Genomic DNA, 72,089 nt, shown 5'->3' with positions numbered 1-72,089 from the left:
TGTGAAGGTGGCTTTTATGTTTATTATCCCTAGGAATGCTGAAATAAAGACTTTTATAAATTGCCCGCCATACCTCTATTGCGTCATGGAGGTATGTTTTCTCCCCCTGTGTCAACCGCCTCGCAGCCATCCATCATCCCCCTCTTGCCTCTGTGCGCCGCCTCCTGTGTTCCTCGTTACGTGACCGGCGCCTGAGCTCTGCAAACATTTCTCGGGCATGCGCCGTGCTACCCATGAACTTACATTAGGTGATGACGTAATGACATATCGGCTGCGTGTAGCTGAGGCCCCAGATCCCGCCCAGCAGTTTGATATGAAGTATTGGGAATCTGGTGCCTGTGCAGTGAGGATCTCTGCGTCTGTCCCCATCTCCCTCCTCCTCTTTCCTCCATCATAATATGTCGGTGTGACACCCCAGAGTCCGGTCGTCACAGTGACATTGCCTCCCTCTAATGGGTAAAGTCATGCCTGGAGGCAGGAGGGGGCCCCCCATGCCAGGTAACAGATTACATTACAATTCCGGCTGCAGGTCAGAAAGGGGAGCTGTCTTATATATTCTGGCCAGCAGATGGGGGTAGTGAGTCAGCAGGTAGTGAGCTGAGAGAAAGCAAAGGGAGTTGTCATCGTAACGAGAGCAGCTGAGCAGAAGACAAGACAGTTAAGCCTGAGGTAAAAAGATCTTTCTGGAAGTTCCAGTGAGTTGGAGACGGGGAGCTGATCTGACAGGAGGGGAAGGATGATAGCAGACAGAAGAGGCTCCGGGGAAGCGAAAACTGCGTATAGCGGACCCCAGAGCGAAGAGCTAATAGAGAGAAAGTGACGCCAGAGTCCTGGGTGGCAGGAGCTGTATGTCCTGACCGCCGAATCTGGAAGTACAGGGGACTGCAAGTTCCTGAGCATCGTTGAACACCTGAGAGCACGGCAGCGGATTAGGAGCCCGGGGCTGATGGTGAAAAGGATGGTACCCGTGGAATAGGCTCACGCTGACAGCCGTACAGGTTAGAGAAACCATCACGCAATAGAGGGTCGCAGCTTAGTTACAAACAGCAGAGACCCGCACACAAAGTGCAGAAGGAAGGTCCCAAACCCCCACCTGGCAGGGTGGATCCCCCGAATGCCTCCAGGCGAGCCGGACTCAATCCATGACCTGTATGTGGTAATCCGGATTGCAGCCACGTGCAAGTAAGAGGTAAAGAAAGTGCACCTCTCTGTGTCGTCTTATTTCTCTGCACCCCAACGTTCACCGCCATCTGAACTATTAATCAACTCTTAACAGCCCTGGGACCATTACTCTACTTGTGGAGAGCCATTTCCGCCTCAACTGCGTCACACCAACAGTCTCAGGGGAACAACACCGCAGCTCTTGTCACCTCTGACCAGACCACCACGGGTGGCGTCACACTTAAATACCACACAACATTCCCCTATTTTATTACTGGACGCCTCGGCCACGGACTGGGTCATCGCCACGTGACATCCCCCCATTGAAGTAGACGGGCCCGGTACCGAGTACCCCGAGGTCCCGCGGGGCGCTCTATCGGTACTTCAGCTCACAAAGACGATGCCGAGTGCTGACGTATGGATGGAGGCCTCTCTACGTCTGACCCACCCAAAATGGAAGGGTCAGACGTAGGGGTGACCGGAGGAAGGGATGCGTCTGCCCAGCTTACTGACCTGATGTCACCTGAAGTGTACCACAATATGAATGATAGTGGTGTGGTAGATGAAAAGTGTGGAGCTGACACCTAGTTAGTGAGCAGCCTGAGGGTTCACCATGTTATGAGATGTAATAATGAGGAGAATGCGCCCCTAGAGTTGACAGTCATAAGTTAGGCGTGACCAAGGAAAATGGTGGACGGACGCATCTTAGCAACATGACAGTAAAAACAATACAAGGAAGTATGACCGCCAGAAGTGGGGTAGTTCAAGAGAAGGGGTCTATTCTGCCTTCAGGCACGCTGACACGATGTGCAATCCAGCATACAGTATAAACCACAGCTCTGTCTTCCAAAATAAGCACTGTTCTCTGTAGTCTAACTTGTTTATTTATGAAGAGTATAGAACATGCACGGTAAAACTACAAGGAATACAAATAACATGCATAAGTATTGGGCAGATGATCATAGCGAACACAATCACAGAAGTGTACATTGTGATGCAAACATTACATAGGAATACATTAGTTTATGATTACATTTACTGAGAACTGGCAACTAAAAGGTTAATAACATCTCTTGGCTGCTAGACAGTAAATAACACCTCTCTGAATCACTGCTTTGCAAGAAAACACTGAATCTCACCAGATATGCTTTAGCCGGGTAGTGACTCAAGTAGAGAAGTTGCAGGAAAAACAAAGGTTACACAGGAGGACAAAATAACATGTGCATCCTATGAGATCCACAGAGGCAAAATAGCCCTTCTTCATCCCAGAATACATTGCTTCCTTTCCACAAAGCACTGCTTTAATCCCATAGTGCATTGCTTCTGTTAAAGTTACAGGCTTTATAATGCTATTGAAGACACTGCTATAAATTCAGCCACCACTAGATGGTGCTATAATTTACCCAGCAATAATAAAACATTCTTTGCCCTATTAAAGAGGGCAGAACACTCCCCGCTTGGCATTAACTAATGCCACTTTCAGGCTCTTTAGGCGAAAGCAGTAGAATTAGCTCCGCAACTGGTCTGAGGAATAGTTTACTCTCCCCAGCCTTCCACACTTTGACCTCGACCTTGCGCACCTTCTCATCTTTGCTTGGGAACACCTTGGTGATGAGGCCCACAGGCCACTCATTTCGATGTGACTGACTGTCCTACATGAGCACAATATCACTGGGTTTGATGTTCGGCTTGTCGATCTGCCACTTCTTCCTAGACTGTAAGGTGGAGAGGTATTGCTTTCTCCATCTGTCCCAGAAAGTATTGGAGAGACTTTGAACTTGTCTCCATTGATGTCTGTAGAGGTCCTTGTTGCTGAATTCTCCAAGTGGAGCGATAGGATTGTCGGTTTTCTAAGTGAGTAACATGGCGGGAGTGAAAATGGTTGGAGCTTCAGCATCACTGGAGAGTGCAGTCAGTGGTCTGGCATTTATGATGGTCGAAACTTCTGCCAAGAATGTAGTCAAACCTTCGTGTGTGTTTTGTGCTACCTTCTTGCAAGAAGATAGAGTTTAAGATTCTGCGTGCTATTCCTATCATCCTCTCCCAAGCACCTCCCATGTGAGAAGAGTGTGGTAAATTGAAGGTCCAGGTACATCCCTGTTCACTCAGGTATCTTTCCACACTGGTAATGTCTAGGTTGGAAGGAATTTGGAGTTCTTTCACTGCTCCTACGAAATTTGTGCCTCAGTCAGAGCGAATGTGTTTCACGGTGCCTCTGATGGCAATGAAGCATCGGAGTGCATTTATGAAACTTGATGTGTCCATGGATTCAATCACTTCGATGTGGACAGCTCTGATGGACATGCAGGTAAACATAACTGCCCAGCGTTTTGCGTTGGCTTGGGCTCTTCTGGTGTGCCGTGCAACCACAGACCACGGCCCAAATACATCCAGTCCAATGTTGGTAAAGGGAGGATGCATACTAAGTCTGTCTGATGGGAGATTGGCCATCTTTGGGCTTTGAGTCGTGCCACGGAGTTTGCGACAAATCACACAGTTGAAGATGAATTTACTCACACACCTCTTTGCTCCGACTATCCATAGTACAGCAGTTCGTAGATTCCCTTTGGTAAACAATCGGCCCTGATGTTTCACGAAAACATGATGATGCTGTACGAGCAGAGTAGTCACATGATGATGACCAGGAATTATTACAGGGTGTTTTTCCACGAATTCCACCTTGGCTTCCTGAAGACAACCTCCAATTCTTATCAGCCCATTTTGGTCAACTATTGGATCAAGCTTTTTCAAGACACTGTCTCTAGAAATGGGTTGACCTTTGTTGAGGTTGTCTATTTCTTTGGCGTAACACTCGCGTTGTATTGTACGAATTATCGTGTTTTTGGCATTTTCCAGGTTCGGAGCGGTAAATGCGTGTTTGCAATGGTGCCAACCCTTACAAGACTTCTGACTGGTGGGTAAGCGTTGCCTCTTGGGTTTAAATGGTAGAGGGGCCATCCAACTCTTTGACTCATCTCTTACCATCTCTCGATCCATGATGTCCAAAAACAGTCTGTCTTTTATGGACATTGCTACCTTGTTGTCCTCTCTTGTTCTGTGGAAAACTGTGCACCCTATGTGCTCTTGGTCGCCGTCACATGAGTGGTCTTCACAGGAAGGATCAGCTAATGGACAAGGTAGAGGAGCATTGTGTGGCAACTCTTTTACCAGGAAGCTACTCTTACATGGCTGGAAGAGAGACGGACGTCCATTTTCAAGAGTGTTGGTAAGCATGCTGTCAACTAAGGCCGGCTTGTGTGCTCCTCCTAGGCAGACGTCCCCTATGATGACCCATCCAAGGTCGTGCCTCTGTGCATACGGAGCATTCCTGGAGCCGTTTATACATTCTCTAGCCTTGTGGACTTGTAGTATATCTCTTCCCAGAAGTAGAGCTATTGGGGTTCCTGGATCTAGTTCAGGTATCAGGTGGGATATACGCTTTAGATGGGGGTGATATGTCGCCACCTCCCGTGATGGTATTTCTGACCTGTTGTCAGGAATCTGGTTGCACTCCAGGATGATCGGTAATGATAGGCAGGTCTGGCCATCTATGGACTCCACTTTGTATCCGGTTGCTTTTCTCCCCGCCGTCTCAACGGTACCTGAACATGTCCTCAGGGTGTAGGGAGAACAAGAGTCTACGATGCTGAAGTGGTCAACGAAGATGGACCTGGCTAGAGACCTGTTACTTTGGTCATCCAGGATTGCATAAATCTTGAAGGCTTTGTCCTTGCGGCCTACAGGATAGACTCGGACAAGGCAGATTTTTGAACAGGACCTTCCTCCTGTGAGTCCTCTACAGATCTCAGTACATTTAGAGCTGACCTCAGGGGTGTCTTCGTCAGTGTCCTTCTGCTTCCCATCGTGCTCCTCTGCTTGCGACAACATTCGTGGAGGTGATCCAGGGTGCAAGCTGTATTGTGATCCGTGCTGCTGCATTCTGCACATTTAACGCTAGCTTCATAGTTCCTGGCGAAGTGAGCGGTTGCGGCACAACATTTGAAGCAGATGTTGTTCACCTTGAGGAAACCTTTGCGATCCTCTAAAGACTTCTCCCTGAAGGCTCTGCATTTTAGTAGAGGATGTGGTTTCTTGTGTAGAGGACAATATTTACTGACATCCGGAGGTTTGTTCTCGTCTGGAGGGGGTTTATTCACCTTGTGAGGAGGGCCTGTTGAATCAATGTTAGTTTTGTGGACTGCCACGGGTGTCTTACCAGATTTGACACCAGTGGCAGTGGAACATAACAGAGTAAAATCAAAACTAGGGTCATTTCTAATCCTAGATTGTTTGGTGACAAAATCAACAAATACAGTGAAAGGAGGAAATGATACATTATGATTGTGTTTATACTCTGAACCACATGTAATCCACTTTTCTTGTAGGTTGTAAGGAAGTTTCTGTACTATCAGATTGACACCCCTAGCGGTATCTAAGAATGCCAATCCGGGCAAGTCTCCTTCCTGCTGAGCAACCTGCAACTCATTCAATAAATCTCTCAGTTCTCTAATCTTTAGATAACCTTTAGGTCCTAGCTTAGGAAAATCCTCAATTCTTTTATATAAAGCATTCTCTATGACTTCTACTGCCCCATAGCATTCATCGAGTCTTTCCCACACCTTATGTAGGGCTGTGCGAGGATGCTTTACATTAATGTCTCTCAGTCTTTTGGCATGCTCGACTGACTCACTTCCGAGCCACTTTACCAGGAGATCTAACTCCTCACCACAAGAAAGGTCCAGATCATGAATGGCATTCCGGAACAAGGCTCGCCATGACCAATAGTTCTCGGGTTTGTCAGTGAACTTTACAAGTCCCTTTGTAACCAGTTCTTGGCGGGCAAGGAACTTTGCAAGGTCCTTGATGGCTCCGTCAGTGGTGGCACGAGCCGGTGTGTGATAGTCATGTCTAGTGTGTGGTGCATCTGGATAGTCTGTGCGGTACCTTGTTGGTGAAGAAGGTGTCTCTTTAAGGCGGGATGGGAGCTGTACCTCCTTTTCAGTGAAACGGTAGCTGTAGTCGACATCTCTGTGCTGGACGTCTCCTCGTCTATGGTAGTGAAGCTCAGGTTTGGATCACTGGTAATCGGCATGGGCTGATCGATATGATGCGCCAGGGCTGTCATCTATACTGGAATGTTGACCGACGTACTCTGCGACGTGTTGCGCTGGATCTTGCTGCTCTAGATCTGGTCCGAGAATATTGCTGCATCTTTCATAGTCAGGATCTTTCATAGCTTCCAAATACTCTGCTTTAGCTATTGTGGCTGCTGTCTCTTTGTCTGCCGCAAGTCTTTCTAGCTCTGCTTGCAAACGTGCAGTTTCCGCTTCTCTCTCTGCCTGCAAACGTACGGCTTCGGCTTGCAGGCGTGCAGCTTCCGCCTCTCTCTGCCTGCAGGCGTGCAGTTTCGGCTTGCAGGCGTGCAGCTTCCGCCTCTCTCTCTGTCTGCAAACGGGCGGTTTCAGCTTGCAGGCGTGCAGCTTCCGCCTCTCTCTCTGCCTGCAAACTGGCGGTTTCTGCATCTTGATCTGCCTGTCTCAGCTTTAGATGCATCTCTCGTTCGGCGAAGGAAGATCTTGCTTTGGCTGCCTCAGCCTCAGCGCGAGCGACAGCAGCTAGCTCTGCTAATGACGATCTGCTGGAGCTTGCTCGTGACCTCGTTTTGAGTGAGGATGTGCTTTTCCGAGACATTGTGCACTTGGCTGAGTACTGCTGAGTATATTGGAGGGAAACAGTCTGTTTATGGTGGGCTTCCGCGTGGCGGGAAAGATGTAGCACTTTTTGGCGGGCTGCAGTGGCGTTCTGCGGCTGTATGGCGGTTGCTGTGATACCGGTATGCAGAGCAGTGGGTGTTAGCGGTCCCGTACAGTCTATGCAATCACCACGTGCGACCGGCAGTCATTTACTGAGCCCTGGGCTTGTCTCCTGCGGCTGTATGGCGGCTGCTGTAGTACCCGTATGCGGAGCAGTCTGGGTGATAGCGGTCCCTTACAGCGTATGGCAATCTGTTTTACTATTCTGCCTTCAGGCACGCTGACACGATGTGCAATCCAGCATACAGTATAAACCACAGCTCTGTCTTCCAAAATAAGCAGACTGTTCTCTGTAGTCTAACTTGTTTATTTGTGAAGAGTATAGAACATGCGCGATAAAACTGCAAGGAATATAATTAACATGCATAAGTATTGGGCAGATGATCATAGCGAGCACAATCACAGAAGTGTACATTGTGATGCAAACATTGCATAGGAATACATTAGTTTATGATTACATTTACTGAGAACTGGCAACTAAAGGGTTAATGACATCTCTTGGCTGCTAGACAGTAAATAACACCTCTCTGAATCACTGCTTTGCAAGAAAACACTGACTCTCACCAGATATGCTTTAGCCGGGTAGTGACTCAAGTAGAGAAGCTGCAGAAAAAACAAAGGTTACACAGGAGGACAAAATAACATGTGCATCCTTTGAGATCCACAGAGGCAAAATGGCCCTTCTTCATCCAAGAATACATTGCTTCCTTCCCACAAAGCACTGCTTTAATCCCATAGTGCATTGCTTCTGTTAAAGTCACAGGCTTTGCAATGCTATGAAGACACTGCTATAAATTCAGCCAACACTAGATGGTGCTATAATTAACCCAGCAATAATAAAACATTCTTTTCCCTATTAAGAGGGCAGAACAGGGTCTGACACTAGCTTGAGTGACGGTGACTCCAATATGGGCTGTCTCTCTCTGAGAGTGGGGAGACAGTGCAGTGATGGGGATCTGAGTAAGGAGGGCAAGTCCTCCCATTGTCGGAGACGTAAAGGGCCAAAGAGGTTCAATAAGTTGCACTCTTTGAATTTATGAATGAAGAAAAGGCAGTGTCCTGTGTTTTTGTTCAAAATGTGGATTCTCTTCCAGACTGTACAAAGAAGGTGGATGAAGTTATGTTGCCCATAGCAACCGCTAGATTGGAGTCTGATGATTGGTTGGTAGAGGGCGCTATAGGAGAAGGAATCCTGGTGAGCACTGGTGGAGGGAGAATCCATGAAGGTCACAGAGAAGAGATCTGTAATAGACCCACGACTGCTGTGACAGAAAACTGTGAGATGGCTGAGTATGGTGAAGGCTCCAGAGAACTAGATGCTAAGGAGCTTGAGTGTGTGGAAGTGTGGAATACTATGAAGTACCAGGGAATGGAGAGGTAGCTAAGGGTGATAGGTCAGGACCTCAAGAGAGGGTCAAAGTCACCACTATAGAGCCCCAATAGGAGGCCAAAGGCACAGAGGTGGTGGAAGCCACTAAAGGGGTGACTTTGGTGCCAGATGACCCTTCAGAGGATGCAAGCTCAACTGAACCTGCTGATCAAGGAACAGGTTGAACTCTGAAGCAGCAGAGTGTGGTTGGACAAGCTGCCCCATCTGAAAATATAATTAAAGAAGTTATAGTGTGACACGTGCCCGGAAAAAGAGTGGAGGAGCTGGAGAAAGAAGTCTCCGAGCTCAGATGTCCCCTGGCAGGAAACCAGCCAGTGAATAAGGCAGCCTAGGATAAGATGGAGGAACACATGTCTATCCTGGCCAAACATGTGGAAGTAGGTGACATTCAGAGGAAGATGGCACTGAGAGCTGAACAAAATGGTTGTCTAACGACAGCAGGAGAGAAAGAGACTGCTCTGTTTAAATGCTTGCTAGACGTTCCTGAAGACCTGTGTGAGGCGTGTGCCAGGGAGTCTTTGCATAAAGAATTCAAGAAGGCTGTGGGGGCATGTAAGGTTTGCTTGACCCCAGAAACTAAGCAGTTAGTGGTACTGACCACAAATGATGTCACAGCTAGGAGAGTAGCTATCCTGAGTGACATGCACTTGAAATGTGTGCATATGAAGTGGATGATCCGATCGAGGAATGAAGATGCTGCTAGGCGGCTGGAGCAGATGAGGAAAGATCAAAGTCTTCTGGAAGATGTGATACAGGTGCCTATTCCTATGGTGAGGAAAGTCATTGGAAAAAATGGAAGAGATGGTGAATAAGTCTGGAGTGGTGAAATGAAGAATTCCAGGTGACTATGAAGACCAGATACCCAGGGAAAAGGGTATGGTTCCATTCTTGATTGTTGGCTCAATGGAAAGCTTTAGGAATATCCGAATGCTCCTTGAATATCGGGTGGAATACCCAAGCGAGATAGAGCAGCTAAGCCCGGGATCACACATGCGAGGAATATGAATGAGTCTTGCATGTTAATACCCGGCACTGCCACCGGAACTCTGGAGCGGAGCCTGTGGCTGCATGTATTGCTATGCGGCCGCATGCTCCGATACGAGTGCCGGGTATTAACATGCGAAACTTGGCCATATTCCTCGCATGTGTGATCCTGGCCTAAGACTTCACAGACTGCAGATTAATAAACAGCTGCAGGAAATGGAAAGAAGATGGCAACCACTTTCAACCCGAGGTCTGGAGAAATGAAAACATTCCCTAAAGTTAGAAGTAGTGACTCCTCTGTTAGCTCAGTGCTGAGTGACCTAGGCGGGAGACCCTGTAGCATACTAGATGGGTCAGATGCAGACCAGACAGTAAGCTCGAGTGTAAGTGAGTCTCACAGCCGCACCAACCGTTGGAGGCGGTCATGGAGAGAGAGGTCTGGTAAAGAAGTCGACTTGAGAGATGTGGTGACTAAAAAGGGTCTTGTGACACTGACAGACTATGACTCAAGGGCTGAAGCCCAAGGCCAGACAGTAGTTAGGGGTGCAAGGGAATTGTACCTGCATACTGACCGCTGTGGACGGGGAAGTCCTAACAAAGTTATGACTCTGAAACATGAGGCGACAAAGTCCGACAGTGCTTTGTTCACAGACAGGGATTTAGTGACAGTGATGGACTATGTTTCAGGGACTGCAAGTCACACTGGCGTCTGCCGTTATGCCTCAAGGACGGACACTTTGGTGAAGGATTTTTTCACTGATCACCCATATGAATTGAATGTGAAGGGATTCTTAATCGTGATATATGTGGACCTCTGTTTATGCAGATAAAATCTTGAGAAAGGCTGAATAGCCAAAACGTCGATATTTTTTTGTCTGTATTATCTTGGTCCAACGATACGTGTTTTTCTGGAAGAATAAATATTGGATTCATGCAATACTGTGTGCCAAGGTTTTTTCTATAATATGTTCTAATTTTTCCTCTGAGCACCAGAATGGAGCAGTGAGCACCCCGTCACCTTCTAATATGTTTCAGGGTCTGACGCTCAAGCCTGACTGGGAAGGTCTTGTCGACTGGTAGGGCAAGGTGACATGGGTGCCTGGTCTTTGGACCCCTGGTTTGTGACATGTGTCCACCCCGAAAGGGTTGAACAAAGGGGGGAGGGATTTGGTGTCATGAAAGGGGTAGCGCTGGACGAAATATATATTTCTCCCAGCAGGATAAGATTTGGCCTGAATTTTCCCTAAGGTTGAGGAGCTGCAGTGATGTCACGATCAAGTGATCAGCCCATGTGATAGGTACTTCTCCTGTTGGTGTGGTTATGGGCGATATAATGAGACTGTAGTGTGGTCACATGGTCTTTGCTGGAAGGTTCTGGCAGTGGACAGACTTCCTGAATAGCAAGTGGTGAGACAGTGTACCTGCAGAGCCTGTGACGGCTACTGTGTTGGAGAAGCCAGGACTGACAGAGTCAGTGTGTGGCACGGAGCTCCTGGAAGGTAACTCCAGACAAGGGGGATGATATATACGGCAGAGAGGCTTATCTGCTACTTGAACAGACTGGTGGTCATGATACAGTATGTTCGTGGATATAATGAAATGGACTTTATTTTATGTGGTTTATGCGGAGTTAATAAACCAAATAGACTGTTTTATTTTTGTAAGAAACCATTTCTGTGTGCTTTAATCCCGTTGCCAAGAGAGGGTCCCCCAACACCCACCGGGAGTGCTATCTCACTACATATATATATATATATATATATAATATATATTTTTTTTATTGTAGTGCAGTGGTAACACACTTATGCAGTGATGAGTCAGTGACCCAGCAAAGTTCAAAGCAAAAAGTCTCTTTAATGTTCAACTCAGCAAAATACAGTACACATTATCCTCCGGATAGCAGCCGGGAAACATATCCTTTGGATTATAGTCACTAAACACACCAATCCTCCTCTGACCTGTTGCCGTGGGTGACTGCACCGCCGTGTTAATGTGCTACTCACAGCTTTACACAGTACACAATATCTTTCAGCTTACAGTCACTAAACTTGCTAGTCCTCCTCTTGAGACTACTCAATGTTCTACTCACAGCATTACACAGCACACCTTATCCTCTGGATCGCAGCCGGGAACCATATCCTTTAGTTTACAGGCACTAAACACGCCAGTCCTCCTTCAGGCACAGTACAGTCTACCTCCAGTTCACCGCCAGGCATCAGACAGTCCACCTCCGAGACTAGTTGCTGTAGGCGACTGCATCGCTGTTTACGCTCTGGGTGCCAGGCCCCTGAACTGCCTTGGCTATTTTGGCTCCACTTCTCTGTGTTGCCTCACACAGATGGAGCACTGCAGAGCTGACTGCTCTGCCCTCTAGCACACACCAGACTGACAACCTGACACACCCAAACCCTATACTGCAGGATTTTTAACTAGCAACCTGCGGCCTTGGGCCACATGGAAAACCTGGGCAAAGAATTAAATGGACTTGAACACTACCATCTGCCATCTGTTTCAAAACACCAAAACCCAGAGCAGGTTTTCCCTAAATCTGCCTATACTCACTTTAGTCTGCAATGCAACCACAGGTACGCCTGTGACTGCAATGCCCTCTTATGGCTTCAATATGCCTCTGTGCGCATCCAGGGAGGAACATACAGTTATCCTCACATGTAACACCAGTCACTGCCTCACAATATACATAAATATATGTATAGTGATTGCATACACACGGTCAAAATTGATGATACCCCACGTTTAATGACAGAAAAATCCACAATGGTGACAGAAATAACTTGAATCTGACAAAAGTAATAATAAATCAAAAATCTATGAAAATGAACAAATGAAAGTCAGACATTGCTTTTCAACCATGCTTCCACAGAACTAAAAAAAAACCTCATGAAATGGGCCTGGACAGAAATGATGGTACCCTTAACTTAATATTTTGTTGCACAACCTTTTGAGGCAATCACTGCAATCAAATGATTCCTGTAACTGTCTGTCATGATCCCAGTGCAGGTTTTGACCTGCACGTCAGGGGTTAATGTCTTGAGTCCATTGCAGGCTTTGACCTGCATGCCTGGGGTTAATTATTGTGGACTCTCTTTGGTTCAGGGAGAGCTTCTTAAAGCCCTGGGAAACACCAATCACCGTCAGTTATACTTTTGCCTTTGGCCGAGTGTGGTGACCCCTGTGTGCCTGTGCCTTGTGATTGTCTTCTAGCTTGCTTATATGGTTCTGACCCGGTTCTGTCCCCTGTTGTGAGTTTGTCTTTTGATTCTGTACTGTGTATCTGCTTCTCTGGTTTCTGACTCCTTGGCTACGTCCTGACTATCCGTTCTGTCTAATCTTTTGGTACTGTCGTGCTATCTCGTGCTTTGACCCCGGCCTGATCTGTTTATGTCTCTGTCTATGCCCCTTAGTAACTTCATCCTGTAGTTACCCTTCTAGGAGTTTTCATGCAGCTCCTAGCTCTCTGGAGTTTAGGACATGCCCCCAGCAATCACCTGCTTCAGGTCCTGTTGGTCTAGCACGCATCTTCACTGCTGCTGCCCCACACCACAGGTATCTTAGAGCACAGTTTCTCTTACTCAGGACACATGCACTGGCTCAGTGAGCTAGTGCAGTGTGGTGTTCCTGACACTGTCAATGAGTCTTCAGGACCTCTCTACAGGTATTTTAAATTGCTCCAGTTGTCTCGTGTTTGAAGGTAGAATTTTCCAGACGGCATGTTTCAGCTCTTTCCAAAGATGCTCAATAGGATTATGTCATGGCTCGTAGAAGACCCCTTCAAGATGGTTGAATGTTTTCCTCTTAGCCAATCTTAGGTGTCTTTAGCTGTGTGTTTTGGGTCATTATCCTGTTGCAAGACCCATGACCTGTGACTGAGACCAAGCTTTCTGACACTGGGCAGCGCATTTCTCTCTAGAATCCCTTGATAGTCTTGAGATTTCATTGTACCCTGCACAGATTCTAGACACCCTGCAACAGATGCAGCAAAGCAGCCACAGAACATAACAGAGCCTCCTCCATGTTTCACAGTAGGGACAGTGTTCTTTTCTTGATATGCTTCATTTTTCCGTCTGTGAACATAGAGCTGTTGTGCCTTGCCAAAAAGTTCTATTTTTCTCTCATCTGTCCTTAGGACATTCTCTTAGAAGCTTTGTGGCTTGTGATTTTTTTAATGATTTTTTTCAACAATGGTGTCCTCCTTGGTCGTCTACCATGAAGTCCACTTTGGCTTATACAGTACAATGACGGATGATGCAATCTGACACTGATGTTCCTTGAGCTTGAAGTTCACCTTTAATCTGCTTAGAAGTTTTTCTGGGCTCTTTTGATAACATTTGTATTATCCATATCTTTGATTCATCATCAAGTTTCCTCCTGCGGCAACGTCCATGGAGGTTTGCTACAGTCCCATGGAGCTTAAATTTCTGAATAATATGTTCAACTGTATTCACAGGAAGTCACAGGAACATCAAGCTGCTTGGACATTGTCTTATAACTTTTACCTTTAACATGTTTGTCTATAATTTTCTTTCTAATTTCCTGAGACAACTCTTTCCTTCTCTTCCTCTCGTCCATGTTGAGTGTGATACACACCATGTCACCAAACAGCACAGTGAGTATCTGTAGCCCTCTATACAGGCCCACTCACTGATTCCAAGATTGTAGACACTTGAGATGCCAATTAGTGGACACACCTTGATTTAACATGTCCCTTTTGTCAAATTATTTTCAGGAGTACCATCATTTCTGTTCAGGCCTATTTCATGAGTTTTATTTTTAAAAAATTATGTGGAAGCATGGTTGAAAAGCAATGTCTGACTTTTATTTGTTCATTTTTATAGATTTTTGATTTATTATTACTTTTGTCAGATTCAAGTTATTTCTGTGACCATTGTGGGTTTTTCTGTCATTAAACGAGGGGTACCAACAATTTTGACCACGTGTGTATGAACAGTATATGTCTGTGAGTTTAGTCTATGTATGGTATTTGAATACAGCATACATGTGATTGCAAGATATTTGGTGAATAAATACAGTATTGAGCAAAAGTTCTAGGCATGTGTGTAAAAAAATGCTTCAAAGTGGGAATACGTAAGAAATAAAAACTAAAAACAGGGAAGCCAGAATCTGACTTTCCCTTATGACATAGCAAAATTGCTAAATATCATAGGAGGAAGAAGTAAAAAAGCGAATGTATGAAATTTAACCTTTACTCAAAGTATTAAGATATGTAAATACATTTGTATTAAAACAGGTCACCGATATCAATACAGATGACTCAAAAAAACACAAACACAAAAATAGCCAGGTATCATCAACCTTCTTTTCTGGGAATAAACTGGCAGTAGTCAGTTCAAGATGGAATTGTCCCAATGGATTGAGACCATTAGTAATAAAAATGACCTTTCGCCAAGTGAGTTCAAATGACCAGGCCCATTCATCTAATAATACAGTCAAAAATAGAACTTACAATCATAAATAGAAAAAAAGGAACAATCTCACCCATTTTATGGTGCAATTAGAGTCAGAAACTGGTCCATATTCACATGGCTCCTGTTGCCAGCCTGAAAAAGTCCTGGTGTTAGCCCTGAGGGTCCCTAATATTATAAGCTAACTCAAGTCCACCCCAGAGATTCACACCCTTACAAGGGTAGACCACAGCTGACCCTCACGTGCTGAGTGGTCTTGGACCACCCCTATGTGCCTCCAGACATGTTTACTCATTTAAGATTCATCAAGGAAGAAGGCACTTGTGTCATCAGAAAAACAGGGATATCATTCCTTCCTGGGAATATGAATAGACAATGGTGGATTATATCTGCTTTTTTTGTGTGTTTGTATTTTTTTGACTCATCTGTATTGATATGGGTGATCGATTTTAATACAAGGTTATTTGCATATTTTAATACTTTTTGAATAAAGGTTAAATTTTATAAAGTAGGGATGCGTTCACAAATAGAAGTGTTTATGGTTTATTTTTGTCAATTAACAAAACGCAAATTGAATGAACCAAATAAGAATATAAATCAAATTGATATTTGTTGTTACCACCCTTTGCCTTCAAAACAGCATCAGTTCTTCTAGGTATACTTGCATGCAATTTTTGAAGGAGCTCAGCAGGGAGGTTGTTCAAAACATATTGGAGAACTAACCACAGATCTGTGGATGCAAATCATTCTGTCCCTTCATAATAATCCCAGACAGACTCAATGATGTTGAGAACATGGCTCTGTTTGGCCATATTATGACTTCCAGGATGCATTCTTCTTCACTCTGAAGATAGTTTTTAATGACATTGGTTTTTTGTCCATAATTTTTTTCCATATCTGCCTAAAATGTTTACACAGCAATGAATGTTTATTTTATTTGTGGTGATACTGTAACAATTTCCTCTCTGTTTCTGTCTTTTTATTACCTTGTGTCAGGGCTGTCAGTCTGTGCTGGGTCTGTGCTGTAATCACCTGTGTTCATTTTCCTTAATCAGGCTTCTACTTAAGCAAGCTAGTTCCGACCCCCAGTGTCAATCGTACACTTGCTGTTGCCTGTGGAACATTGATCCCTCTGTACTCTGTGCCTGACCCTGCTTGACTTGATTTCTTCCCAGACTCAGACCCTTTGCTTGTGACCTGACTTTGCTTGTGCCTGCTCCCTGTAAACTGTTTTGTCCCTTTGGCTTTCCTGACCTCGGTTCGTGCATTGGACTTTGTGTCTGACTTCCCATTGTCGTACTGCGCCATTTCCTGGACCTGACCTCGGATTTTTTTACCTCCCTTTACTCACAGTAAGTGTTACAATCCATGTTTGGATCTGTGGCAGATCTGGGCTCACATATAACCTTTTTTTTCCTTCAAGCCTCTGGCTTAATGTTAATTTTTGCCCCCCGGTGGCCACTGGGGTTATTACAACCTTAGTGGCTGCTAATGGGTTTTTGCCCCCGGTGGCCGCTGGGGTTATTACAACCTTGGTTGCTGCTAATGGGTTGCCCCCGGTGGCCGCTGGGGTTACTACAGGTGTAAATTAGCCAGCATGTGTTAACCCTCCCCTCCTTCCTATAAAAGGGTGTCAGGTGCTCTGGATCACTGTTGGTGATACTGGTCAATTCCTAACCAACCTTGGAGGAGAGAGGAGCTATTGGGAGCAGTGCTTTGCAGCTCATCCAGAGCTTTGGTGTTTCAGCTGTTCAGTTGGAAGCTGTATCCGGGTGCCGTACTCTGTTGCCTCAGGAGCATTGGCAACAGAGAAAGCTAAGTTGCTTGTTTTCCTTGTTCGTTATTTTCCCTAATGTTATATTAGTACAGTGGTGGGACCAGTGTCCGCACTAGCCAGTTCCCTAGTAAGGGATAGGTGCAGGGCTAGTGAGGGATTCAGGTATCCTGGTCGGCAACAGGTGAAGAGCCTGTATAGGGAATGCTAGGAGTGTTCAGGGACACAGCCTCAGGAGAGTGCAGGAGGTGTCCACGTCCCCGTTCCCTATTGTAGGGCCCACCGTTGTAACTGTGTCCCAGGTGTTCCCTTGTTTGTCTTGTTGTTCTAGTTACCGACTTGCTGGTCATGTCACACAGGACAAGTCACTACGTGACAGTAAGTAAGATGTATATTTACTGCCGTGACCTGTTGTTGAATATTTGAATTTCACCCCTGGCTACAGCCACCATAAACATACAGTATATTTGGAAACTAATAGACCCAGTATTTATCAACTACTTAGATGGAGGATGGCCACTCACTTCCTGTTGATTATTTATACATCTGAATGCGGGGACAGTGACACCAGTGCTGACTGGGCACTGGGCTCATGTCTCATAACAACCACCCTTGAGCCCTGAGAATGCGAGTACCGACACCGCTGGAACACCAGCAGCATGGTAGGCGAGTTTAAACTTTTTTATTTTTATTATTATTATTATTTATTTATATAGCACCATTGATTCCATGGTGCTGTACATGAGAAGGGGTAACATACAAAGTACAGATATCACTTACAGTAAACAAACAATCACAGACTAATATAGAGGGGAGAGAGGACCCTGCCCTTTCAGGCTTACATTCTACAGGATGGTGGGGAAGGAGACGGTTGGGGGGTTGCAGCAGCTCCAGTGATGGTGAGGCAGTAGCTCCAGTAATGGTGAGGAGACAGCAGGGATCATTGCAGGCTGTAAGCTTTCCTAAAGAGATGGGTTTTCAGGTTCCGTCTGAAGGATCCGATTGTGGTTGATAGTCGGACGTGTTGGGGCAAAAAATTCCAGAGGATGGGGGCTATTTGGGAGAAGTCTTGGAAGCGGTTGGGTGAGGAATGAATAAGTGTGTAGGAGAGAATGAGGTCTTGAGAGGACCGGTGATTACGTGAGGGAAGGTATCGGGTGATTAGTTCAGAGACATATGGGGAGACAGGTTATAAATGGCCTTGTAGGTCAGTATTAGTAATTTGAATTGGATACGCTGAGGGAATGGGAGCCAGTGAAGAGATTTGCAGAGGTGAGAAGCGGAGGAGAAGCGAGGAGAGAGATGAATTAAACGGGCGGCAGAGTTAAGGATAGACTGGAGAGATGCGAGGGTATTAGCAGGGAGGCCACAGAAAAGGATGTTGCAATAGTCGAGGTGGGAGATGATGAGGGCATGTACAAGCATTTTAGTAGAATGAGGGATGAGAAAGAGACGGATTCTGGAAATATTTTTGAGCTTGAGGCAACAGGAGGTAGAGAGAGCTTGGATGTGCGGTTTGAAGGACAGGGCAGAGTCAAGGGTTACTCCGAGGCAGTGGACCTCTGGTACGGGGGAAAGTGTGATGTCATCAATTGTTATAGATAAGTCGGGTAAGGAAGATCTGTGAGATGGGGGAAAGATGATCAGTTCAGATTTGTCTACATTGAGTTTGAGGAAGCGAGAGGAGAAGAAGGAGGATATGGCTGATAGACACTTCGGGCTTCTGGACAGCAGAGAGTTGACGTCTGGGCTAGAGAGGTAGATCTGAGTATCATCGACATAAAGGTGGTACTGGAATCCATGGGACTTAGAGTTGCCCCAGGCCAAGTGTATAGATTGAGAAGAGTGGGGGTCCTAGAACGGAGCCTTGGGGGACTCCAACAGAGAGAGGGTGGGATGAGGAGGTAGTGTGGGAGTGGGAGATGCTGAATGTGCAGTTGGAAAGGTATGAGGAGATCCAGGATAGGGAGAGGTCTTTGATGCCAAAGGAGAAGAGGATCTGTAGTAGGAGGCAGTGGTCAACTGTGTCGAAAGCAGAGGACAAGTCTAGAAGGAGGAGTATAGAGTATTGTCCGTTAGCTTTGGCTGTAAGTAGGTCATTGGTAATTTTGGTCAGGGCTGTCTCAGTGGTATGATGGGGACGGAAACCAGATTGTCAAACAGCAAGTTAGAAGAGAGGTGGGAGGAAAGGTCAACGTGGACATGCTGTTCCAGGAGTTTAGAAGCAAATGGGAGCAGCGATATTGGGCGATAGCTAGACATGGCTGTTGTCGAGAGTTGGCATTTTAAGGATAGGTGTGATTGTGGCCATGTTTGAAAGCAGAATGGAAGGTACCGGAAGTGATAGGTTGAAGAGGTGGGTGAGGGATGGGATAAGAGTGGTGGCGAGGTTGGGGAGGAGGTGGGATGGGATGGGGACGAGTGCACAAGTGGTGAGGTGTGATTTGGAGAGAAGATGAGCAAGCTCCCCTTCGGTGATGTTGGATAAGGAGGTTATGGGGTTTGGGCATTGGTCTGGTATACAAAGGGGTTGTGGTGGCTGAATAATAAAGACTTGCCGTGTTTGGTCTATCTTGTTTTTGAAGTGCACGGCGAAGTCCTCAGCAGAGATTAGGGAAATTGGAGGGGCAGTGGTGGGTGGAGGAGGGAGTTAAAAGTATTAAACAACTGTTTGGGGTTGTGGCATAAGGAAGATACAAGGGATGTAATGTAGGCATGTTTAGCAGAGGTGAGAGCTGATTTGAATGCAAGTGTTGCTTGTTTGAGTGCAGTGAAGTCGTCTTGGGAATGCGTTTTCTTCCAGCGTCGTTCAGCAATTCTGGATGCTTGCCGAAGCTTTTTAGTGGTCTTATTGTGCCAGGGTTGTCTATTGATTCGCCGCACTCTGCTATGCATGACAGGGGCGACTGAGTCGATGGCTGATGCAGGAGTGGCATTGTAGAAACTAGTGGCAGTGTCTGTGTCGTGGAGTGAAGATATGGAGTACAGTGGTACGATAGAGTCAGAGAGTATGTGAGTGTCTAGATGTGCAAGTTTTCTGCGGGGGTGCGCATGTTGCTGGACATGGGTGACAGGTGAGGAGGACAGTGATAGGAAAATGAGTAGATGGTCGTCAGATAAAGGGAGACCGGGGGGTTGTGAAGTTAAATAGGGAGCAGAGACGGGTTAAGACCAGGTCTAATATATGTCCATCTGTGTGGGTGGCTGAGGAGGACCACTGAGTAAGTCCAAAAGATGAATTGAGCGACAGGAATTTTGAGGCTGCTGACTGGTGGGTGTCAATGGGGATGTTGAAGTCACCCATGATGATGGTGGGAATGTCAGCAGAGAGAAAGTGAAGGAGCCAGGTAGAGAATTGGTCAATGAAGGCAGTGGTTAGGCCTGGAGGTCAGTATATGACATCATTGGAAGTTGTAGGGAGAGTAGATGCGGACAGAGTGGACTTCAAAAGAGGGGAGGACAAGGGAGGGAAGAGGTGGAATTAGGTTGAAGGTGCAATTGGAAGAAAGGAGAAGGCCCACTCCTGCACCATGTCTGTTGCCAGGGCGAGGAGTATTAGAGGCAAACATTCAGATCAACAAGGGGTTGCCTAGTAGTGGTCAACCCTTTTACTAGACTATGGTGCTAGTTCTAAACTACATATCAAAATGAGGAAATGGTTGCACTCTATTGCATTAAGGCATGTCAATGTGAACTGCATGAAGTGTGAATATCTTAATGGCTTTTGAAATTTAGGAAAAACACATGAGATGCCTAGCACAAAATTTGACCAAAAAATGTGAGCCCATCCACCAACGTCAAGGTAATCTCATGGATCGGATGGGTCACACTAGGCAGTTATGTCAGGAACCCATCCGATCCATGAGATTACCTTGACGTTGGTGGATGGGCTCACATTTTTTGGTCAAATTTTGTTGGTTGATGTGATGTCAGTTTTCTGTTATTTGAGTTCTAAACTACATGGCTGAAATGGTTTTCACCCTCTCTTTATTTTACAAATGTTGCAAGCGTGCTGGAAAATAATAAAAATAACATGTACTATTTATTATTTTTTATAGCACACTATCAACAAATGCAGAATACATATAAGGGGTGGGAAACCATTTAAATATTAGTCTACAACTACTCTCTAGAGAAACGGATATGGGTCATATTTTACTACTTTGTTTCTGAGTATTCACATCCAAATTGGAAAATTCCACCAATGATTTGAAAAGTCATCGGAGCTTATTTGGAAGAGGTCACAGCTGAGCTCAGCCAACAAATTCATCATAATTTAGGTGATGAAAGTGGTGTAAATTACAGTTGTGTTCAAAAGTTTACATACCCCAGTACAAGTTTTGCTTTCTTTGCCTTTTTTCAGAGAGTATGATTGATAACCCCAAAACTTTTTCTCCACTCATGGTTAGTGGATGGGTGAAGCCATTTATTGTCAAACTACTTTGTTTTCTCAAATCATAATGACAACCCAAAACATCCAAATGACCCTGATCAAAAGTCCACATACCCCATTTCTTAATAGTGTGTATTGCCCCCCCTAACATTGATGACAGCTTGAAGTCTTTTATGGTAGTTGTGGATGCGGTTCTTTATTTTCTCTGATGGTAAATCTGCCCACTCTTCTTGGCAAAAAGCCTCCAATTCCTGTAAATTCCTGGGCTTTCTAGCATGAGCTGCACACTTTAGAGCTCCCCAGAGTGGCTCAATGATATTGAGGTCAGGAGACTGAGATGGCGATGGTGTCATCATTCATATTCTCTGAAAAAAGGCCAAGAAAGCAAATATTCTGCCGAGGTATGTGAACTTTTGAGCACAACTGTATAACTATAGGACATTTTATGTAGTAGGGCATGGTCGCCTTTTAATAAACTTGGAGCATTTTACTCTTGCACATTCTTCATCAGGCCTGGCATGCAAAATAGCAGTCTTGATCGGGTCCACAACGTGTTTCTTTTAAATTATTTATCTTTTCACATTGCGCAAAATGAATAAAACACTTTTTAATGACAAACTGTTTATTTCATAGGTGAGAAACAAAGCGTAAAAATGCGAAGAAGAAACATTTATTTTTTATTTACCTTTGTGATGCCCATGTTTATATCATCACAACTATTGGCAAATTTATGCTTACTTAAGCGTGATCATTTTAAAATAGATGTATGTTCACTAAACCCCAGGGAAATTATCATTTAGAGTATGTTAATTTACAATTCTTTTACCAAAACTAGACTTTACTTGCTCAGAATTATTGAACCCATCAAATAATTAGAATTTTTCTCCTGGGAAGGATTCGATCACATGATTGTACTACCTGTCTGAATGCTGTCAGTGTAAAAAATGAAGTGCTCTTGGATCAATGTTATTTAATTCGGCATTGCAGTTGTGTGCAGAACCTAAGTGGGAAAAAATTGCAGCATGCACTAATTTCTTCAGTAAATCGGATGAAACTCAGATATTCAAGTCTATGGGCGTGCAACAAAAAAATTGGATGCCACATAGAGCCAAAGTGGAGCATTCGATTTTTTCGAATACATTGCACCATAGGAAACTGGAATTGGTCTTGTAAATGATTAATGACAAGTGAGAAAAAAATCCTCCCACTTTGGATTGAACTCTGAACGAGTTTTTATATGGTCGTGTGAACCTACCCTAAGTGGAATATTAATATCAGTGCTGGACACATTGGGTAAGAATTACTTTGGCTAAGTCCAAACTATGTTTGTGGCCACTGGTGGGCGCATACGCTCAAGAGGTATATGCCCAACAGTGTCCAACGTCAGGATGTATGCCGAGGGACTCATTGCAAACAGTCTGCCTTGCTTTCCTATACATTTAAACAAACGGTACACCAGCACAAAGTAGCCAAATGGAGCCAAAAATATCACACTTTGGGCCTCTGTCAGGGGAATGAAGTCCTATGGCATACACTGTGGCTCCTGACATATACTGTAGGCTAAGTGCACAGATGCCCCTAGTCTAATGTTGCTCTATTTTTGACCATGCATAGACTATTAGATCGTTCAAAAACAGGTTTCAATTTATCACAGTGTCTCATAACCACTTCTGGGTTTCTTTCTTTCTTTGCACTACTTTTTGAGTCTCTGGTATATCATCTCAAAATTTTGCTCTCCTTGTCCCATAGAAATGAGCCTCACTTCTCTTTAAAAAGGCGCTATTTTATTTTAGCTGCAGGGTTTTAAACCCATATAAATAAGTCTAAAACTAGATGCGACATTTTGCATCAAAATATAACTACATAGACTGCAATGTAAAGGAAAAAACACAGCCTGCACCTCAAAAATAGAAAAATATGTCTGACTCATACACAAACCACCACATTTTGTAAGGCACACAAATAGTTTTATTTGTCGTAATGCAAAACTGCTGTTGTTTTATTGCAGTTCACTGAAAGGGACGTCAAATCCAAATACATCACCGAAGAAAAAAGCATTACTTCCCCATATTACTTCCCTATACCTGGTCCCAATACCAATGTACTGTAGGATGCAGTCAGGCCTTAGTGATAAAGGGAGAAGGTAGCACTGGGGCATAAGAGCTTGTGCACCCACCATATTTCTTCTCATCTGAGAAAATCAGTCCGATAATGCGAATCACAGTATGATCGGAGTGTGATCCGATTTTCTCAAATGTGGAGAAGATAGGAAAAAAAATGTCTCCATCTGCTCCATTCTGTCAGTTCGTGAAAATCTGACCCTGCTCTGATGTCATCCGACATTCTTTTCAGGGACCCATTGACTTGCATGGCCGAGTGCAATCCGATTTATTGTGTATGTTGCGATTTTTTTTTCTTGGACGTCTAGATTTGAGGGAAAAATTGGACATGTGCATGGCCCTACAGAATAACATTGGTCCGAGTGCGATTCGGTGTTTGTCAGATTGCACTTCGACAGAAAGTACAGTCGTCTGTGTGAGCCCCAGCACTGATGACCAAATACACACCTATCATCCGTGATTGGGGCTTTCTATTTATTCTGAACGCATTCAGGTAAGATTTCTATAATGTGCCAGTCACACAACAGATGTGTGTAGTACAAGATACTGCTATTTTGACCACCAGATATTGGTACATATGACCTGTTTTTTTCTGTTATGTGTCTATCATTTTAATGCTGTCATTTTATTTATTTATTTTCTATTTTCTTTTTATAAGTATATATAACCCATTCTACCAATGTATTATACTGATAATTATACTAATTCTAGAAATGCACAATATATAGTTACAAAATAGATATAGTTACAAAACGGCTAACACTTGGTGTGTGTGTATATACATATACACACATATATATATATATATATATATATATATATATATATATATATATATATGCATTGGAGTAACCACTGAAAAGTACCTCCTCGATTCATGAAAGTGTTTGCAACAGAAATCTATATGAAAAACACTGATAAGTCACAACATTTTTGTGCAATGCGAGCTGGGGCGGGACAGTGCAGGCCAAGGTCTAAATCATAACGACTTGTGGTGTTCCTTATGCTAAAAATCTTGCTCCAGTCATTTGTGGCAAGGCACATGGAGGTGCAAACCACTTTTAGGAAATGCCTGATTTATTAAGAGCCTCTTAAAAAAAAACTATGTCAGCAGGTTTTTGCTATGTAATCTGAGAGCAGTATGAGGTAGGAGTAGAGACCCTGATTCCCGGGATGTGTCACTTACTAAGCTGTATTTTGCTGGTTCAATACAATCAGTGTTTTATCAGCAGAAGATTATCCATAAAGGAATAGGTGTCAGGTCCATCCAGGCCACCAGCACTGATCAGCAGCTCTTTGTCTCTGTATAACTGGTATGGGCGGGGTTATACACAGCTCATCATTCTGAGCTCTGCTAGATCTGAAGAAGAGAAAACTTTGATTCTATCACAACTAATTCACCCAGTAATCTAAGTGAGACATCACTGATATCAGGCTTTCTGCCCCTACCTTTTACTGCTTTCGGATTACATAGAAACCTGCTGACATATTACATTTAATGAATCAGGCATGTTTGACTCCTATGTGGCCCATCATGAAGACAATGGTGGTCTCGATAAATCAGGGCCTACATTTAAAATAAAATGTTTGAGAAGGTATGGCCATCATGTACTTTCAGTAATAAAACCATTTTTAATAAATCAATTATACAATTGAAAATACAAAAGTTTATAATATTTTTTCTTACGGAAACTTGCCCTTTTTTAATTGTAAGATTACTTTCTTTCGGGTCTCCTAAACTGGTCATTCACTGATAATTTACTGGTAATTTCTCTGGAAAAGATATTTTCAGCTTTAGGCCAGGGTCACACTTGCGAGTGTTAATGCGAGAAACTTGTGCGAGTCTCTCACATCAATACCCGGCACTCGGGACCGGAGTGTGCAGCTGCATGTATTTCTGTGCAGCTGCACGCTCCGGTCCGAGTGCCGGTGGCGTTGCCGGGTATTAATTCAAGAGACATGCGTGAGTTTCTCGCATTACACTCGCAAGTGTGACCCCGGTCTTACGGAGAAATCAGATTACATCAGATTTAGTCTATATAGTGAATAGAGGAAATAAAAGGAGGAGCAGTAGACCAGTTGCTATGATATTTCCCATACACTGTACACACACAGAAGAAGACATCTTGCTCTATATCGCTCTGTAGCACACCCAGAAGCAGCAGCATGGAGTATAATAGCACTGAGCAGTGTAGCTGTGAATCTGGCACTAGCTTGTGATAAAACACTTACTAGTTAGCAGCAGTTCTATCTCTCTGTGTCTGCTTCGCTTTCACTTTGCTCCTACTTTCTCTACTCCCTTTCATCTTCATACACTTTTAGGCTATGTGCACATGGTGCAGATTCTGCTGCGGATCCGCAGCGTTTCAGGCTCTGCGGGTCCGCAGCAGATTTAGCTGCGTTGTACAGTACCATTGTTTTCAATGGTAAATTGGAAAACGCTGTGCACATGCTGTGGATTTTTACGTGCGGATTTGCTGCGGGTTCAAATCCGCAGCATGTCAATTCTTTGTGCGGATTCCGCTGCGGTTTCACACCTTCTCCATTGTAGAGGTGTGAAACCGCAGGACTAAATCGCAGGCTAATCCACAGGTAAACCGCTAGTCTTTTGACCTGAGAATTTACCTGCGGATTTTTTCAAATCCATGCGGAAAAATCCACAGGACCAAAATCTACGTGTGCACATAGCTTTATGGGCAGCATACAGCCAGATCTCTCAATAAAGCTGGGAAGCTGTCTATTCTCTGGAAAGGGATCTTACTTGTGAATTTAAAGTGAACAAAGTTTAAGAGATGGGCAGAAACATGATCAGCAGAGAAATATGCATTTTTATCTCTAATAAAATATATTTCAAAATGTATTATCTTTGCTTGTAATATTGATTCATGGAAAGGAATTTTATTATCAGACGTGCACTATAATCTTCTCTATGGCGACGCATCCGTGATGTGATTTCATATCTATCAGCATAGATCTTTATTGACACTGGTAAAACTTGAAATCAAATTAACCGGAGCCACTTGCTCAGCATGTTCCTTTGGAATAAGTCTCAGGGCTCCCACAGTGGGCAACGATTTCCAGTCTCTTCCAGCTGCATCACTTAGTAAAGGAAGTTCAGAGTCTGAAGCAGAAGATGGACTATTCAGAAGTAGAGGAGGTGTGGTGACCAATGGGTTAAGGACACTGAGGAACCTGAAATTCACATAAGATACAGACATATTTACTATGGGCTCACTTGCAGGAAGTATGAGGAATTTCTTAGTAGAAAATATTGTTGAATGTTTAAATTATTTCTTTGGCCACTATGTGAAGTTCACTGATTGTGAATGTACCATTTGTTTTAAAGCACCACTGCGGCATTATTTTTTATTGCAGCGATGGAGTGGTTCTTCTAATCTAAGGTCTCTGACCGTACTCTTATACGTGCCGCTGTCTTATCCTTGTATTGCCACTGCTCCTGTCAATCTCCAGCAGTTTGTGATCTGCCGGATCGCTCAAGTGTTTGCTGGAGCAAGCCAGGGGTCACTTTTCTATGTAAGTCTATGAGAGCTTCTTTCTGGCTCTGATAGACTTGCATTGAAAGCTTGTGACCGATATCTCTGACTTCCGAAGTTGTAGACACAAGATGGTGCCGCGGGACCAAAGCAGCACCAATGAAAGGTGAAGATGGTGGGAGGTGCATAGTATAGGAGTAGAGGCAGAGACCTTAGGTTAAAAGCACCACTCTAGCGCTGAGAAAAAAATGCTGGAGTGATGCTTTAATAGGAGCAGGAACTATAAGCCCCTGTGTAGTGAGTTCCCTCTAGTGGTGGATAGAGGCAGAAAGATTTTTTATCATTTAAAGGTATGAAGGCAAAAGGGGATTTGGAGATTTGTACCAGAAAAAATAAACGGCAACCCCTTTCAATAATTCTGAGCCTATTTCAACTTTAATATAACATGACATACTTATACTTCATTGCAGGGGTTCCCATGTGTGGAGGAGCTGAGCTCTCTCCAAACACTGTTATGTTACATGCGCAATTTAGTTGGAGGCCACAATTTCTCTATATAATTCAATACTTTGGTATTGCAGTAAATACACTGCTCAAAAAAATAAATGGAACACTTAAACAACACAATGTAAAGGGCCTGTCACACTAAGCGATATCGCTAGCAATATCGCTATAACGTCACTGGTTTTGTGACGTTATAGCGATATTGCTAGCGATATCGCTATGTCTGATACTTACCTCCGACCGGCTCCCCCGCTGATTATCGCCGATCGCGCGAGAACGTCCTGGACCGTTTCTCGTCGTCAGCTTCCTGCTGGGGCTTCCTGTGGCGCCGACAAGCGACACGTGGACGCGGGTGGGAGGACGTCAGGATCGTCTCGTCTGACATGTAAGTAACGACCCCCGACCGCTGCTATGTCGCTGGTGAGATCTGCCTGTGTGGGAGCTCACTAGCGACCACTTAGCGATGCACCAGCGATCCTGACCGCGTCATATCACTGGTCGGGATCATTGGTGCATCGCTAAGTGTGACAGTACCTTAACTCCAAGCCAATCACACATCTGTGAACTCAACCTGTCCAGTTAAGAAGAAACACCGATTGAGAACCATTTTATCATGCTGTTGTGCAAATGGAACTTATAACAGATAGAAATGATAGGCAATTAGCAAGACAACCCCTATATAGGACTGGTTCTGCAGGGGGTGACCATAGACCACTTCTTTGTTCTCCTCCTTTTAGGCTGTTTTGGTAACATTTGTATTTTGTCATTGTTCTCACCCCTAGAGGTACAGTAGCATGAGGCAGGGTCTACTGTTCAACCCACAGACGTTTCTCAGGTAGTGCCGCTCATCAAAGATGGCACATCAATGATAGATGTGGCAAGAAGAGTAGTTGTGTCTTTCATCACAGTTTCCAGAGCATGGAGCAGATACCGGGAGACAGGCCAGTACACCAGGAGATGTGGAGGGGCCTGTAGGAGGGCAACAACCCAACAGCAGCACCCCTACCTCCTCCTTTGTGCAAGGAGGAAGAGAAGGAGCAGTGCCAGAGCCCTGCAAAATGACTTCCAGCAAGCCACTAACATCCATGTGTAAGGGATGTGCTGGGATCGTGCAAACATCCCTTGTTCTCATGATGGTGTATGTAGCTATTTATACAATATGTGCGATACTGCTGTGCATTTACTAAATTGTGTTTTGTACATTCTCTGTTAAGTAGGGAAGGTGAGTTACCCCGGGTTGGCTACTAGATGGGAGTATAATGCTAAAGGGGACTATTACCTCAGATTGGCCACTAGGTGGGGGCACAGAGACCATAGTTCTGTATATAGTATTGTAGGCATAAGGGAACCAATGTGTAGATCGTTAAACATAGGAGAGGCACGATGGGATAAGTTAGGAAGAACTTCCTGATAGGAGTCAGTCAGGACGAGGGCGCCCATTAGCTTAGGAGGGCTGGCAAGCCCTGGGCAGCACTGTATCACATAACGTTCAGCTCAACCCAGAGGCCCAGCATATAATATCCGTGACCAGGATTGTTACAGAGGGATCTACAGCAGCAGTACTGGCAGCTCAGTATAAGTGGGTCTTCAGTTGCTAGTGAAGACTAAGCAGTACAGGCACATCTCTTAACATGTGGCAGCTTATCTCATGGGCTAATGCCCTCAGAGCCAGGGCGGAATGGCTGAGGGAACACCCAATTGGAGTGAGACTGGGCACTGAAGATGCTGTGCTACTGTTTGGCACGGTCTGCCCCAGAAGTGGGCTTAGTGACAAAGAGAGAAGGAAAGGGACAGAAGAAAAGTTGTATGTTGTGAACCCTGATGATGATGATGCTGGAAAAAATATGAATATGTTATGTACAAGTCTCAGTAAAGTTGCTCCGTTTAAAGTTGAACTGGACTGTGACATTGTTATTTCTAAAGTGGATCCTGAAGTCCTCCAGAAACGTACAGAGGACCCTGATGGAGCTGTGGAAAGCGCTGCAGGTATGCTGAGTGATGGGCAGCGTGTTTATGTGATGGGAAGCCAGGGCACCTTATTGCAGATGTAAGTCGCCATGACTACAGTGCTGTCCATCCCTCACACTTGGCGTAGTCAACAAGATGCTGACACCGAGCTATGCGGGGAGACCGTGAAGATGCAAGCCGCAAATGAAGTAAATTTGGATGAAACTACAAGAAAATGAAACAGTAATGTTCTGCAAGTGGCAGACAATATGGATGTGACAGAAACTTGGAATCCAGGAGGAGCGGTTGTCCTGGAAATGTCAAGTAACCTGATTGTGACGAAGACTTCATATGGTATTGACATCGTGACTGTGACAAATATGGCGACTGAGAAGATGCCGGAGTTTGGCGCCAAGAAGGACGACAACCCTTGTGATTTCACCCTTCGTGGGCGTAACAGCACTGAAATGGCGATAAGACCTGCCAAACAGCATCCCTGGCACCACCCTCGGAGGCGGTGCCTCGCTTTCTGAAACAAATTGACAAGAAGTGGGAGGAGCAGACAGAAGCGACCCCACCCTGGAACAGGTGGGGCCCAGAAGAAAATCATGGCTGCAGCTGCGCAGTGCAATTATGCGACCCGGCACCGGCGGCGATGCATCACTGCTGCACTGCAGAGGGGTGGGCCGCATAGAATGGAGATGGCGGCAGGAAGAGGAGTGGGCCAGTCCTATGCAGCAGAGCGGTGAGACGTTGGAAGCGGCACCCTTACCTGAAGCTGGGGGATCCCGGCGGCTGCCAGAAACAGTCCATCGCCCTGAAGACTTGAAGTGGCAAGGCCCAGCAGGGCGTATTTTACTTCAGCGGGAGTCCCCTGTTCCAAAGCCAAAACATCCGTCGGGACCTGGATATTCTCTTGCAAAATCAGAGTCTTCACACCAACAAGAGTCAGAACCTTTACAGCGGGAACCAAAGCCAGGGGAAAGGAAACAACAACCTCCATGGAGGAGCCCGGACTGGAAGCTAGGCCAAGACCAGATCTGCTTCCTGGGGAACTCATCTGTGCAACCTCTGCAGAGGGAAACAGCGACCGTGGGACGGGTGCGGTCGGAAGATGACAGCTGGAGGTGGTGAGTACACCTCAACCCTTGATCCTGGAGGGCTGGACTCCCCCTCCGACTCTCATCCCTGGGGCCCGGTCAATGCCATTGCCCTCCGCCTTGGGTGACCAGTCCTTGTATGCGGGGTTGGGGGCCCTGGAACCTACATCTGTTCGCTGTGTGCCGGAGGGAGGCCTGCTGGAAACACCGGAGCATCTCTGCGGTCCCCTCACTTTGCTCACACCACTGAGGTCTATTCCCATCCCAAGACCAGTCGGCTTGGATAGCCGATATTGTTGAAAAAAGAAACAGAGAGAAAAGGAGGTATGGGCCCCAGGAGTTGGAGTTGCATCGGCCAGGAGGTGGCGCTATGGCTGGCCACCGTACCTATTGCCAGCTAGTCTATACAGAGGTGGACCGTAGCTTTGGGTTCATCCGTGATGTCGGGACTAATGAAAAAGTCTATGTCAACGCCGCCTAAGTTAAATTTGGGAGACCCCTGAAAGAAGGGGATTGGGTCTCCTTCTGCAAGGAAGATTGCCCTCGGGGCTACTTCGCGATGGCCATTACCCTATGTGCACTGGAGGAGATGGAACTATACGTGGGCCTGAGCCCGGCACGTTCGGTCCCTTGCGCAGCTTTTACCTCTCTGACCCCCACTGCAGCTGCTACACCATTGCAGCATGTGACCTCTGCTGCTGCAGAGTCACCCCATCCCAAAACCGGGTCTGGGATTCCGCCACTGCTGGAGCGGCATGAGACGCGTGCCGCTGAAGAGAAAGTTTTGTATATCTTGTTGTGCCGTTGCACCTAGGAGCATAATGAAAGACTGTTCTGCGTCCTCCAGGGCAAAGGTAAAGCCCTGATGTTTTCCCCCAAAGTTTAGGGGAGCAGCGTGGTCAAGTACGGTCATAAGGACATTTTTGGTGTATGTTTGACCTGGAGAACTGTTAGCCGGGTATTTTGTATTTGGAGCCTATGGACTCTTTTTGCTTTGTTGCACCTGTTGTGCCCATTCTGCTGAAGAGGCAGGACATTGCCTTGGGACTGCGACTAGGGGCTACATGGCACTGTGGCCCCAGGTAGTGCCAAGTTCAAAGAAAGGGGGGAAATGCCCTCCTTTGAAAGGAACTGTATCCTTGGTAACAAGGACATTGTTCATAATGGACAGACTTGGCTCATATTGAGTTCAAATTACTCTACCTCTTTTCCCTCGCTGCATAGAGTATTTAATGTTAAATAAAAAAAGTTACACTGGTCAGGGATGACCAAGTTTTAAAAAAGGAGAATGTAAGGGATGTGTCGGGATCGTGCAAACACCCCTTGTTCTCATGATGATGTATATAGCTATTTATACAATATGCTGTATATACAGTGGGGCACAAAAGTATTTAGTCAGTCAGCAATAGTGCAAGTTCCACCACTTAAAAAGATGAGAGGCGTCTGTAATTTACATCATAGGTAGACCTCAACTATGAAAGACAAACTGAGAAAAAAAAATCCAGAAAATCACATTGTCTGTTTTTTTTTCATTTTATTTGCATATTATGGTGGAAAATAAGTATTTGGTCAGAAACAAACAATCAAGATTTCTGGCTCTCACAGACCTGTAACTTCTTCTTTAAGAGTCTCCTCTTTCCTCCACTCATTACCTGTAGTAATGGCACCTGTTTAAACTTGTTATCAGTATAAAAAGACACCTGTGCACACCCTCAAACAGTCTGACTCCAAACTCCACTATGGTGAAGACCAAAGAGCTGTCAAAGGACACCAGAAACAAAATTGTAGCCCTGCACCAGGCTGGGAAGACTGAATCTGCAATAGCCAACCAGCTTGGAGTGAAGTAATCAACTGTGGGAGCAATAATTAGAAAATGGAAGACATACAAGACCACTGATAATCTCCCTCGATCTGGTGCTCCACGCAAAATCCCACCCCGTGGGGTCAGAATGATCACAAGAACGGTGAGCAAAAATCCCAGAACCACGCGGGGGGACCTAGTGAATGAACTGCAGAGAGCTGGGACCAATGTAACATGGCCTACCATAAGTAACACACTACGCCACCATGGACTCAGATCCTGCAGTGCCAGACGTGTCCCACTGCTTAAGCCTGTACATGTCCGGGCCCATCTGAAGTTTGCTAGAGAGCATTTGGATGATCCAGAGGAGTTTTGGGAGAATGTCCTATGGTCTGATGAAACCAAACTGGAACTGTGTGGTAGAAACACAACTTGTCGTGTTTGGAGGAAAAAGAATACTGAGTTGCATCCATCAAACACCATACCTACTGTAAAGCATGGTGGTGGAAACATCATGCTTTGGGGCTGTTTCTCTGCAAAGGGGCCAGGACGACTGATCCGGGTACATGAAAGAATGAATGGGGCCATGTATCGTGAGATTTTGAGTGCAAACCTCCTTCCATCAGCAAGGGCATTGAATATGAAACGTGGCTGGGTCTTTCAACATGACAATGATCCAAAGCACACCGCCAGGGCAACGAAGGAGTGGCTTCGTAAGAAGCATTTCAAGGTCCTGGAGTGGCCTAGCCAGTCTCCAGATCTCAACCCTATAGAAAACCTTTGGAGGGAGTTGAAAGTCCGTGTTGCCAAGCGAAAAGCCAAAAACATCACTGCTCTAGAGGAGATCTGCATGGAGGAATGGGCCAACATACCAACAACAGTGTGTGGCAACCTTGTGAAGACTCACAGAAAACGTTTGACCTCTGTCATTGCCAACAAAGGATATATCACAAAGTATTGAGATGAAATTTTGTTTCTGACCAAATACTTATTTTCCACCATAATATGCAAATAAAATGAAAAAAAAACAGACAATATGATTTTCTGGATTTTTTTTTCTCAGTTTGTCTCCCATAGTTGAGGTCTACCTATGATGTAAATTACAGACGCCTCTCATCTTTTTAAGTGGTGGAACTTGCACTATTGCTGACTGACTAAATACTTTTTTGCCCCACTGTATGTGCGTTACTGCTGTGTATTTACTAAATTGTGTTTTGTACATTCTCTGTTAAGTAGGGAAAGTGAGTTACCCCGGGATGGCCACTAGATAGGGGTAAAATGCTAAAGGGGACTATTACCTCAGATTGGCCACTAGATGGGGGCACAGAGACCATAGTTCTGTGCATAGTATAGTAGGCATAAGGGAACCAATGTGTAGATAGTTAAACATAGGAGGGGCACGGTGGGATAAGTTAAGAAGAACTTCCTGATAGGAATCTGTCAGGGCGAGGGCGCCCATTAGCTCAGGAGGGCTGGCTAGCCTTGGGCAACACCGTGTCACGTAACGTTCAGCTCAAGAAAAAGGCCCAGCATATAATATCCGTGACCAGGATTGTTACAAAGGGATCTACAGCAGCAGTACTGGCAGCTCAGTATAAGTGGGTCTGCAGTTGCTAGTGAAGACTAAGCAGTACGGGCACATCTCTTAACATATGACAGCTTATCTCGTGGGCTGATGCCCTCAAAGCCAGGGTGAAATGGCTTAGGGAACACCCAGTTGGAGTGAGGTCGGGCACTGAAGATGCTGTGGGACCGTTTGGCACCGTCCACCCCAGAAGTGGGCTTAGTGACAGAGAGAGAAGGAAAGGGTCAGAAGAGAAGTTGTATGTTGTGAACCCTGATGATGATGATGCTGGAAAAAAATATGAATATGCTGTGTACAAGTCTCAGTAAAGCTGCTCCATTTAAAGTTGAACTGGACTGTGACTCCATTATTTCTAAAGCGGATCTTGAAGTCCTCAAGAAACGTACACAGGACCCTGATGGAGCAGTGGAAGGCGCTGCAGGTATGCTGAGTGATGGGCAGCGTGTTTATGTGATGGGAAGCCAGGGCACCCTATTGCAGATGTTAGTGGCCACGACTACAGACCTGTCCGTCCCTCACACATGTGTCTGTTCAATCTGTCAGAAACAGACTACATGAGGGTGGTATAAGAGCCCAACGTCCACACGTGGGTGTTATGCTACAGCCCAACACCATGCAGGGCGAATGGCATTTGCCAGCGAACACCAAGATTGTCAGATTCGACATTGTCTCCCTGAACTCTTCACGAATGACAGCCGATTCACACTGAGCACAGATGACATGTGAGAGAGTCTGGAGACTCTGTGGAGAACGTTCTGCTGCCTGCAACATCCTCCAGCATGACCGGTTTGGCATTGGGTCAGTAATGGTGTGGGGAAGCATCTCTTTGGAGGGCCGCACAGTCCTCCATTTGCTAGCCAGACCTACCCTGACTGCCATTAGGTACAGGGATGACATCCTCAGACCCTTTGTGATACCATATTCAGGTGCACTGGACCCTGGGTTCCTTCTGATGTATGACAATACTAGGCCTCATGTGGCTCAAGTGTGTCAGCAGTTCCTACATGATGAAGTCATTGATGCTATGGATTGGCCTGCCCGTTCCCCAGACAAGAATCCAATCAAGCACATCTGGGAGATCATGTCTCATTCCATCTACCAATGCCATGTTGCACTTCAGACTGTCCAGGAGTTGACTGATCTGGGAGGAGATCACTCAGGAAAACATCCGCCGCCTTATCAGAAGCATGCCTAGGCAATGTAGGGAGGTCACACAGGCACGTGAAGGCCACACACACTGTTGAGCATCATTTCCCTCGCTTGAGGCATTTCCACCAAAATTGGATCAGCCTGTAATTTGATTTTCCACTTTGATTTTGAGTATCATTAAAAATCCAGACCTCCATCAGATATTAATATTGATTTACATTGGTCATTTTTATATTTTATTGCGCTCACATTTCACTATGTAATTTATATAGATTTGCAACTAAAATATTTCAGTCAGTTATATCTAGGATGTGGTATTTTAGTGTTCCATTTGTTTTGTGGAGCAGTGTAATATAAATGTTTGGACTACTGCAGGATCAAAATAGCCAAAGGAGCGAAAGAAAAAAGAAAAACATTTTAAAAAAATATAAAACAAATAATTTCCAGTTGACCACTTTTTTCTCCATTAAAAATAAATAAAAAAACCTAAAAACTTAGTTGATGTTAAGCATCCACACAAATCTGAAATTAAAAAAACCCATACAATAATAGCAGCAACAGGAAATAAAAATAATGCCAAATTTGCATATTTTGGTCACCAGCTCTCCCTAAAAAATGTACTAAAAATCAATCTAAAAGTCATAAGGACTCCAAATAGGTGTTATTATAGCTCTCAGCTCACCACACAAAAATAAGCTCTCAGACAACTCGAATTAATGGGAGAAAAAAACTTTACAGTGACTGAACCCCCAAAATTATTTTTACAAATTTCTGATTTTTTTTCAACTCTTGAATAAAAAAATTCTATGCAAGTTTGATATCACCATAATCCTACTGACCTGGAGAATCATGGTTCTGGGTCATTTTTACTGCAGAATAAGCACCATAAAAACAACCCCCCACACACACACATTGCAGAATTGCATTTTCTTCACCATTTCATACTACTTGGAATTTTACTCTCCATTTTACAGTACACAGTATGGTGACATGCGTGTTGTCATTCAAAACTACAGAAGAAGGGGAGGGACAAAGAAAAGTGCAAAAAAAGAAAAATTGCCTGGGCCTTAAGGTGTTAAATGAACTTACATGATAAACACATTTCCAGCCTTATGCCCTCACCAGTCACCCCTTTCACTATCCTAAACAATATAACACCACTATACAGTGTCGGACTGGTGTGCCAAGGGCCCACCAGTAACATTGACTTTGGGGGGCCACTTTTCACCTGCATACAAATATTACACTACCTTCGTTCACAAATATACCTTTATCTCTATCTATATATATATATAATCGTCTTATCATGTCTGTCTGTAACCGAAATCGCGGGTCGCTGATTGCTCGCGGCCGCCAGGCCGCAACCAATCAGCGACAGGGCAGCTGTTTGTAACGGTAAGCTGCGCCTGCCGCTGATTGGTCGTGGCTGCCAGGCCGCGACAAATCAGCGGTAGGCGCAGCGCTCAATCGGGCGCAGGCCTTAATCTGTAAAAAAGAGAATTAAAATGAAAAAAAAGGTTATTCTCACCTTCCGACGGCCTCCTGTCTTCTTTCCACGCGCCCGGCCTCGCGTTCCAAGTAATGCTTTGCGGCTTAGACCGCTGATGACGTCACTCTTGCGAGAGCGAGAAAGAAGACCGACGTCACTCTCGCGAGAGCGAGAAAGAAGACCGACGTCATCAGCGGTCTAAGCCGCAAAGCATTACTGGGAACGCGAAGCCGGGCGCGTGGAAAGAAGACAGGAGGCCGTTGAAAGGTGAGAATAACTTTTTTTTATCTTTTAATGTTATTTTTTTACATGCTAGAGGGCCGCGGCAGTGATTGGACGCGGCCACAGGGCCGCGTGGCTGATTGGTCGTGGACAGAGAGCCGCAACGCTGATTGGTCGCGGCTACACGGAAAGGGGGGTGAGGGGACCATGCATACCAGGAAAGGGGGGTGAGAGGACCATGCATACCAGGATTGGGGGGTGAGGGGACCATGCATACCAGGATTGGGGGTGAGGGGACCATGCATACCAGGAAAGAGGGGTGAGGGGACCATGTATACCAGGATTGGGGGGTAAGGGGACCATGCATACCAGGATATGGGGGAGGGGACCATGCATACCAGGATTTGGGGGAGGGGACCATGCATACCAGGAAAGGGGTGTGTGGGGACCATGCATATCAGGAAAGGGGGGTGAGGGGACCATGCATACCAGGATAAGGGGGTGAGGAGACCATGCATACCAGGAAAGGGGGGTGAGGATACCATGCATACCAGGATTGGGGGTGAGGGGACCATGCATACCAGGAAAGGGGGGTGATGATGAGCATACATACCAGGATTGGGGTGTGAGAGGACCATGCATACCAGCAAAGGGGGGTGAGGGGACCATACATACCAAGAAAGGGGGGTGAGGGGACCATGCATACCAGGATAGGGGGGATGAGGAGACCATGCACATCAGGATTGGGGGGTGAGAGGAACATGCATACCAGGATTGGGGGGTGAGGGGACCATGCATACCCCGAAAGGGGGTAAGAGGACCATGCATACCAGGAAAGAGGGGTGAGAGGACCATGCATACCAGGATTGGGGGGTGAGAGGACCATGCATTCCAGAATTGGGGGGTGAGGGGACCATGCATACCCCGAAAGGGGAGTAAGGGGACCATGCATACCAGGAAAGAGAGGTGAGAGGACCATGCATATCAGGAAAGGGGGGTGAGGGGACCATGCATACCAGGATAGGGGGGTGAGGAGACCATGCATACCAGGAAAGGGGGGTGAGGATACCATGCATACCAGGATTGGGGGTGAGGGGACCATGCATACCAGGAAAGGGGGGTGATGATGAGCATACATACCAGGATTGGGGTGTGAGAGGACCATGCATACCAGCAAAGGGGGGTGAGGGGACCATGCATACCAGGATAGGGGGGATGAGGAGACCATGCACATCAGGATTGGGGGGTGAGAGGAACATGCATACCAGGATTGGGGGGTGAGGGGACCATGCATACCCCGAAAGGGGGTAAGAGGACCATGCATACCAGGAAAGAGGGGTGAGAGGACCATGCATACCAGGATTGGGGGGTGAGAGGACCATGCATTCCAGAATTGGGGGGTGAGGGGACCATGCATACCAGGAAAGAGGGGTGAGAGGACCATGCATACCAGGATTGGGGGGTGAGAGGACCATGCATTCCAGAATTGGGGGGTGAGGGGACCATGCATACCCCGAAAGGGGAGTAAGGGGACCATGCATACCGGGAAAGAGAGGTGAGAGGACCATGCATACCAGGATTGGGGGGTGAGAGGACCATGCATTCCAGGATTGGGGGGGTCAGGGGACCATGCATACCAGGATAGGGGGTTGAGGGGTAGCATGCATATCAGGATTGGGGGTGAGAGAACCATACATATCAGGATTGGGGGTGAGAGAACCATACATATCAGGATTGGGGGGGTGCATTATTGCATTATTATTAAATCTTCAAAAATAAACTGCATACATATTGTAGAATATCCGATGCTTTAGAATCGGGCCACCATCTAGTATAATAATAAATTGGGTAGTTTGGTTAATGAATGATAATATGCTGCTTTTTCCGTACAGAGTGAATCAAGTGAATAATGCCAAGTACTGCCCTTATAGTGGGGTTGGGGACCCAGATCTGCACAGGGGCCCACCAGGGGATTCCCGTTACCCTATGGGCCAGTTTCAGCCTGCCACTATAATTTGCTATCTTTTTTATGAATGCCCTTAGTAACTCCACTGGTCCTTTTGACTCCATATTAGATGTTTACATGTAAAACTCCAACATGCCTGATCATTCTACCACTCAACATCAGATTTCAAGGCATTTACATACACATTTTTATTTCAGCACTAGTGTGGTGCCACTAATCTAAATTCCCAGACCCTAATCTTATACATACCAGCCGCTGTTTTCAGCTTTTCTCAGTGCCACTCTGATCCTGCACCTCCATCTTGTGACTGCAACTTCTGACTGCTTGGAAGTCAGAGGTAATGGTCACAAGCTGTCAGTGTATGTCTATGATAGCCTTATTCTGGCCTCATCCTGCCTACTATAGATTAACAATGAGTTATGACTTCCGAAACATCCAGCAAACACTGGAGCAATCACAAACAGCTGGAGACTGACTGGAGCGGCGCCAAGAACAGATGAAGATAGTGGTTGGTAAGTATAGTACTAGGGGAAGGGAACTTATATTAGTGGCACCATTTCAGGGGTAAAGTAAAAAAAAAAAATAACACTAACTGGACTTCCAAAGCTTGAGATGCCCACTGTATGCTAAATACGAAATCCTTATTGTAAATGTATTTACCTTCCAAAGTAAGGAGTAATGACAGGATTGCGGAGAAGTGATGTCAATGACATGTGATTCAGGTTCAGAGATCCCTGATGTGATGTGGTGAAGGCCGGGCTGACGGATGGTGATGTCACTGCAGAAAGAGGGACTGTTCTCCATAATGGGTCAATAAGGTGACTGGAATTTAAAGGCAGATCAAGATATAGACCCAGAGGGGGTCTAATGGGGAAGGTAGGGACACCTCCAAGCAGGTCTGACTTCTCACGTTTTCTCCATTTAGCTCTTCGATTTTGGAACCAAACCTAAGAAGGAGCAAAAAGGTAATACAAAAGTGCACCTATAAAATGTCTTAAAGTATACATTCATCGCCGAAAATGTTGGCACCCTTGAAATTTTTCCAGAAAATGAAGTATTTCTCCCAGAAAATTATTGCAATTACACGTGTTTTGTTATACACATGTTTATTTCCTTTGTGTGTATTGGAACAATGCAAAAAAACAGGAAAAAAAGGCAAATTCGACATAATTTCACACAAAACCCCACAAATGGGCAGGACAAAATAGTTTGCACCTTTCCAAAATTGTGGGTAAACAACTTTTTTCAAGCATGTGATGTTCATTCAAACTCACCTGTAGCAAGTAACAGGTGTGGGCAATATGAAAGTCACACCTGAAAACAGATAAAAAGGGAAAAAGTTGACTCAGTTGTTGCATTGTGAGCCTGTGTGTGCCACACTAAGAATGAAGAACAGAGAGAGGAGAAGAGAACTGTCTGTGGACTTGAGAATCAAAATTATTGAAAAATATAAACAAACAATCTCATAGTTACAAGTCCATCTCCAGAAACCTTGATGTTCCTTTCTCCACAGTGCTCAACATAAACAAGAAGTTGCAGGTTCACGTTGCATCAGTGCCAGCGTGTACTATCAATCAACATTTTAATGAAATTAAATGCTATGGTAGGAAACCCAGGAGGACCCCACTGCTGACACAGAGACATAAAAAGCTAGACTGCAGTTTGCCAAAATGTATCTAAGCCAAAATTCTTCTGGGAAAACATCTAGTGGACACATGAGACCAAGATAGAACTTTTTTGGTAAAGCACATCATTCTACTGTTTATGAAAACAGAATGAGACCTACAAAGAAAAGAACACTATACTTACCGTCAAGTATGGTGGAGGTTAAAAGACGTTTTGGAGTTGTTTTGTTGCCTCTGGCACTGGGTGCCTCAACTGTGTGAAAGGCTTCATAAAATCTGTAATTACTAAAGGATTTTGGTGCCCAGCGTCAGAAAGCTGGGTTTGCATCCTAGGTCATAGGTCTTACATCAGAACAATGACCGTAAACATACTTCAAGATGCACCCAGAAATTGATGGAAACTTAGTGCTGGAGAATCTGAAATGGCCAGCAATAAGTCCTGATCTAAATCCCATTGAACACCTGTGGAGAGATCTAAAAATTGCTGTTGGGAGAAGATGCCTACAAATGTGAGAGACCTGGAACAGTTTGCAAAAGAAGAGTGATCAAAAATTCCAGTTGAGAGGTGTAAGAAGCTTCTTGATGGATATAGGAAGAGATTGATTGTTAATTATTCCAAAGAGTTTGCAACCAAATATTAAGTGGAGGGTGCCAACAATTTTGTCTGGCCCATTTTTGGTGTCTTGTGTGAAATTATGCCCAATTTTGCTTTTTTTTCTGTTTTTTTTTTAAGTTGCTCTAACACACACACAAAGGAAATAAACATGTGTATAACAGAACATGATTAATTTCAATAATTTTCTGGGAGAAATACTTTATTTTCTGGAACAATTTCAAGGGTGCCAACACTTTTGCCAATGACTGTATATCACATCACTCAAAGTGTAATGATGCGATAAAGTCTATTGGTGATATTGGCTTCTATATTTATTTAGTGTTTTTCTATATTTATAGCTACACTTTATAATAAATATCTAAACCATACATTGTCAAGTTGAAGATGAAAATTGTACGCTGACTAATATCTTTATTGCATTAGGGTCTCACTTTATTCTGATACCAAGTTCTAAGCCCCCTACTCAGATACAGAATTGCAAACTATTTTATTATTGAAAGCTATGTATTAACATTCTGCACTTAACATCTAAGCTCCCCCTACTGGAGACTAATGAGAAAAACAAAGCTCCAACTACTGTAAAGGCATGTTGAGAAACTAATCAGCGAAACATTTTGAGCTCATTTTATAAAATGTATGGATTAGAACATGGCAGCAGTGGCAGAAAAAAACACACAGATTCATGGCATATATAAACATGGTGCTGGCACTATGTGTTTAACACCAAGCACTGTACTGTATATAATGCACATACTGCTCTAAAAAAGTGTTATACTGAATTGTGAAAGGGATCAAGTGAATACACCGTGAAGTCCCTTAGAAAGAAAAAGACATCAAATAATACTAACTAGAATTATAAAGAAAAACACAAAGCCTCTCCCTGCCCTTAGTAATTGTTGTATATGTAAAAAAATACATTTTTTTAAACGTATTGACCCATTCTAAAAAAAGTTTGATGTCTCATACAGTGAATACTGACATCTAAAAAAAAAACAATGGTGGAAAAATGAAATGTACTCCATATGTTATCAAAACTAAAAAAAAAACTACATAAACTACAGCTTGTCCAACCAAGCCCTTACACAACAAATGGAAAAATACAAAAAGTTACTGGTGTCAAAATGTGGCTATTAATTAATTTTTAAAAAAATTTTTTCTAATGTCCTGTTGAAATATGTTTGGAACAACAACTCCATTCCTGTCTATAAATGTTTAGTTGCTAGATCTGTATGCTGATCATAAAGTTAGAACAAAAAAAAAACTCCCAAAGGCTCACACAGGGAAAGCATGTGACTGTATTTCCTGTTTTCCTGTGCTGTGTCTGTGTATGAGAGAAGCAGCCTGCTGTAGATGATGCACAGATAGAGACACACACATGATTTATTCCTGATCTATTAAGATTATCATATATTGTTCCTGATTGTTCCTGAATAAAGAATCTCTGTTGTCTCTGTTGTCTTTTGTCATTTTTATCATAGGTACACTTCAACTGTGAGAGACAGAATCCAAAAACAAAACCAGAAAATCACATTGTAAGATTTTTACATAATTCATTTGCATTTTATTGCATGAAATAAATATTTTATCACCTACCAACCAGCAAGAATTCTGGGAGAAGGTCATGTTGTCAAATAAAACCAAAATAGAACCTTTTTGTAACAACTCCACTCGCCATGTTTGAAGGAAGAATAAGTACAACACAAGAACACCATCTCCACCATGAAGCAAGGTGTGGGAAGCATAATATTTTAGGCTATTTTTTTTACATTATTGAAGGGAGCACAGATGGGGTCATGTGTCGCTAGATTTTGGCCAAGAACTTCCTTTCCTCAGTAAGAGCATTGAAGATGGGTCATGGCTGGTACTTTCAGCAAGAGAATTACCCAAAAAACACAGCCAGGGCAACTAAGGAGTGGCTCTGTAAAATGCATTTCAAGGTCCAAGAGTGGCCTAGGATCCAGACCTGAACCCAATAGAAAATCTTTGTAGAGAGCTGAAACTCAATGTTGACCATCGAAAGCCCCAAAAGCTGAAAGATCTGAATGGAGGAGTGGTCCAAAATCCCTGCTGCAATGTTTGCAAACTTAGTCAAGAACATCATGAAACATCTGACTTCTGTGATTGAGCAAAAGTTTCTGTACCAAATATTAAGTCTTGTTTTTCTATTGTATCAAATACTTATTTCATGCAATAAAATGCAAATCAATTATCTAAAAATCATACAATGTGATTTTCTGGTTTTCATTTTTAGATTCTCACTGTTGAAGTGTACCTACTAGTGATGAGCAAGCATACTCGGTAATGCTTGGTACTCGCACGAGCATCACTGTACTCTCGGTGCTCGGCGAGCACTGAGCATTTCTGGGATTATTCAGCTGGAGCTCGGGTCCCAGCCTGCATGTTTGGCGCCCTTTTTACAGCGCCAATCAACATGCAGGGATTGTCTGCCACGTACTGTAATGCCGCAGCCATGTTGGTTGTGGCATTATAGTGATTGGCAGACCGCACAGCGTCATCAGGTCTATATCAGACCTGCCACTGCCCTGCTTTTGCTTGTCCCAGTCAGTACCAGAATCACCAGTGTAGGGAGAGTTGCTGCATTGATAGGGACAGGATAGGTGGGGTATACAGTTACTGTGGGTGCACCATAACTGAATACACAAATCCAGCTAAATCAACAGTCCTTCTAAGGACTAATTACGGGTTATATACAGTAGATTGCAGTACTAGGTATGCAGGGAGTGTATGTGGGTATATACAAGTAGGAGAGAGAGCTCCAGGATAAGGGACCGCTGTATAACCGGGCCGGAACTAAGGGGACTGTCACCTAGGTTCCCAGAGAGTCTGTTCCCGGGGGAAGCAGTTGCAGGACTGGACAGAGACTCTTCCAGAAAGTGTGGGGGTGGGGCGACTATAAAAGAGGGACCGGAGGCCAGTAAGTAGCACTCGACAGGGGGAGAGACAAGAGGCAGGAAGGTGAAGTCTGGGTGGCGCTGGAGAGCAAGAGGAAGCCAGCACCTTCCAGAGCCAGAGAGACAGGACGGGAGCTCGCCTAATCCAGAGAGAGGACAGTACCGAGCGACGTGGGGAAGACACAGCACCGCCCATGACCGCCTCTGCCCCACTCCATACCGCAGCTGCGGCTCATCCGCTGAGACCCGCGGCCGCCTCTGCCCCACTCCATACCGCGGCTGTGGCCCATCCTCTGGGACCCGCGGCTGCGGCCCATCCGCTGAGACCCGTGGCCGACTCTGCCCCACTCCATACTGCGGCTGTTGCCCATCCCCTGAGACCCGCAGCTGCCTCTGCCTCGCTCCATACCGTGACTGCAGCTCATCTGGCCGCCACTGCCCCGCTGCTGACCGCGGCTGCGGCCTGTACATCAAGGTCCGCGGCGGTCACTACCTCTGCTCCTAGAGGGGCAACCCCGACATTGGGGGAGTCTCCCAGGGCCCGCTGTGCCCCTTCTACACCGGAGCGTAGGAACGTCCGAAGCCTCCTATAACTCCTCGCCGGCTGGGCCCAGCGGCTGAGCCGCTGAACGGACACCTCCCAGAAAGCAACTCTGCAGGACGTCAGAGAAGGATAAGTGACACTCTGTTGGTTGTTAATTATAGTTCCAGGACTCATAGTCGGCCATATCGTGGCCATATAATTGCCGGCACTTGCCGAGTAATCTGATAACGGGTTATTTGTGTATTATTGTCTAGCTTCCCTGCGTGGAAAACTATTGTCAGCTTACCATTTATCCATATAATCTATATATAAAGGTTGAATTTAAGCTTGCTCCGTCTCTGGCTTGTCACTGCATATTGCGTACCTGCGAGTACCACATACATATCAGTGCAAGGCATGCAGGCACTGTATGTTGGTATATAAATATCAGTGCTAGTCAGGCAGGCATTGTATGTGGCATCCTTCATTGCACACAGCAGGAGGGGCCATTCCAGCAGCTGTGGGAGGAGCCTGGTTAGAGGTGTGACCTGCTGGTGTGCTGTGTGGAGCTGCTGCTGGGAAGGGAGATTTTTTTCTTCCATCTGGACTTTTGTCTGCCCCATCCCAGCAAAAGAGAGGCTTTCTGGGACTGGATCCCTGGGCTGAGCCCCCGGCTCCCATCTCCCGGTCCAAATCTGTGGGGGGTGGGAGGTCTTCAGGAACCAGCAAGAGACACATTAAGATCTGGCCAGTCCCAGGATACAGCAAGCCAGAAGGCAAAGACCTCGGGGAGCCGCAAGACCCCTGAAGCTACGGCTGTGGCAGCTCCTCCTCCTGAAGGTAAGAAGGCATCCTGCAGAGGTGTGACAGTGGTGCCCCTTGACTGGGGCACTAATGGAGCAGGGGAGTTGGTTACCGCCTATGGCTCCCTCATACACGCACACCTCTGTGAGTATGAGGATGCTGCAAAACAACTACGGAGATTTCGGGAGGAGTTGAGGTTAGCAAGAGTGCAAGCTAAGAACAGGGTATCCAGCTCAAATAGAGCAGAGCTGTCCGCCACGGTAAAGAGGCTGAAGGGGTCGATCAGCAAGTTGGAAGAGAGAAGAGCTGAAATCCTTGCTGGGAGCAGCCCCTTAGCGGAAAAACTACGTAACGATGACTGGTTCGGAGCCCTGACCGGTGGGACTCTTGAGGGGTCATGGAGTCCTGTCTAAGTGGAGGTGGAGGAGGAGGAGAAAGATGGCGAGACCTTCGCGCTGTACCCACCTGAAGGACTGGTGAGTGATCCCAGAAACCGAAGGCTGGCTTATGATACCAATACCCTAAATAGCATAGCTAGTGAAGCTCGCCTGGTGGATGTCCACATCTGGCACACCCCAAGTCATGGGGGTTTCACCTTTCATAGGAGTAGTAATAGGTCTAGGATAGATAGGTTTTTTTGGAGGATGCCATCTTTTCAGCAGTGTCCGTTGTTGAGGTGGAATTCTCCAACCACTGTTTAATTTTCTTTTCCTTGAATGTTGCAGAGAGTCTCCGCATGGGGAAAGGCCTATGGAAGCTGAATTCATCCCTTCTGGAAAAAGCGGAGGTGAGACAGTCTTTTGAGGACTTTCTTCAGAGCCAGGTGCCACTTTTGGGTCTCTGTAGTAGTAAGTCTGAGTGGTGGGAGATCTTCAAAGAGAGGGTGGCAAGTTTCTTCCATCAGCTTTCGAGCCTCAGAAATCTGAACAGGCATCGCTTGTATAGGGCTCTGAGGAGGAAACTCGAGCAGCTCATCTTGACTGGAGGTGACCGTGAGGAAATCTCCAGGGTGAAGCCTGTGCTCAAGAGGTGTCAGTATGATAGGCATATATCTTTAGTTTTTGAGAGGGATTTCGAGAGGTACCGCTCACCCGACCCCTACAGAAACTGTAAGATGTCAGTGAGTTGTAATGTGGTGACAGGACTGGTCAACAGTATGGGTTCCCTGAGCAGATACAAATCAGGGATCTTGGAGGTGGTCAGATCCTTTTACTCGTGCCTCTTGGGAAAGAGGAATGTAGATCGAGAAGGGATGTCGGCTTTCCTGGCTGAAACAGTTCATAAGGCAGGGGATGACCGCTCTCTTCATCTTGTAGCTGAGGTAAACAGGGAAGAGGAAGTGAAACTGGCGATTGATGGGCTCCGGTCAAAAAATTTAAAAAAAAAAAAAAAAAAATCGCCAGGTCCGGATGGCTTAACATCCGAGTTTTACAAGACCTTTAGGGACTCTTTGGTCCCTCTCTTGACTGAGGTTTTTAACGAGTGTCTTTCCTCGGGCACTCTTCCCAGATCAATGAGGAGGTCAGCCCTGATTATCATGTTGAAGGATAAAGACTTGTCCCGTATTAAGAATTGGCGTCCCATAGCGCTTCTCGATACGGACCAAAAGGTTCGGGCAAAGGTGCTGTTCATCCGGCTGGTGTAGTTTGCACCCCAGCTTCATTTGGGGGCTCAGCCAGGGGTGAACCTAGCCTCTCTGCTGCCTGAGGCGAACAGCAAAATGGCGCCCCCCCACACACACAAAGTAAATTCTCATATCTATCCTGTAAAAATGAGTACAGTAGTGGACATTTTGATTTAGATAAATAGAAAAAAAAAGTGGCCAGACAGGGACAAAAGAGCAGCCCTGCCACACAAATCCAACCAGCCCACAAACTATAACACTCCTCACCCCGATCAGTGACTTTTTGCTATACTTTGTTGTCCCCTCATCACTCTTTTTAAGGAGTTATTTGAAGAGCCACATGTGAATGGCACTACAGTGCGCATGACTGACCACAGCTCCATTTACATGGTGCTCTTCAAAGCTATGTTTCCCAGGATCATGGGGGTCCCAGCAGTCAGATCCACAACAAACAGAAAGTCATCCCCTATCCCCACATAATGCTCCATACAGTATTATGTGCCCCATATATTACTTCATACAGTATAATGGGCCCCATATAATGCTCCATACAGCATAATGGGCCCCATATATTACTTTGTACAGTATAATGGGCCCCATATAATGCTCCATACAGTATAATGGGCCCCATATATTACTTCGTACAGTATAATAGGCCCCATATAATGCTCCATACAGTATAATGTGCCCCATTTATTACTTCGTACAGTATAATGGGCCCCATATAATGCTCCATACAGTATAATGGGCCCCATATAATGCTCCATACAGTATAATGGGCCCCATATATTACTTCATACAGCATATTGGGCCCCATATATTACTGCCTACAGTATAATGGGCCCAATATATTACTTCATACAGTATAATGGACACCATATATTACTGCATACAGTATAATGGGCACCATATATTACTTCATACAGTATAATGGTTCTCATATATTACTTCATACAGTATAATGGGCCCCATATAATTCTTCTCCCCAAACCCCGCTGCTCTGGTCTCCTCCGTGTATTCTGATCCTCCGCACTGCTTGGCACAGGGACATCATTAACTTTACGTATCTAATTGTCCACTTGGACTGATAGTAATAGTGATTTGTTTGTACTCTGTTGTCTGGGGCTGGCCCACTTTATGGGGGTGTGCAGGGCATATGATTATACACCAGTAAAAAGTATGAGAGGCTCAATATGACCAGTGCCACCTAGTTTCCTGCCCCTCTTATTCTACTGGTACTGTGGGCACACTGACTGGTACTGAGGAAAAGAAAGAACAGAGAGAGAAAGAAAGAAAGAAAGAACAAAGAGAGAAAGAAAGAGGGGAAGAAAGAAAGACGAGAGAGAAAGAAAAAGGGGAAAGAAAGAAAGAAACAGAGAGAGAAAGAAAGAACCAAGAGAGAGAAAAAAAAGAAAGATTAGAGAGATAAAGAAACAGAGAGAGAAAGATTCTATAAAGATACTATAGCAGCCCGGCTCCCAGTGTAGTGCCCACCTGAGCCTCCCGATGCAGGACAAATCATGATCCGCTTACATGGCCGCAACCCCGAGTCCAAGGCGATCCTGCTGTCCGTGCTGTTGGAGGAGGAGACGGTGATGGATCTGAAACATTCCCTGAAGTGCCTCCATGGTTCCGTCACAATCTCCTCCCGAAATTACCTAATTTCCGTTCAGCTTCTAGCACATCACTTCCGGTAGAACGTCACGTGCGAATTTTAAAGTACTCCGCGGGGGTCCGCCATGTACTCCTGTGTCCGCGGGAAAAGTGAGCTCCCAGGTGGGGCAGTGGGACAGAATCTCTCTCAAAATCGGGACTGTCCCGCTGGGAGGTATGGATGCTCCCCACCATACACCTTGTACACATATGGCTCAGCACACATCATAAACACATGGTTCCGCTTTTTATGCCTCGCACACACAAAGCTCCGCTCTGTACACCTCGCACATACACGGCTCCACTCAGTACACACATGGCTCCACTCCGTAAACCTCGTACACATGCGGCTCTGCTCCGTACACCTTGTACACACGTGGCCACGCTCTGTAAACCTTGTACACAAATGGCTCCACTCCGTAAACCTTGTACACATGTGGCTTTGCTCCATACACCTTGTACACTCGCAGTTCCGCTCCATACACCTCACACACACGCGGCTCCGTACACCTCACACATGTGCGACTCTGCTCCGTACACCTCGTACACGTGCGGCTCTGCTCCTTACACCTCGCACACATCTCTGCTCCGTACACATGCGGCTCCACTCCGTGCACCTCGTACACGTGCGGCTCCACTCCGTGCACCTTGTACACACGCACGGCTCCGCTCTGTGCACCTCGTACACACACACGGCTCCGCTCCGTGCACCTCGTACACATGCACGGCTCCGCTCCGTACACCTCGTACACACGCACGGCTCCGCTCCGTACACCTCGTACACATGCACGGCTCCGCTCCGTACACACGCATGGCTCTGCTCCTTACACCTCGCACACACACGGCTCCGATCCATACACCTCGTACACACGCGGCTCTTCTCCTTACACAGGGCTGGGCTGAGACCAAAAAGCAGCCCTGACACAAAAAAAAAAAATTAACCAGCCCACATACAATGAATGTCCTCATCCAAATCGCAGAACACTGGCAGGTTGTGCCAACTTTTGCTTTAGCTCACACACACACACACACACACACACACACACGTATCACACAGCTCACACAAGTAGCTCACACACAGCTCACACGTATCACACACACACACACAGCTTACATGTATCACACACACACAGCTCACACGTATCACACACACCTCACACCGCTCACACGTATCGCACACACACACAGCTTACACGTATCACACACAGCTCACATGTATCACACACCACAGCTCACACGTATCGCACACACACAGCTCACACGTATCACACACAGCTCACACGTATCACACACACACAGCTCACACGTATCACACACAGCTCACACGTATCACACACACACAGCTCTCACATATCACACACAGCTCACACGTATCACACACACAGCTCACACATCACTCGTATTGCACAGCTCACACGTATCACACACACAGCTCACACGTATCACACACACACAGCTCACATGTATCACACGCACAACTCACTCGTATCACACACACAGCTCGCACGTATAACACACACACAGCTCGCATGTATCATACACCCAGCTCACACATATCACAACTCACACGTATCACACACCCAGCTCACACGTATCACGCAAACACACACACACACAGCTCACACGTATCACACACACACACAGCTCACACGTATCATACACAGCTCACACGTATTACACACACACAGCTCACACACACAGCTCACACATATCACACACACCGCTCACACATATCACACACACAGCTCACACATATCGCACACAGCTCACACGTATCGCACACACACACACAGCTCACACGTATCACACACACACAGCTCACACGTATCACACACAGCTCACACGTATCACACGCACACAGCTCACACGTATCACACACACAGCTCACACGTATCACACACAGCTCACACATATCACACACACACACAGCTCACACGTATCGCACACACACAGTATCGCACACACACAGCTCACACGTATCGCACACACACAGCTCACTTGTATCACACACACACAGCTCACACGTATCACACACACAGCTCTCACGTATCACACACACAGTTCACACGTATCACACAGCTCACACGTATCACACACCCAGCTCACACGTATCACACACACACAGTTCACACGTATCACACACATGTAAGTGGAGATGGCTTTAAAGTGCAATAATACACTGCGCTGCTGTAGGTATATTTCAAGAAGCTTTAATGATGCCTATGCATTTCCTGAGCTGTCCCAGCTCACTTCATCTGGACCTCGTGCAGACTGCAGAAGCTGTTTCATGCGTTCATAGGTGTTGTGACCGAAATCTCACAACCTTATCAGGTGAGTCTCTCCTTGCCTCACCATTACAATTGTGTTTTAAAGGATTCACACAGTGGATGCGCCTTGTTTTGTTTCGTTTACGTATCACACACACACACAGCTCACATGTATCACACACACACACAGCTCACACGTATCACACACACAGCTCACACGTATCACGCACACAGCTCACACGTATCGCACGCACACACAGCTCACACGTATCGCACACACACACAGCTCACACGTATCGCACACACACACACACAGCTCACACATATCACACACACACAGCTCACACGTATCACACACCCAGCTCACACGTATCACACACAGCTCACACGTATGACACACACAGCTCACACGTATCACACACACACAGCTCACACAGCTCACATGTATCACACACACACAGCTCACACGTATCGCACCCACACACAGCTCACACGTATCGCACACACAGCTCACACGTATCGCACACACACACACAGCTCACACATATCACACACACACAGCTCACACGTATCACACACCCAGCTCACACGTATCACACACAGCTCACATGTATGACACACACAGCTCACACTTATCACACACACACACAGCTCACACGTATCACACACACAGCTCACATGTATCACACACACATCTCACACGTATCGCACGCACACACAGCTCACATGTATCGCACACACACAGCTCACACGTCTCACACACCCAGCTCACACGTATCACACACAGCTCACACGTATCACACACACAGCTCACACACGTATCACACATACAGCTCACACGTATCACACACACACAGCTCACACGTATCACGCACCCAGCTTACACGTATCACACACCCAGCTCACCGGGCAGAGCTGGGGGCCACTCTGAGGGTGGTAGCGTATGCCGATGACGTCTCCTTTTTTGTATTCTCGAAAGAGGAGGCGGATTGGGTCATGTCTGAGGTCAACTGCTACTCGGAGGCTTCCGGGTCCTTGATCAACCGGGAAAAGTGTGAGAGTCTCTAGCTGGGAGGGGGAGATCCGAGTTTTCATCTCCCGGACACCCTTCCAGGGCCCCAGTCCTCAGCTAGAATCTTAGAGATCAATTTTGGCCCAGGGGACTACCCGCAGCAATATTGGGAGGGCAGAGTTAAGATTGCCGCCCAGAAGGTGGATCAATGGAAGTGTTGGTCCTTAACCCTGAGGGAAAGGGTCAACTTGGCCAAAGGTTTTCTGCTTCCCTTGTTAATATACCTGGGCAGTGTCTGCATCTTGCCAGAACCTCTTTGGACACAGGTCTATAGCCTGTTCTTCCAACTGTTATGGGGGAACAGGCTTAACCTAATCAAGAGGGAGGTCACATACTGCACGAGGAGACTAGGAGGGTTAGGTGTGGTCAACCCGATGGTGTTTCTAGTAAACACCTTTCTTAAAAAAAACATCACCAACCTCTAGTTAGTGAGGGCTCCTCTGTGGGTATTCTCCTGCAGGGGATGGTTTCGGCCTTTCTTCCAGGAATGGGAGATGGGTGGGCAGGTGATGCACCTTCGCACACCACATGGACATCTTCCGGCTTATGCTACCCCGGTTCTGAAGGTGATCTGCCAGTGGGGTCTGGGGATGTGGGATATCAGGACCATGTCAATGAAAACCCTTGACAGTAGGGTTATGTTGACTCATTTCCAGAAGCCTCCGGTAATCAAAGATTGCCCAGGCCGGGATCTGGAGGTGGGGCTTCGGTTGTTAAACTCTTCACAGATCCCCTTGAAGTTTTGGGACTTGGCTCTGCTTCCATGGGGAACTGTATGTGAGGGACAACCTGAAGTACAGGAACTCGGATCACTGGGATTGTCCCCGCAAGGAGTGTGGCAACATGATGGAAAGAATGCATCACTTCCTCCTTCAGTGTCCCTTTAATACAGGGTCTACAACAGGGTGGGAGTTTTTGTAGGCTGGCCTAGGCTAACGTGCCTTTCTTATGCAGAGTGGGCCTATGGGGCATTCAGATCCCTGGGTGGCTGAGATCGGGGCACTTTATTCTTAGTCAGTTTAGTGGTTAGGTTCTACATGTGGAATGCATGGTGCTTAGTGTCAACACAACAGAGAGTCCTCCCCAGGGAGGAGGTGGTTAGTAACATCTTGGACGACCTGGGCAAAATGCGTTCTTTGGAGTTTGAGAGGCTGGGTGCGGGGAGGGCCTCCTGACTTTGGAGGGGTTTCTCCTTTAACATACCCTAGGGAAAGCTTGGTTTTGTCTTCATTGTTTGGTAGGGTAAGGTGAGCAGTGTGTTTAGGGTCAGATAACTTTATTGGGGCAGACAGGGAGGGACTGTATAGGGATAGGTAGTTTTTGGTAAGATAGGTAGATGAGGGATAGTAAGGGGCAGGTAGGGATAGATAGGGTCAGCTTTTTAGGGGACGTGCGACAGCTTTAAGTTAGAGAGGAACAGGGTGCTTGATATTTGTAGTTAGGGTTGGGGCCTCGTAAAATGCCAGCTACCTGGTGGTAGGCTATTGTGTGGCACAAATAAGCTTTTTGTTTTGTAGAAGAGGAGTAATGGATATTGGGCTTGCAGGCGCCAAACTTAGGTCTGACAGAGTTATGGTTTCTGATATGTAATGTTTATGTAATGTTGATAAAGTTTACAGGGTAATTGTTTAGTTTTGGTTTTGCCAGTTATATATTTAATATATTTATTTTATCTGTTTTGTATGGTAGCATAGTGGTAGGGGTTAGTTTTTGGTTGGGTGTGGGGGTGTGGGGCTTTCAGATGAAAATGGACATCCTGGAGGGGATAAAACTTTAACCCAAGGGCAAATGGACCCATTAAAGGGAATTAAAAAAAGGCATGATAAACTGAAAATGACGTGCAGTGATAGGCATAAACTTACATGGATCTTGGGTTTGTGGTGTTGGGAGAAAAGAGGGAAAAAAGTGTATGCATATACTGTATATATATATATATATATATATATATATATATATTTATTATGTATATATACATATGTTTGTATATATATATATATATATTTGTATTTGTGCAGGCAGATGTGCTATGGCCAAGGGGGCCTTTTTTTCTTTTGTCATTTATGGGCGAATGGGCCAGGTTTTCTTTGTTTTTTGTTTTTAAGAGGGAAAGTGTGAATGTGGATGAATGTGTGTTAGGTTTTTCTGTTTTATTTTCAGGTGTTTTATTTTCTGGTTTTCAGAAAGGTAAAAGATAGGAGGGAAATCCTTACTGGAGGTTCCTGAGTCTGAAAAGTTTTTGGACTCTGGTTTATTTGGACTCTGGTCTATTTGTCTTTGTTTTTCTAAGAATAGTGAGGGCCGACTGCTGGCACTATAAAAATAGGCTTTGTGACTTTCAGAGTCCCTCTTTCATACATGAAACAGGATGTGTCTGATGATGTGTTACACACCACATGGCCAGATAAGGTTGTAAAATTTTCAAATGACATTTCCCAGTGAATGCATTTCTCTTGGTTGAAAGCAATGCTCAAAAATGCTATGTGTGAACATAGCCCAAGTGGTGGAGGAACATTTTTGTTTTGGGTTATTTATTTTGCCTTACATACAAATCATTACCCTGGAAAGGATGTTAGCATATTTCCCAGGAAAATCCATTTTGGTTTCGTTTTTGTATGTTTTATTGTGCGCCTGTAAAAGTGGCGTAAGACTCTGCCCGCATTGTTAACAGCTGTGGCCTGGGAGTCAGAAATGCTTCCAGGGGTACTCCCCATGATGTTCCCATGTCATTTGAGCACTGTTCCCATCGATTTCAGATGTTTTGAGACCCTAAAAGGACTCCCGGGGGAAGTTGCGGTAAAAATGCTCGGGTTTCCCATAGACTTATATTGGGTTTGTTGCACCTGAGCATTCCAATTTGCTTGACCTGAGCAAGAAGCACCCGAGCATTTTAGTGCTTGCTAATCAATAGTACCTACAATAAAAAGTACAGACCTCTCCATTCTTTGTAGGTGTGAAAATTTGCAAAATTGGCAGTGTATCAAATACCGTACTTATTTTCCCCACTGCATATGGTTACATTGATGGAAAATGTTATGCCTCTCTTGAAATGTACAGATAAAAAAATAAAACTTGCTGTGTTCATAAACACTTAATATGAAAACTATTTTAACTGAATGCTAGCGACAGGGGTACTTTGAATCGGAGGACTACTAATGTAACATCGATGGCCTATTCTAAGGCTGGGTCATCATTTTTAAAGAAGTGAAAAATCAAAGCTAGCATTTTGCCAATTGTCAATTTCTTATGACACATACATTCTTCCCTGGTATAAAATAAAGTTTAGGTATTAGTACATACCTGTACTCTCGCTTCGGTTAAGTTCAGCCGCACAGCAAGGTCCTCTCTGTGAAAGCAAATATGTAATGATTAGCAGAGCAGCACATGCATTGCGTCTTTTTGTGCACTCAATATGCTTACATTTTTGTGTTGTTACGTATAGTAAACCAATATAATTATACAATCCTTGTCTCATCTGGAACGTCACAGGTTGTAGAAATGTTTTTGGAATGACTTGACCCAATATTAACCCCTTAATGACTGGGCCAAATTTTTTAAATCTGACTATTGTCACTTTATGTAACAATAACTTTGGAACGCTTCAACATATCTAATAGATTTGTAGACTGTTTTTTCGTGACACATTATACTTTATAATAACAGTATACAGGTTGATATGTTTTGTGTTTATTTATAAAAATATCAGAAATGTGACAAAAATTAGCAATTTTCAAACTTTGAATGATTATCCCTTTAATCCAGATAGTCATACCATCCCAATCCATTAATAAATAACATTTCCCTCATGTCTACTTTACACCAGCATCGTTTTTAAAATGTTTTATTTCATTAACAATTTAAAAGGTTTAAAAATGCAGCAGGAAATTTACAAAACTTATTTTTTGAGGGATCTATCCAGATTTGAAAGTGACTTTGGGGGTCCTATATAATGGAATCCCCCAAAAGTGATATTTTAAAAAACAGCACCCCTCAACGTATTACAATTTGCTTTCAGGTAGTTTATTAACCCTTCAGGTGCTTTTCAGGAATTAATGCAAAGTGATATGACCGGAATGAAAACATTTTTTTACCATCTAAATGTTTCTAACTTCTGAACAGGCCACTACAGCCGGCAGACTCAAAGGCCGCTATTTGGTCATGAATTGCAATCGCAAATATCAGGACCACACAATCAAGATCTCAGGGTGACGGTAGAGTTAAAAAGAAAGCCCACACACTCTGTTAACCATCTAGGTACTGTTGTCACTATTTACTGCAGAATTTTAGGGGTAAACAGATGCTATTCTCTTATATCGGAGGTTAATTTTAAGTCGTATTGATGTTCATTAATTGGCTAAAAATAGAGCTATAATGGTCTATGAGTTTTTTGTGGAGTTTCTTGGATATTGTTGTGAGCCTTAAAGTCTAAAACTAAGGACTCTATATGGTTCAATGTTTCTTTTTTCTGTACTAATTATTACATTTACACACATAGGTTTCCATTTTTACAACAATGCAAAATGGACAGTTTTTTTATTATGTGTCATCCGTTTTGCATTCATGTTGTGTCTGTTTTTTTTCCCTTAAATTTTTAAAAACTGAAGCTGATAAAAAGTCTGGGCCTTTTCTATCTATTAAATCAAATGGTAAAACTGGAGAGACAAAAATTGCAAATTTTTTTATCCGTTGACTTATGAATGAAAGGTGGATGAAATACAAGTAAAAAGTTTGTCTTCCATTTTTCATCTGTTTTTAATGGATCTCCATAGACTCCATAATGGCTGAACCTAATTGGTTAGAAGAGGACATGCTTTTAGTCTGATGGACACACAAATCTATGTGTGAAAATTGAGCAATCAGCTCATCAGTCCGAATGTATGGAAAAATATTCCAATAATAGTAACAGTCCCAACAATACTCTGCACTCACATCTTCTTAAAAAAATTGCTTTATTGATTCAGATATATAAAAGGCACAAAAAATGGTTGAACACAACAGTGCAAAAATTAAAAAGGCAGAAAATAAATATTCACTGCGCTCCCAGGCAACATATTTCAGACCTACATGGTCCTTTGTCAATGCATCAATAAAGCAATTCTTTTAAGAAGAGGTGAGTGCTGGCTATCACTTGGACTGTTGCATAGATCCATTTGTAAAATCAATGTGTATATGGATCAATTAAATTCTATAGGTCCGTGCGTTGTCCGTCTAAAACATGGAGAGCATATGGATGAATAGAACAGAAGTGTGAACATAGCCTTACAAGTATAAAGAAAGTGGTTTATGCTTAGCGACCTCCCAATAAGGAAATGGTCGACTTTGTCAAAAAAATAAAACATATAGTGGCAGTCGCACCATATTTTGTATGACATACTGTATTTATTGATACCATACTTGGCAATTTAACTGGGTGACCCATTGGTGCCTCTCGGGACAAGATAGTTTCTTCACTCTTCTAAATATTTCCTTAACCTGTTGAATCTGATATGGTTTAGCATTAACAGCAAATAGGCTACGCCGGAGAGGACGACCTCTGACCACCCTGTCCTTATGCTGATATTTGCTATTATATTGTTCCAGTAGGTCATATATTTAGATCCATTATTGTCAGGCTTAGGGATTCAGGAAAGCTGACTAGTATTTGAGCACGCTTGCTGCTTCATATAATACCATTGCGCATTTCAGAACTTTATTCTCATGTATTTATTTGTAATAAACCTGTTGATTCATTATAGCATAAACCCTTTAATAGAACCGCTATTATCTATGAATAATCCCTAGCGTAGCGTCTTTACCGCAGTTTAATTCCCAGCACAGCGTCTGATAATGAAAACTGTGTGTGATATGAAACTGTTATGTAAACTCCTCGAGGTATTAGAAAATGATCATTTTATAGGATGTGTAATTACCGCAGGTTTTGTTTGTATTATCGACTTCTCAATTTACATTTTGGAAACATCAGTGAATGCCTGAGGCCCACGTTCAGTACAAATACTGAGGTTAGTACTGTGAATGTAAATTAAAGCTAATGTGCATTAAAGCTTCACATTCAGCCGGGAACAGAAAACTAAATACCAGAGCTTGGAATACTATTGTTTCCTTCATCTCTTCATAAATCTTCTGTAATGCTTGTCAGTGTGAAGCCGACAGCCAAAGACACTGAATTGGAGAATGAAGGCTCTTTTCTATGATACATCTTGGTTGTATATGAGCAAATCAGTATGTCTTTGGAGTGTGGGAGGATCACAGAGAACCCGTAGGAAACAGGGAGAACATGCAAACTCCTTGCAAATGTTGTCCTTGATGGATTTGAACCCAGGACCCCGGCGTAGAACAGCAACAATGCCCACTAGTGAGGAGCGAACGTGCTCAGATAAGTGTTATCTGAGCATGAAGAAAATAGAAAAAAATCCAGCTCCACGAAAGGATATGATTTCCAATTTTATTCCAACATGGATGTAAAACAATTCAGCTCCAGGACTGCATCAGCTCAGACAGAAGAGACATAAGCGACACGTTTCGATCGCTACATGCGATCTTTATCAAAGCTAACATATCAAAATCGCAGACAGGATTAAAAAGGAACAGGCACCAATCATCTGTGTAATACATATCACATGACCAAAAGGTCCTGTTCTAATAATGCATTTTCCTGCACAACGAAACCATACAAAATTAACCAGTTTTATAGAAAAAAACATATAAGACAAAAACACATAAATGTAAAAAACATCATTAATGTGCAAATATTGTAATTTTTCCCTAATCAAATATGATTTCGTTCCATCCAATACAAGTCATGTGACCAAAGGGTCCCGTTCCAAATATACATATACTAAATAGCGGAACCACATATAATTCACATAACTTGTGGAAAAAACGTGTTATAAAACCACATCAAAGTAAAATACATTATTAATATACAAATACAACTTGGAACGTAATCATATATGTTAGCTTTGATAAAGATCGCATGTAGCGATCGAAACACGTCACTTATGTCTCTCCTGTCTGAGGTGATGCAGTCCTGGAGCTGAATAGTTTTATATCCATGTTGGAATAAAATTGGAAATCATATCCTTTTGTGGAGCTGGATTTTTTTCTATTTTCTTCATTGGATCGACCACTGCAGGATGGTGTTCCGTGCTCCCTTTGGAAGTCGTGAGCTGGCTCTATGTCTTTATGTGGTTATCTGAGCATGCTCGGAGGATAACCAAATGTCTTCAGCATGCTTGAAAAATACGTTTGGGTGTGTGCACACGCTGCGGAATGCTCTGCGGATTTGTCAGCGCGGATTTAGTAAAATCCGCAGATAAATCCACAGGTCAGAAGACCTGCGGTTTATCTGCGGATTACCCTGCGGTTTATCATCTCTACAATGGAGCAGAGGGCAAACCGCAGCAGAATCCGCAGAAAGAATTGACATGTCATTTCTTTCTGCGGATTGAAAACCGCAGCAAAAGCGCGTGGAAAAATCCGCACCGTCTGCACTGCGGTTTTCGTTTTCCAAAGGTTATAATGCTACTGTAGAACGCAGGGCCAAAACTGCTGCAGATGCCCAGCAGAATCCGCAGCATGTGCACACACCCTTTGAGTCAACACACCTGCATGTCTCACTGCTGTTTGACAGCCGCAACACATGCAGGGATTGCCTAGCAAACAGACAATCTCTGCATGTGTTGCGTATGTCAAACAGCTGTGAGACATGCAGCTGCGGGGAAGTCAACATATTTTTTGAGCACCCTGAAAACACTTGATGAGCACCCAAGTATGCTCGGATAACATCTTATCCAAGCATGTTTGCTTATCACTAGTGCTAACTACTGAGCAAGGTGGTATTTGACCATCTTTTAAATAACTTCAGGCTCTCAAAAACTCGAGGCGTTTAAAAGACGTGACACGTCCATTCTAAAGGCGTTTTCCACTAGACCTATGCTCATTACTATATTATACAAGTCAAAGGGAAGGGTACAAAACAAACTTGGGTGTCTTTTTGAGCATCTTGTAAGAGTTTTTGACTCAAAGAACGGTCCCATTTTATTTAGTGATTAATGATTTTAAAAAATAAACAAGATAAGGTTAACCAAAAGACATAAGAAAAACTTTGACAAAGCGCTTCAAAACCAAAAAGGCTTCACGAGAACAGAACTCAAAGAAAAAAACAGAGACAAGGAGCAATCCCTGAAAAGTCTTTTGCTTGAAAAACGGATGGTTTTGATGGCCGGAAAAAAAATTAAGTGTGTGAACATAATGTAAGTCTATGTGCAGACTGGAAGACATTTTAATCTTATTCCTCAGGAGGCATTTTTTTTCCACTTTAATTTTTGAAAAATGACTTGGCAAAACAAGAAAGTAACAAACTAAGCACTATCACATCAAAAGTGCAAAAAAATGCTTCAGAGAAAAAAACCTCTTCCAATATGATTCAAAAGCTCCCCATACTTACTTCAAGAAACTCTTTGGTAAAAGAAAGACTCCTCCAAAAACTCCCCAAAAAGAAGCATTTCTTGAAGTGGTTTCTGTTAGAAATACTGCAAAACACTCCATCTTCGGATCCCAAGACCATGGTTTAGCTGTACTACTCTAACTGCCTGACTTTTAGGCTATGTTCCCACTATGAGCTTTTGCTGAATTTTTGTTTCTGCCTGATTTCTGCACTTACTATTTAAATTAGGTTACTTGCACTTTTTCATTGAGTTTTTAGTGCGTTTTTATTGCATTTTTCAGTGCGCTTTTATTGCATTTTTGTTGGTGTGTCATGTTTTAAGCAAAGCTGCTTTGTTTTTGATACTTCCTGGTATTTGGCTTTGACAAAACTTTATTTACACAGTCATGTGCAGATTACTTGCGTTTTTGATGAGTTTTTGGAGTGGAAATGCACTAAAAGCACATGTGTGCTTTTTTACCTGCAGATTTTCTACATCTCATGCAATTCTATAGGGAAAACCTGCATATAAAACTCAGTTTACCCACAAGAGAAATTGATATGCTATGGATTTGAAACACATACCTTTATATATTTTTTTCTAAGGAAAAAAAACACAGTGTGAGTAAGATTTCTATAAATCCCATCCACTTTGCTGTAACTGTAGTACATTGCATTTTTGAAGCAGAAAAATATGCAGTCTAAGGCTGGAGTCACACTAGCTAAAAAATGGGACAAATGCAATGCGAAAAAAAATCGCATGCTGCGATTGTCACCGATTTTCGGATCGGACTCGCCAATGCAAGTCTATGGGTGCGATTAAAAATCAGATTACAAACGGACCACAAGTGTGACTTGCGATAAAATCGCAAGACTTCTCCAGGTCAACAGGAAAGAGCATCAGGCATTGGTATTGGATATCAAACGGATGCTTAGATGCGAATAAAATCGGTTCATCACCGGAAATTCGGATAACAGACGGATCCCTGGACAAGAAATCTTTGTGTGATTTCGTACTGTAAAAATCGGACCGAATTTTTAATGGTTGTGTGTGACTCCAGCCTAAAACTCACCAAAAACTCATCATGGGTACACAGCCTAATGCTTTACTATTTTACCAACTAGATGATTTTTCATTTTTTTGTGCTCTCATTCGTTCCTCCTCTTCTAAGAGCCATAATCTTTTTGTCTTTCCATCAACATGGCTGTATATAGTTTTTTTGGGGGGAAGTGTTTGTATGTTTGAATGACAGCACAATTTACTACAAAATGATAAAAAAATGCTGTGAAATTACAAACTTTTCATTTTTTTTGTTTTTATGATGTTTATTGTACTGTAAAAAAATGACCTGATAATTTGATTCTCCAGATCAGTACAATTATGGCAATAGCAAACTTTTATGTTTATTTTTTTATTTAAATGATGAAAAAATTATTGTTTGTAAAAAAATGTTTTTTGTGTCCTCTTTTTCCTATATATTTTTCAATTTACATTGTTGGAGCAATGTGAGGGCTTACTTTTCTGAATAGCTAGCTGACATTTTTACTGTTACCATTTTGATAGTTTTTTATTGCATTTTTTGGTGGAGAACCAATAAACCAAAATTCTGGCATGTCAATGGTTTTCTTCTTTTTTAAAGCTTTTACCAATCAGGTTAATAATTATTTTTACATTTTCATAGATCAGACTTTTATGGATGCAGCGATAAAATAGATGTTTATTTTTTATGTCATTAGTATTCTAGCATATAGTAAAAATGATGGTCTACTATGAAGCCCAGCTACAGGATGTCCCTCACAGCAGCACCGTTATGACAGGCATGGGGGCTTTCAGGAGGCAAATAATTTCTATATAGCAAACCATAGTCAGCCTGCAATTGCTTCACAGCTGGACTTATGGTATGTATGAGGGGAACCACTGGCTGTAAATGACTCGGTCAGAGATTGACAGCATCATTTAAGGAATTAACAGCAACAGCCAGAGCTCAGCTCCGCTCACTGCTGTTAGAGGCAGATGATGGCTGCAAAACACAGCCAGCATCTGCTGATCATGAAGGGAATAAGATCATGTAAATTGCGACTAGACATTGGATGAATCAGTATGTGTCCAATGTTGGGAAAGGGTAAACCCCCCCCTAATATATTTCAAAGCATTAAAAAAGGAGATCAAAGTAACCATCAGTTTAAGTTCCCTATAGGGACAAAATAGTAAAAAAAAATAAGTTCCACTTCACACAAATAAATATTTACTTGAATTTTTTTTCAAAATTCATCATAAAAATATATAATCATATCAAGAGGAAACTAAAAAGACCTGTAGAATAAGGGTGCATTGTTATTTATACCACACATTAAACAGCATTAAAAAGAAAAAAATAGCTAAATTTTTGTTATTTTGCAAAAAATCTACAAATTAATATATCATTCACTAAATTATATGTATCCTAAACTAGTAATATTAAAAGCTTTAACCCATTCTGCCAAGAAACAGACCCGTCCCCTAATAAAGTTATGTTGCTGAAAAATATAACAATTTTTCTGTAAAACATATTTTTATTCTGCATAGGTACTAAAGCTATACATTAACCCCTTTAATGGCATCACTGCATATAGCACAAGCGATCAGACGATCGCATCTTCAAGCCCCCTAAGTGGGCTAACAAAATCAGTAAAAAGTAAAAAAAAGTTGTAAAAACTATGAAAAAATAAAATGTACAGATCCCATATTGAAAATAAAGATATTAAAAAAATACACATGTGGTTTCGCCTCATTCAGAAACGTCCAATCTATCAAACTATGGAACAATTAACCGTATTGGTAAACACTTTAACCTGAAAAAATTCAAAACACCAAAATTTAGTTTTTTTGATTGCCATAATTCCACAAAAAATGCTGTAACAAGCGGTCAAAAAGTCACATCTATCCCAACATAGTACTAATAAAAACGTCATCTCACCTTGCAAAAAATAAGTTATCATATAGCTTCAAATTTCATATTTTTTTCACCACTGAAATAATAAAAGAAACTGCATATGTTTGGTATCACCGTAATTGTATTGATGAGGAGAGTCATATTGCATGTTCATGTTTACCATAAAATGTACACTGTAAAAACAATTCCCAAAAAACAATGTCAGAATTGTGTTGTTTTTGCACAATTTCACTGCACTTGGAATTCTTTTCCCGTTTTTCAGTACACTATGTGGTAAAATGAATGGTGTCAGTACAACATGTCCTACAAAAAGCAAGGAAAAAGTGGAAATGAAAAAATGAAAATGGGCTGCGTGGTGAAGGGGTTAGAAACTATATTTAATTAGTATATACATTTTCCTACAAAGCCAAAGGTTAAAGTTAACTTGTAATTTTAATCGGAAAATTTAAAAAATTGAAGAAATTGTTTTTTTTTTCTTTTTACATTTTTCACCAAAACATGTTATTAAAAGTTATCTGCATCTAAAAATAATGCATATAAAACTAAAAATCAACTCCCCCAAAAAACAAACTATTACAAATAAAATAATTTAATATAAAATTATTAAATCAATTATATTTACCCTAAAATAGTACGAATAAAATTTCAACTCATTTCCCCAAAAACCCCAAGAGTCCATACAGTTATATTGATTAAAAAAATAAAAAAATAGCTTTTCAAATGCAATAGTTGAAAAAAAAAAAGAAAAATAAATAACGTCCCGTAAGGCAGGGGTCCCCAACCGCCGGTCCGCGGCCCAGCACCGGGCCGCTGCAGTGCCCTTGCCGGTCCGCGGACACAAGGGGAGCCAGGGGCGGTCAGTGGCGTAGCGGGGGCTGGGGCGGCGTGTGTAGCGGCGGCCAGGGAGCGATCAAGCAGCTCCGCTGCCTGCAAGAGGGAATAGCAGGAGCGGAGCTGCAAGGACCCGTCCACTGCGTCCAGCTTCCTGCCCGCCGCCCGCGCTTCCTGTCTCTGACTGACACAGAGAGGAGAGCACGGCCGCTGCTGTGTCAGAGCGAGGAAGCGCCGGCGATGCTGCGACAGGTGAGAGGAGAGAGGTGGTGTGTGTGTGTATGTATGTCTGTCTGTGTGTGTACATGTATGTCTGTGTGTGTGTGTGTGTGTGTTGGTCTGTGTTTGTGTAGCCTGGCCCTGGAGGAGATGGGTGTGTGTGTGTGTGTGTTGGTCTGTGTTTGTGTAGCCTGGCCCTGGAGGAGATGGGGACATGAGGAGAAGGCCATGAGGGGAGTGATGGGGTGAAGGCAATGATGGAGAGACAGCAGTGATGGGGAGAAGGCAATGATGGGGAGAGGGGAGTGATGGGTGAAGGCAATGATGGGGAGACGGCAGTGATGGGGAGAGGGGAGTGATGGGGTGAAGGCAATGATAGGGAGAGGGGAGTGATGGGGAGAGGGGAGTGATGGGGTGAAGGCAATGATGGGGAGACGGCAGTGATGGGGAGAGGGGAGTGATGGGGTGAAGGCAATGATGGGGAGACGGCAGTGATGGGGAGAGGGGAGTGATGGGGGTAAAGGCAATGATGGGGAGAAGGGAGTGATGGGGTGAAGGCAATGATGGGGAGAAGGGAGTGATGGGGTGAAGGCAATGATGGGGAGAAGGGAGTGATGGGGTGAAGGCAATGATGGGGAGAAGGGAGTGATGGGGTGAAGGCAATGATGGGGAGAAGGGAGTGATGGGGTGAAGGCAATGATGGGGTGATGGAGCAGGCAAGGATGGGGGTGATGGAACACTCATTCAAAACCTATGGTGAGTTGAGTCACATTATAAATGTTATTTAATTATAAGTATGCACTGCTAAACTACAACAGTGTCCATAGCCCCGCCCCCTTATGACCAAAGCCCCACCCCTGCCACACCTCCATCCCCGCCCTGCCAGGCCATGGAAGAATGGTCTTGCTTGAAACCAGTCCCTGGTGCAAAAAAGTTTGGGGACCACTGCCGTAAGGTTTCAAACACGTGTGGTATTAAGGGGTTAACTCTGAATTGTATTGTGCCTTTAAGAATTTCTATAAAATTTTTGGTAAGTATTATAAACCTGATGTGTGAACGGATATGCTCAGTCTACATTTTATATGGTAAAAGTACCTTTTCTTCAAGTACCTATATATCAGATCATTTATATAAGCTATTTACAAGACCACAACATAACATCTGCTTGGAAACAACTTCACCCATTACCTAAATAGTCAAAATAAACCAGACTAACAATCAAGCAGCCAGCTTAAAACATTTAAGTCCCTCGCACTAGTTATGGGCACTACATAATCCTAACTAAAGTTCCGCTTTTTTATCGATGGGATCAGCTAACATTACCGGCCCCTGGCCGGTGATTTTTCTCATGTATGAACCATTGCATACTTGAATTTTATCACCAAAAACAAAGGTAAAGACTAACTACTGAGTTACACTGTTTGGTTCTCTGATGATTCCTGCTTCTTGGCTTCGAATTTGGAATGAAAATTGCACCGATATTGCCCATCTGTGGTAGACGTGGTGACCTGTCTGATGTCTATGTTGAAACACCATTGCTAAAAGCCAGTATACAGGGACCTGTGAAGTGAAGGTATGGGAGTGAAGGGGGATAGGTAAGGTGAGTATTTCTCAGTTTTTTATTTTCTACCACTATAAGATCTTGGTAAAAAGCTTTAAGGGTCTGGATATGCCCTTTAAAATTTTAGCAAAGTACATATTTCCTTTCAAGTATATTCATTGCATTACAATTTCATCATGCTCTAGGCATGATGTTTTCCAGCATCATGAAGAGTGTTAAGCATTAGAGATCAGAGAATCAATTGGCAGTACTGGGAGGTCAGTAATCTGTGACTACTGAACGGTATGACGTCATCGTTGCTGTGTGATGCACACACGATTTTGCGTAAGCCTGGCTAGTCAAAAGAGAGGCCTGGATTTCCAGGAGGTAAGGACATTCCCAGAACTACCGTCCAGTGGTCACAGATTACGGACTAGGCCGATGGACCGGAATCCTATGAATTGATCCTCCCAATTCTGTTGAGCATTCTTATGTTTTAGAAAGGACAAAGTAAAACATGTATCCAAAATCATGTCTTGAAGAAAACCTACAGAAGTGCATATAAAACAAGAATATTAAAGTGATAACCTGGTGAACACATCTGGGTAATGTGACTTCATGAAGGCCCTCTCCAGTTCTTCTAGTTGGAGATTACTGAAAGTGGTGCGGTAGCGGCGCTGCTTCCTTTTTCCAGTTCCTGTTGACAATTCAGAACCAGTATTCAGCTCTTGGTCACCTTGTTCTTCCTTTTCCCCATTTCGATCATTACAGATGTTCTTTGATCCGTGTCCTGTAGTAATAATTTCACCTTTGGATGATGAATTTTCTTCAATATTTTCTTGGACGTGGGATGTGGTGTTATATAAAATGTTCACAGGATGGGAGGAATCGTCTTTGTGTACTAAAGAAAAATATAAGATTGTGAACTCTTCCAATTTTCACATTATTTTAGCAATATAGCAATCTTAAGAAATTTCCGATAGAAGCAGGTAGAATCTGCTATTTTACACACACACACACACACACACACACACACACACACACACATACACACACACACACATACACACACACACACACACACACACACACACACACACACACACACACACACACACACACACACACACACACACAGTGCAGTCATATATATTTTCTTTTTTTAATATTTTTTAGGCTCTATGGATAGGAAATGCTGTCTTTTACACAAATGGCTCATTAAAAGTTATACTATACTCTCGATAGTTTCCCATTTTTGAGTGCCACCTGCTTTCTTTATTTTTATTTTATCTGTTTTTTGGCTGCAACCAGAAGGGTGCCACCTATCCATAACTCTGAAGCTGGTGCTACATCATTTTTTGTCATATATATGCCAAAAAAATTACGTAGCACCAGCTTCAGGGTTATGGATAGGTGGCACCCTTCCGGTTGTAGCCAAAAAGCAGATAATAAATACACACACACACACACACAAATGTATCAAAGGCCTGACAAAGGACCATGTAGGTATGAAATATGTTACCTTGGAGAGCAGCGGATATTTCTTTTCTGCCTTTTTACTTTTTGTGCTGTTGTGTTTAACCATTATTGTGCCTTTTATACTACTGGATCAATAAAGCAGTTTTTTAAGAAGATGTGGGTGCCGGCTATCGTTTGGACTGTTGCTATTACTGGAGTATTTTGCCATGCACGCTGACAGGTGATCTGATTGCTCCTTTTGCACATTTAATATATTTAACTGCCTATGTTTGAGGCACTTTTTAAGAATATATGTGGTTTTTCCTTTTCATTTATTTTTTAAGTAATCTCCCTTTTTGACTTTTTTTGTATGTTACGTCATATACATAAAACAAATGACAGACAATATACAGAGAATATGAACTTTCTGTACAATCCTTTAAAATAGGGATATATAGAGAAAGTGTGAAATATTCCTAGGCTTGTACAGTATATCGCCATGGCGCACAATTTTTTAATTTGCAGCATAACATTCAGGCAAAGAAATAGAGAAAGATTTAATGATGGCCAATCAGTAATTATGGTAAGTAAACCTGTATGTTATATGAATATAATAAAAACATAACATGACTTATATTAGACTCATCCATTTGACGAGTGAACTAAAAGCTTTAAAGATTAAAAAATGATCTGATAAAAAAATAGTATTAAAGATTATTAAATTTTGTTCTAATTTTTCTTTTTTACTTTAAATAAAAAAATGAATGATCGCAGATTCAAGTTTCTTTACTTCTGCCATCCCTGCTGTATATTGACCACTCAGTATATTCTATATATTTATTTTCCTGACGGTATGAGTCTGCTTTGTGCAGAGCAGTTATATATACAGGTGACTACTCACCAGCACTTGTGAGGTCCTCTCCGGTACTCTTCTTGCCCCCTGGGCTCTGTGATGTACCCAGGATGCTGTCTATGAAGTAAGAGGTGAGGAGCTGAGCAGGAGTCTGTGGTTCTCTGGAGCTGTCCAGGGATGAAGGTGCTGGAGTTTGCATGGTTGGTAAGTGACTTCTGTGCGATGTTGGGAGGATACTGGACATGCTCCCTTGCTCCTCTCATTGATCCTGTTGATGTCCCTTCCAACCTCTTTGTCACATAGTCCATGTCATCAGCTATGGGGTGGGCAGTTCTAAGCTTGAACTGATTCATGCACTTACACTACACAGGGAGGCAGAGATTATAATACAGGAACTATTGTCCCCTCCTGTATAAAGACTTTTCACTGACTCATGCAGCTGTAAGGTTTATTTAAATACTAATACTCTGCATAAGGCTCTCATGTAGTTCTGAGAAAAACACCGGCACTACCAAAGATCTAAGGGTGGATACAATAATATTATGTACTTGTTGGACTCAGTCTAAATTATTTTTTTCTTAAATTGAAAATAAATATATCATTTCAAGACGAAAAAACAGCATTTCAGAAGAGACTGATATTTCAGGACCATGAAGCCACTGAACTTGTCTTACATACATCATAAAACAGGTAAGCAAAAGCAGTGGACAAAAAAATACGCCAATCTCCCATTAAAATGTTGCTATTGGTATCAGATGATGAAAAACTGGATTTTAGAGCCCTATATGTAGCGGAGAAAAAAGATGCAAACATCAGATGGTCTACCAATTTAGAAAATGATTAATTAGTTAACAATAACATAGCAAAATAATGTGTTTCTATTAAAAGATAAAAATTCTACAGTTGCTAAGTTTTAAGAGAAAATTTAGAATGGTGTCTTCAACTGGCATCAGTTCTGGTAGGCTTTGTTTTATCGCACTGCCACTTTAGCTAATTTGGCTGATACTATACTACAGCACCATTAAGGTCTTTTGGTTGGATTTTGAATGTGGTGAGACCTTGCATGGTTGTATCTTCTCTGTCTGTACAGTTTCTCTTGTTCTCCTAGCCTAGATGTTTAACACAGTGTCCACTAAGTCCAGTGCAACAAGGGGGTTGTTTCTGGTACAGGTGCACCCTGTATGGAGCCTATGAAAATTCCCTTTCTACTCATTCTAAGTGTTGATGACCTCTTTTACAACAACCACAAGGAACACTAATATGTTCATAGGAAAGAAAAGCTCTGAGAGTATGTTTCATAAAATGGCTGTTTGTACCCCTGACACAGAATAGTTTCTTAACATGACTTTTGAGTCAGATTATGTTTGAATGCAATGAAGTGCTCATTGGAATGGGACCTTTTCCATCTCCGCTCAGAAACTCTGGAAGCCCGCCTCAATTCTTTAGTAAGGCTGGTGTGCCAGAGTTGCCTGATGATTGTGCGAGCTTTGGTATGTGTGAGGGGTGACCGGTTCGAGAGCTGCTGCTGGTGTGGTGTTATATAAAGTGGCAGCAGCATCTGCATCATGTAAGTAACTTATTTCTGCAACCGTGGGAAGGGATTCAAAGAGTTAGAGTTTGTCAAGGTGTTTGAGAGTTCTGCGATAGTGTGCAAGTTTGTGGAGTGGGGAGTGAAGACTGTATCTTCTCCCTTTCAGTTTCCATTGCTTCTCGTGTTTCCATGTGCAAATGAGAATAAGAATGATTCCTCTACACTGTGACATCCCTTCAAATATTTGCAGACAGCTATTAAATCTCCTCTTAGCCTTCGGTTTTGCAAGCTAAACATTCCCAGAACCTTTAACCGTTCCTCGTATGACATACTTTGCAGTCCACTCATGATCCTGGTAGCTCTTATCTGAACTTGCTCCAGTTTTTCAAAATCCTTAATCCCTCTCTGACATCAGACGTACTATCCCATCCACGGTACCCGGGCCCGTATGACCGGGGATGGGATAGTACATCTAAGCGATCAGCGGCGCTCCCGAGGGGGCGCCGCTGTTCGCGGCTGAGTGTCAGCTGATTATCACAGCTGACACCCGGCACTATGTGTCAGGGGCGGTCACAGACTGCCCCTGGCACATTAACCCCTGGCACACTGCGATCAAACATGATCGCAGTGTACCGGGGAATTAGGGAAGCATCGGGCAGGGAGGGGGCTCCCTGCGTGCTTCCCTGAGACCCCCCGAGCAGCGCAATGTGCTGCGCTGTCCAAGGGTCTCCTTCCCTGCAGGCCCCCGGATCCAAGATGGCCGCAGGTGGCCTTCAGGGGCCTGCAGGGAGGCGGCTTCCTCAGTGCCTGCAGAGAGTAGGCACGGAGGAAGCCTGTGCAGCGCCTGTCAGATCGCTGATCTGACAGAGTGCTGTGCAAACTGTCAGATCAGCGACCTGGCACATTACAGTAATGTCTCCCCGGGACAATAATATAAAGTAAAAAAAAAAAAAATACGTGTAAAAATAATTTATAAAAAATCCCTAAATAAATAAAAAAAAATATTCCCTAATAAATTCATTTTTTTGAAAGACAAAAAAAAAAAAAAGTACACATATTTAGTATCACTGCATCCGTAATGACCCGCCCTATAAAACTGTCCCACTAGTTAACCCCTTTAATGAACCCCTTAAAAAACAAAGCAAAAAACAATGCTTTATCATCATACCGACGAACAAAAAGTGCAATAACACACGATCAAAAAGACAGATATAAATAACCATGTTACCGCTGAAAACGTCATCTTGTCTCGCAAAAAACTAGCTTCCACACAGCATCATCAGCAAAAAAATAAAAAAGTTATAGCTCGCAGAATAAAGCAATGCAAAAATAATTATTTTTTATATAAAATTGTTTTCATTGCATAAAAGCGCCAAAACATTAAAAAAAGCATAAATGAGGTATCGCTGTAATCGTAAAGACCTGAAGAATAAAACTGCTTTATCAATTTTACCACACACGGAACGGCGTAAACGCACCCCCCAAAAGAAATTCATGAAAAGCTATTTTTTGTTCATTCTGCGTCCCAAAAATCGGAATAAAAAGCGATCAAAAAATGTCACGTGTCCAAAAGTGGTACCAATAAAAATGTCAACTCGTCCCGCAAAAAATAAGACCTCACATGACTCGGTGGATCAAAATATGGAAAAATTATAGCTCTCAAAATGTGGTGATGCAAAAACTATTTTTACAATAAAAACCGTCTTTTAGCGTATGACAGCTGCCAAACATAAAAACCCACTAAAAATAGTAAATCAAACGCCCCTTTATCACCTCCTTAGTTAGGGAAAAATAATAAAATAAAAAAAAAGTATTTATTTCCATTTTCCCATTAGGGTTATGGTTAGGGCTAGGGTTAGGGCTAGGGTTAGAGCTGAGATTAGGTTTAGGGGTGTGTTGGGATTAGAGTTGGAGTTAGAGTTGGGGGGGGTTTCCATTGTTTAGGCACATCAGGTGCTCTCCAAATGCAACATGGCGTCTGATCTCAATTCCAGCCAATTCTGCGTTGAAAAAGTCAAACGGTGCTCCTTCCCTTCCAAGCTCTGCCATGCGCCCAAACAGTGGTTTACCCCCACATATGGGGTATCAGCCTACTTTGGACAAATTGCACAACAACTTTTGGTGTCCAATTTCTCCTGTTACCCTTGGGAAAATAAAAAATTGGGGGCAAAAATATCATTTTTCTGGAAAAAATATTTTTTTTTATTTTTATAGCTCTACGTCATAAACTTTTGCGAAGCACTTGGGGGTTCAAAGTGCTCACCACACATCTAGATAAGTTTCTTGGGGGTCTAGTTTCTAAAATGGGGTCTCTTGTGGGGGGTTTCCACAGTTTAGGCACATCAGGGGCTCTCCAAAGGCAACATGACACCCGCAGACCATTCCATCAAAGTCTGCATTGTAAAACGTCACTACTTCCCTCCCAAGCCCCGACGTGTGCCCATACAGTAGTTTTCTTCCACATATGGGATATCAGCGAACTCAGGACAAATTGGACAACAACTTTTGTGGTCCAATTTCTCCTGTTACCCTTGGGAAAATAAAAATTGGAGGTGAAAAGATCATTATTGTGGAAAAAATATGATTTTTTAATTGTACGGCTGTAAGTTATAAACTTCTGTGAAGCCCTTGGGGGTTCAAAGTTCTCACCAAATATCTAGATAAGTTCCTTGGGGGTCTAGTTTCCAAGTGGGGTCACTTGTGGGGGATTTCCACTGTTTAGGCACATCAGGGGCTCTCCAAACGTGACATGGCGTCCAATCTGAATTCCAGCCAATTTTGCGTTGAAAGAGTCAAACGGCGCTCCTTCCTTTCTGAGCTCTGCCATGCGCCGAAACAGTGGTTCCCCCCCACATATCAGGTATCAGCGTACT

The 72,089-nt window shown here is 43.9% G+C and overlaps 1 protein-coding gene across 1 annotated transcript; it reads right to left on the bottom strand.

Moving 5' to 3' along the window:
- Positions 1–24,002: 24,002 nt before the first annotated feature.
- On the bottom strand, positions 24,003–67,995 carry ESX1 (ESX homeobox 1). Its single transcript, XM_073543663.1, has 5 exons — positions 67,734–67,995; positions 65,963–66,275; positions 54,727–54,772; positions 38,994–39,280; positions 24,003–26,268 (listed from the first exon to the last, which is right to left on the bottom strand). The coding sequence occupies exons 1-5, from the start codon at positions 67,927–67,929 to the stop codon at positions 26,040–26,042; spliced, it is 1,071 nt and encodes a 356-aa protein (XP_073399764.1). The 5' UTR covers positions 67,930–67,995; the 3' UTR covers positions 24,003–26,039.
- Between the last annotated feature and the right edge of the window lie 4,094 nt (positions 67,996–72,089).

This window comes from Dendrobates tinctorius, unplaced genomic scaffold, assembly GCF_039654945.1.
Source record: "Dendrobates tinctorius isolate UK_male_01 unplaced genomic scaffold, ASM3965494v1 ptg000133l, whole genome shotgun sequence".
Taxonomy (NCBI): Eukaryota; Metazoa; Chordata; class Amphibia; order Anura; family Dendrobatidae; genus Dendrobates; species Dendrobates tinctorius.
The sequence above is the reverse complement of the archived record's forward strand: the minus strand, read 5'-3'. Positions and strand labels throughout refer to the sequence as shown.

Coding starts and splice junctions, on each gene's coding strand:
- ESX1 (XM_073543663.1), bottom strand. CDS start 67,929: ATGTCCAGTATCCTCCCAACATCGCACAGAAGTCACTTACCAACCATG. Junction 66,276..67,733: donor AGAGGACCTCACAAGTGCTG/GTGAGTAGTCAC, acceptor ATTTTTCTTTAG/TACACAAAGACGATTCCTCC. Junction 39,281..54,726: donor TAACCGAAGCGAGAGTACAG/GTATGTACTAAT, acceptor GCTCCTTCTTAG/GTTTGGTTCCAAAATCGAAG.